At 51.2% G+C, this 70,962-nt stretch overlaps 1 protein-coding gene across 5 annotated transcripts; it reads right to left on the bottom strand.

Moving 5' to 3' along the window:
- Nucleotides 1-13,247: 13,247 nt before the first annotated feature.
- SYT6 (synaptotagmin 6) lies at nucleotides 13,248-65,159 on the bottom strand (the record flags this gene model as incomplete). Of its 5 annotated transcripts, none has more annotated exons than XR_013991809.1 (8): nucleotides 13,248-14,798; nucleotides 16,427-16,495; nucleotides 19,948-20,098; nucleotides 21,294-21,465; nucleotides 25,843-25,963; nucleotides 52,746-53,304; nucleotides 54,738-55,086; nucleotides 64,997-65,159. XR_013991809.1 is itself a non-coding variant. In XM_081026868.1 (7 exons), the coding sequence occupies 7 exons, from the start codon at nucleotides 65,157-65,159 to the stop codon at nucleotides 14,727-14,729; spliced, it is 1,587 nt and encodes a 528-aa protein (XP_080882994.1). In that variant the 3' UTR covers nucleotides 14,456-14,726. The 5 variants fall into 5 exon arrangements, 3 of the variants coding, with proteins under 3 accessions (XP_080882994.1, XP_080882993.1, XP_080882995.1); XR_013991810.1 differs by having other exon boundaries at nucleotides 14,691-14,798; nucleotides 16,416-16,495; XM_081026868.1 differs by lacking the exon at nucleotides 16,427-16,495 and having other exon boundaries at nucleotides 14,456-14,798.
- Between the last annotated feature and the right edge of the window lie 5,803 nt (nucleotides 65,160-70,962).

Genomic DNA, 70,962 nt, shown 5'->3' with positions numbered 1-70,962 from the left:
CGAGGGGCATGTTATGGGAAGAATTTCCCAAACTCACTTGACCACAGAACAACTTCCAAATGTGGTTGGGTTTAAAGCAGAAATAGGGAAGGGGAGAAAGATACTGTGGAGGTGGGTGGCCGGAGGCTTACAGGAATATCTCAAATGCACCCCAAGTGTTAGCGACTGGCCTTGACTGGAAATCCTGACGTGTGTTTGTGTGTGTGTGTGTGTGTGTGTGTGTGTGTCCATGCACCCACATACATAGGCATAATTCCTGGCTATCAGCTCAAAGGCAAGGACCGCATTGAGTTTCATCACTTAGCTTTTTTTTAACTTGGCAAATCATTTCTTTCTTTTTTTTTTTTTTTTTTGTTGGGGAAGGGGAACAAGACTTTATTGGGGAACAGTGGATACTTCCAGGACTTTTTTCCAAGTCAAATTGTTGTCCTTTCAGTTGTGGAGGGTGCCATTCAGCTTCAAGTTGTTGTCCTTTCAGTCTTAGTTGTGGAGAGCGCAGCTCAGTTCCAGGTCCAATTGCCGTTGCTAGTTGCAGGGGGCGCAGCCCACCATCTCTTGTGGGACTCGAGGAATTGAACTGGCAACCTTGTGGTTGAGAGCCCTCGCTCCAACCAACTGAGCTATTCAGGAGGCAGCTCAGCTCAAGGTGCCCTGTTCAATCTTAGTTGCAGGGGGCGTTGCCCACCATCCCTCGTGGGACTCGAGGAGTTGAACCGGCAGCCTTGTGGTTGAGAGCCCACTGGCCCATGTGGGAATCAAACCGGCAGCCTTCGGAGTTAGGAGCATGGAGCTCTAACCTCTAAGCCACCAGGCTGGCCCCTCATTACATACCTTTTAAGGCTTCTTATCCCCTAATGTTTGTTCAGGTCTCTGTGGGGACTCCCCGTTAAATAAGGCATATCCTGCCTCCTACAGGCTCTGGATGGTTGAGGAGGGCTAGAGCGGGGTGGGGGACTTTTCCTTATCATTCTGGAAAGTCTAGGAAGGAGAAAAAGCCGGTTAAGAGGACACTTGTACCCTTGAGGCAGGACCTGAGCCCTGGAGGGCACTCTCTCTGGTCCTCACCTCCTGAGGACATGTTGTAGGAGCCTTTGCAGGGAACTTTTCTCCAATTGACACCCTCTGTTTATTTTTGCACCCCTAATTACCCTTTCAACTGCCATGGTTTATTTTTAGAGGTTTCCCATCCACCTCATTAACAGCTCGTAAAAGCTCCTGTCTCATATTTTTACCATTTATACCCTTAATTAAACACAGTGGCCTTTGTTATCTCTGATACAGGGCCTTGTTAGAATCTAAATGGAGTGACACACAGTTACTGCCTAACTGCTTTTTAAGCATTCCTTCCCCTCCCTCCAGCCCTTTGGTACCACAGGGCTGCCTAGAGCCCTGTCTCTCCAGGACTCTCGCTGTTCCCTTTTGGTTACTGTATTCTTTTCATAATCGAGGGATGAGTGTATGGAAGAAGAAAGCTGGCTGCTCTGTGTTGTGGTTTGATTTTGTTTTGTTCATTTCTTTTTTGGGGGGGGCACCCTTTGCCTCCCTCTACCTTCACCCCGAGTTATGAGGGAAGAGGTTGGTTGGGATTTATGTCAAGCTTTGCCATTCAATGTGTAAACACAACGGCGATACTTAATTAAATGCACACTGGAACTCAGGTCTCTGATCCTAAACCTGCTGATCTGCCCACCTCAGCAGGGGAATTCGGCCTAAATACCTTGTCCTGCTGGCCCAGTGTATTTTCAAACCTTCTGAGTGGGACTGGCCAAATCCTGAAAGCATCCATCATGGGGGGCACCAATCCCAGGTACCACCTGGCAGAGGGAGGAAGGCTGGCATGGGGCAGAAGCGGCTCTTGCAGTCTGGTGACAGTGGCATGGGCCCAGGTTTCCAGGGCATCAAGGGATATGTTTCCTGGGCAGTGTTTGGAGGGCTATGGAGGAACCTGCACCTGGGGCCTGGAGGGCAGTGGTTTGTCCTCCGTGGCTTGGGCCAGTTGGCTTTGGGGAGCCAAGGAGTGAGGTAAGGCATCCTGGAGCTTCAGAGGGGAGGAGGGCAATTCCCAGGATAAGAAGAGCAGATGTTCAGTAATTAGATGTTGCCCGGCTCTACAGCTAGGTCATAAAAGGTTATCTCTGGTAATAACTCTTATTATGGGCAAGGCCCCCAATTTAGATTTTTCTAGGGGGAGATGCGAGTTTCTCTTAAGCCTTCAGGGTTTCAATTGCCTTCAGCTCAAAATAGTCCACATCCCCAAGTAGCCCGTCTTGGGGACGCCTATTCCGAAACTCTTTACAGACACGATCAACCTGTCTGCCTCTGCGTTTGCTCTGTGGTGACAGAAACAAGGGTGTCGGCAAGGGAAGCAGATGGCTCACCCTGCTGTATTAGGGACTGAGCTGCAATATCCTTGGTGGAGGGTGACGTGCAGGGCACTAGGCAGAGCTTCCAGAGTAGGTGCCTTTGCGGCTAACACCCCCTCCCTGTTCAGGTGAACAATGTGCTGTCCAGGGGGTGGTCAGACAGATAGCCAGGGGACAGTAACCCCACCCCAAGACTGTTCATGAGCTCAGCCCCTGGGACCACCTCTCTGTGGAATTCAGGACACAAGCACCCCATGAGCGGGCTCTGGGTCAGGGTCTTCTTGGTCAGGAAGAGCTGGCCCACTCCACGTAAAGACATCTCTAATTCAAGGACCAAATGCTCCTCAATGCGTGGGCCTGGACTTGACTGGCATCAGAATCATCTGCCAGCTTGTTGACATATAGATTCCTAGATTCCAACCCAGGTCTAGGCCATCCGAATCTCAGAGGGAGCAACTTACATTTTTAACAAGGTTTTCAGGCGGTGAAAATGCCTAGTAAAGTTTGAGAGCCACTGCCGGAGACCGTCCTCAGTGACCACTACGCTTGGTTTTCTAGGCCCTGTTTTCTGAGCTTGACGTTTGGTATTCTGCATGTGGGTACTTGACTCTGGTCTTGGCTTGTGTGTCCTCCCCCTTCTGGCAGTAGGTGCTTCCTCTCTGGCAGGCTTGCCATGATGGCACCTGGATACGCAGGGCAGCAGAAGAGAGCCAGACCAGACAAGAAAAAGGCTCTGATCCTGGTCACTTGTGGAGAACAGGAGCATGTGCATGAAAAGAAATAACGAGACAAGACAACACACAATGGCATCTCATGAGGGAATCTACACCAGCAACTGCTTCCCGGGTATGGGAGGGAGGATGGCTCTCCCCTGCAGGGGTCTGGGAAGGCTTTTCTAGATGGAGAGACTTGAGTTAGGTCTTAAAGAATGACTGGCAAGAATGACTGGAATGGAAGTTTCCCAGGGGAGAGGAGGGCATCCTGCCAATGGAGAATCCGCATAAGTAAAGGGGTTGTGTTTGGCTGTGGGAAAGGTGCTGGAGACCCAGGAAGGGTCTTGAATGCCAATTAATCCATTGCCAGTTTCATGTCAGGCAAAGTCCTTGGTAATTTTTAAAACTTTATGCAAACATTAACCATTCCTTTCCACCTCTGGGCAAAGTCAGTGAAGATTTTTGAGTACAATCATGTAGAATACATGCTAAAGTTCTCAGTCCAGCAGGGAAGTGGAGACTGGCTTTTTAGGGTTTGAGAAGTAGCTATCCAGGGGCCAAGCCTGACTAGTTTGCCTAGCAGGTTTAAAAAAAATTTTTTAAAAATTTTTTAATATGAATGTCTTTAGACAGAGCTTGTGTCCTCCGGTTCCCACAACCTGGCCCTCAGTCTTTATTTTACAGCCGCACACATTTATGTCACCCACTGGGCCCTGCATGTCTCAGAGTTTTCAATCCCTAGAGGGTAATCCAGGAGGGAAATAATGAGAATCTAGAGAAAGAGTGGGGCTGTGAGACAACACAGAAGAAGAATCGATAAAAACAACGTATTGGCTGATGGAGAGAGAGAAGGGAGTCCAGGATTCCACCAATGGGACAGGGCTTCTGAGGTTCCCAATGCCGAGGGAGCCGCTTGGAGAGAAGTTTGCTTTTGGAAAGGCTGGGTTTAGGCTGCAGCAGGACGTCCGACAGCCTGGCAGACGGCAGTTTCTCCTGGTGCTCGGAGAGTCCTGGCAGCACAAGCACAGAGGCGGTAGGGGGTGTTGAGGGGGTGGTGGGTGAAATTGTCCGGGGAGTGAGTAGAGAGTTGGGGGAGAGCCAAGCAGGGGGCCTTCTCACTTCTAGGGGTGTGTGGATGAGTCGGGGTGGCTGTGGAACTGCATCCCATGAAAGAGACCAGAGTCAGGCAAGGGGAGAACCTCAAGGCGGGACGCACTGTGGGAGCCATGAAGAGATGCACTGGGAATGTGTTAATTAGCCCCTGGCTTTGCCTGCTGGGGAGAAGGCAGTGGGGGCAAGTGTTCATGTGGTGTGGCTCTGCTCTAAATGAGGGTACTTAAGTGGTGGAGCATCGATGTATTTGGCTTCCCCTGAGGGGCTGGCATGGATCCCTGGACCACCGGGCTCTGAACTGGATGGTGGAAGGGTGGCCTCCCCTCTGACATGTCACTGTGCATGCCCTGCACAGCGGGCTTGGTCAAGGCGGAGCTGTTGCTACTTGTCCCACGCTGGCTCCCTCTGCCCCACTCCCCAGGCAGCCTAGACACATGGCCCTTCTCTGCTCCTCAGGCCAGAAGCTGCACTCGGCCGAAGGAGCTGGAGTGATTGGAACTTCTAAGTCTTTCTCGGCCCCTTCGGCTTCCAGGTTGGTTGAACACCAGCCAGTTTTCCATCCGGGTTTTAGTTGTTCTGCCTCCTCGCACCCTGTTGCCCGGTCAGATTGGAGAGACTGGCCACTCAGCGATGGCTGAAAGCGGGGAAACTCACTCTGGGGATAAAGATGGGCTTTGAAATGGAAACCCTTTAGTGCCACTTGGCCGCACATTTTCCCCCAAAGTGAAAAGCTGGCTTGCTCCCCGGTTCGTCTCTGAAGCAGTATCTGGTATTTATTGAGGACGGAACCAAGAGCTCCCAATGGAAATTCCTGAGCTTGGAGTTCTCTGGAGCAACTAGCTCTTGGCTTGCTCTCTCTCAGTTAGCTGGAGTTCAGCTAAGGTTTTTTCTCAAAAACTTTCAAGTTCTGAGAAGTTTGAAGAGGCACAAGTGGGGAAGCTACATGAAAACACACTGTCTTCCTCTTGGTGTGGACACCTTGTGTTTTTATAGTTGATAGGAAGAAGGTGGGTGAAGGGCAAGGAGAATGGATCTGGGGGGGGCGTCCCCCCAGGAGCAGCTGCAGCACCCCCTGACTCTCAGGGGTGATGGTCATTGTCTCCTGTTCCCGTAGCCTCTGGGACCTCCTGCTTCTGAAAGTATGTGCCCGTGCTAACCTAGTGGGCAGAGACCAGAATTGGTGGTTGTTAGCACAAACCTTCCAGCTGCGAGGAAAAGAAATCGTGAGATATTTGACATTTAAAAAGACAGCTGGAATGAGCGAGATATCGACTGACACATTCATTAAATGTCACCACTTTTGTTTCTCCTCCACGCTCAGTGCTTAAATTATTCTAAATTAATTACATAGCCATTTGATTTATGCTTTATAGCCCCGTCCCTGCTCTCTCCCACCCTCTCCAGGCTTAGGAGCCACACAGCAGCTTAGTCCCTTTGTTCTCAAGTTACCCAGTTGTGAAAGGTGAGCAGGCCTTCAAGGAAAGAGGACACCGCGCAGGCAGCAATGCTGTGACACGCTCTCAGGGAGCAGATCAGAAGCTCAGCGCGATCACTGCCACCAAAGCGACTACGCTCCTATTTTACACATGAGTCTAATGAGGCTCCGAGAGGTTATGAATTCAGCCCGGGGTACACTGGGGAAGATTGAAGAGCCAGGATGTAACCCAGAACCTCTGGCTCGAGGCTCTTGAGTTTGCCACATGTATTGGTGTGAAAGAGATGAATCCATCCTCACGTGGCAAATCTGGCAGGAAACAGCATGCCATGTCAGGGGATGTCATGACCCCTGGGATGAAGAGATTGGAGAATACACACACTTCATTTTAGAGAGAGGGTGAGCTGGGAGCATCAGGGCAGCCACAGGTTCAAGACCAGGAGGCAGAGGAAGAACTCTGCACAGAAAGGCACACATATTTGGACAATTTGGGAGAGAAAGTTACTGGTAGTTTAAGGAAGACAGTGTGTGAAGCTCGTCTGGCTCTTTGATTTCACAATCCATTTTAACCGCGGTGCGCCATTGTCAGTAATTTCTCCAGGGAGCCGAAAGACCGTGGTACAAAGGGCCATAGCCCTTTCCACTGTGATTAGCTACTTGTCTGTCATCTCAGGGACTCACATTTCCCCCCCGACACTTAGAATTTCTAGCGAAGACATTTTCATTCCTGATTGCCCCATCCCAAAGGGTCCCCACGAACCTGGCTCAGGCACAGGCTGCAAGGTGAACCGCAGAGAAAAGAAGAAATTAATGTCTCAGAATGCCGGAGGCACCTGCCCACGTCGGTGCTCTGTGTGTCTCTGGATAATCCCTAATGTGTCACCAAACGTTCCCAATCTGGGCAGAAGACAGAGGCACCTCAGGGAGAAGAGTCACATATCTCCTCACTCCAACTCCCAGTCCTAATTTACTGTGGGTTAGTTGTCATGAGCTGAGACCCCTGCAGGAGGGGAGAGTCACCACCCTGGTACTGAAAGGAAAGAGATGCAAGAAGGCAGGCTTGCTGAGCTAGCCGGGCTGCGTGAATTTGCAGGGTTCCTCTGAACCCTCTGAGCCCTCTGAAGTCTTCTATCTGCCCTCTCCATGGCAGCTTATCATCAGATTTCCCTTTTCATCAAGTCCAATGGCATAAGCTTTGTTCAGAGCTGCGTATCGTAGAGTGACGAGCCCTCCTGCCCTGACTAAACTCAACAGGGCTTTCCAACCAAGCTGCTACGTTACAGGCTGACTTCTCTCTTCCTTGCGTAGTCCAACAGAGAACACGTTTATGGGGCTACTGGCTGCAGTTCGGTGTGTTGGGCAGACTCCACAACTCTTTAGCTGTTCCTGGAGGAGCAACTGGTGTAGAGGATCAAATTAGTCTGCATGACCCGTGGTTCACAAAGAGGTCATTGCTGGGCTCTCTCCAGGAAGGGATGAGGCTGCAGTCTCGGAGGGTATATTTTGGGGTGTCTAACTTTAGGGGTATATGGATAGGTGGCTGGGTTAGGCAATTCTTCTTCAGGAGGCCTTAAATCTCTGGTATATATCTAGCACTGCCCTTGCCACAATATAGTTTTTAACTCATGTGTCTCTCTCCTCCTCTGAATTCTGAGCTCCTTGAAAAGCTGTGTTTTGATAGAAGGCAGCTTAGCCTCACACTTAAGCATGTGAGCTCTGTCATTTAATTATCTGGGTTCAGTTGTGTGACCTTGGACAGGTTTCTTGACCTTTAGAGGTAGAGGGAGAATTAAATAAGATAATAGATGTAAAGCACTTGGTACAGTGCCTGGCATATATGAAGTGCTGAGTGTATGTTAGTTATCCTCAGCCATACCATGTTTCGGATACACACTCGGTGCTTGACATGTTTGCTGAGTGAATACCTGTGTGCATGAAAAAAAAAAAAAAAGATGAGCCTGCATTCATGACAGTAAGTCCAGCTGAAGTTCTTGAGCGTTCTGGGGCTGAGTAGTGCAGGAGAGAGAAGTTGGGCTGTTGGGTTGAGTTTGGTCGGCAGGTTGGGAGTTGGCCCAGGACATTTGCAGTCGTGGGAGACGATGTCCACAGGAAATTGGCAAGAGTTGAGTTTAGTGTGAAAGGTCTGGTTAACTGGTCTGCCCTCCATGAAGTGCTTCATCCTGCACCAAGGATCACAACACATGCTTATTGGTAGGAACCCTGGAGATAAGGGTGGGTTTGCAGACAGAATGGCAGCAAATGGCATCTTGTGGATGGATTATAGAGTCCTCAATTGTTGGTCCCTATAAAACTACCCAAAGCAATCTACAAATTCAACGTAATCCCTATAAAAATCCCAATGACTTTTTTTTTTTTTTTTTTTTTTTGCAGAAATAGAGTCATCCTAAAAGTCATATAGAATCTCAAGGGACACTGAATAGCCAAACAATTTTGAAAAGGAACAAAGTTGGAGGATTCACATTTCCTGATTTCAAAACTTACTGCAAAGCTACAGTAATCAAAACAGTGAATTACTGGCATAAAGACAGACAGACAGACCAAGGGAACAGAATAGAGCCTAGAAATAAATCCTCACATGTATGTTCAAATGATTTTCAATAGGGTGCCAAGTTCCCTCAATGGGGAAAAGACAGTTTTTGCAACAAATTATATAGGAAAAACTGGATATCCACATGCAAAAAAATGAAACCGGACAGTTACCTTCTACTGTATAAAAAAATTGACTTAAAATGGATCAAAGACCTAAGTACAAGAGCTAAACTATAAAACATTTAGAAGAAAACATAGGGAGAAAGCATCATGGCATTAGATTTGGCAATGATTTCTTGGATATGACACCAAAAGCACAGGCAATGAAAAAATAGACAAATTGAACTTCATTAGCATTATTCACAGTAGCTAAATGTCTAACTCAAAAGTCCATTGATGGATGAATGGAAAATAAAATGTTGTATACACACATGGTGGAATATTACTAAGCCTTAAAAAAGAAGGAAATCCTGACACATATTATAACACAGATGAACCTTGAGGACATAATGCTAAGTGAAACAGTCTAGACACAAAAGGACAAATTTCATATGATTCCACTCATATGAGGTACCCAGAGTAACCAAATTCCAATTCATAGAGACAGAAAGCAGTGATGGTTGCCAGGGGCTAGGCGGGGGTGGGGGGAGGGAATGGAGAGCTGCTGTTTAATGGGTAGAGACTTTCACTTTTGTACGATGAGAAAGTTCTGGGGACGGGTAGTGGTGATGATGGCACAGGGTTGGAGCTCCATTCTCCTAACTCCGAAGGCTGCCGGTTCGATTCCCACATGGGCCAGTGGGCTCTCAACCACAAGGTTGCCGGTTCAACTCCTCGAGTCCCGCAAGGGATGGTGGGCTCCGCCCCCTGCAACTAAGATTGAACATGGCACCTTGAGCTGAGCTGCCTCCCGGATGGCTCAGTTGGAGCGCATCCTGTCAACCACAAGGTTGCCAGTTCGATTCCTTGACTCCCGCAAGGGATGCTGGGATGCGCCCCCTGCAACTAGCAGCGGCAACTGGACCTGGAGCTGAGCTGCGGCCTCCACAACTAAGACTGAAAGGACAACAACTTGACTTGGAAAAACGGCCTGGTAGTACACATTGTTCCCCAATACAGTCCTGTTCCCCTTCCCCAATAAAATCTTTAAAAATAAAAAATAAAAAATGAAAGGCAAGAACGTAGCTGAGGGAAAAGAAAAAGAGGCGGGCCCCTGCAAATGTGGATGAAAATAGACTTGGGAATCATTACGTTTCAGCACTTTGGATTCATTGGTTCTGAAGAATCATTGTACAATGCCCTTGATTGATCTGTTGTTGTTCACCAGCATTTCCATCCATCAGTTTTGCTCAGGCACCCCTCCGTTATTATTCACGTCACTTTCGCTTTCCTTGACCTCTACCCGGTGATGGTTCTCGAAGAACCTGTCTTTGAGACTCTCCTTGTTGCCTTGTACCCACGTGGCAGTGTCAGCCTCCTGTCTTCACAGCTCTCTTTGGTGTGTAGGTTTTCTATAAATGAACAGCTCATGTCTGACCTCTCTGCCAAGCTGCATCCTGAATTGTAGCTGTCTGCTTGACGTCCCTCCTGCATCTCAAACTCAGTTTGGCCCAAACTGGGCTCATCATTTTTTCCCTTGTTCTGCTGAGTTTCTGGTTTCTACGGAAGGTGCCGTCATTTTTCTCGTGTCTCAAGTGTAAAAATATCCACTTGAATCCCCGTTCCCTCTCCCTGTCTTCCAGATCGTTCAGCTGTCAGCCCTATTGCCTTTTCTGCCTGTGATCGCCACATCCTGTACAGATGTCCCTGTTTCCCGGGGCATTGCCCATGTCTAGCTCAGCCCTTCATCCCCTCTTGAGGCCCCTGTCTCTCCTTGTGGGCTTGCCGCAGCCGTGCTGGGAGTGCAGCTGTCAACCAGCCAGGGAATGGCCAGCCCGGCTCTCTGTCCTGGGGAGTCAGCCATCTGGATAGAGCTCACCTCAGAGGGGAGCAGGACACAGCATGAAATCCCCAGTGGCTTGTGGCTGAGCCGTAGCTCCAGAAGGTGAGGCTGGGTAAGTGGAGAGGCATGGCATTTAGACTGAGGCTTAGAGCCAAGCAGGTGCTTGTGTTTCCAGGAGATCAGCCCATTTGGGAGCAGAAGCCACGCCAGCAATGGAGGGAGGACAGGCAGCAGGTCCATTTCCCAGTGGAGGCAGCTGATAAGAAGTAGGCAGGGTCCAGGTCTGAGGTTCTGGGTAAGGGAAAGGAGGGTTCCTCGTGCAGAAACCCAGAGTTCTGCCTGGGCTGACCCGTGCAAGCAAGGTGGCCGGTGTGCTCGAGGGGTTCATTATTTCCCCTGGATTCAGGGTGCGTGGCGGCCCTGGGAATTCCTCAGCTCTGGGCTTTCACCTATGTGGACCTGACATCAGCCGGGTGTACGCCTCCTTCTCACAAAGATTTAGATCAGATACCGCTTCTTTCTCAAAGCTGTCACTCATTCTGCCCAGCTGTGATATTCTTTCTTGGACTCCTGGAGCCTTTTATTTCACTTCCCTTACTGCACTTACCACTTTCCATAGTGGGCTATAGTTACTTATGTTGCCAACTTACAAGACTAAAAGCATTTTATGGGCTAGAGTCAAGCCTGAGGCTCGCACAGTTGTGTGCCCCAGTGGGTAGTCCTTGATTTCACCCAACAATGAATACACTGCAGTTTCCCTTTATTAGTTTCTCTGAATTGGTCATTCAGTAGCTGTCAGCCTCCACGAGTCTGCTAAGCTCACTGTGGCCTTCCCAAATCCTGCTAACCAAATAGTTCCGGTTCTTCTTCCCCTAGGCGCCTGAACCCCTTATGCTTGGAGAGGCCACAGGAGTAGTTCTGCGCAGTGAACTGCGAAGGAAAGTGACACATGTTCCCTCGGCCCAGAGCACTGAGGCCAGCTCGAGACCCTTCCGAGTTCTCTTCCCTCGGGCTTGGCAGTTAGCAACGTTTGAGATGTTGGCCGCTGTGTCATCCTAAATCCTCTGAATAAATCCATGAGCAGAGACCCCTCGCTGACCTGTGATGGACTCCCAGCATGAATGACAAATAAGCCTTTGTTGTTTTTCAGCCACTGAAATCAGAAAGCCGTTATTGCTGCATGACCCAGCCCAGCTGAACACACACATTTATCCCAATGGTTGATCAGCTCTAGATACAATGAGCACATCACTGAATCCTGCTGGCTGATGGGTGACCGAAGGGGAAGGCGGAAGCAAAGGGAAGCCACCTCTTTAGGTGGCAGAGTGCTTCTGTCAGCAGTGCAGCCCCCTTGGTGGCATCTCGCTGTGGCGTGCCAGTAACAGACACAGACACGCAAGGACGGACGATACCCTCCACTCCCTTCTCTATGGGCTGCCTTCTAAATTAATTAAAAGCTGGGGATGAGCAGAGAGGCTATTCTATTAAGTTAGAATGTTCTTTTGAAAATTTCCAGTCTGCAATAGGATTTTCTTATCACTCAGCCAAGTCGTGTTTTATGAGAACTCGCAGGATACCTCTCCTGGTGGGCGGAAGCATCACACTTTCCAGGTATGAGTGGATGACCCATTTGCCTACAGAAGCTTTGGCATCTGGAGAGGCTGCTCGTTGAGCCGAACAGCTGAGGAAACAGCAGAACCCCGAGAGCCAAATGCTCTGCGAACCACCAGCCTGACAAAACACAGGTGGCTTCCAGCTCTATGGGGTATGCAGGGATTCCTTGGGCAGAATGAAAAACAGGTGGCACCTTCTACTGTACCCTCTGATTAAAGGGAAGTCGTTATCTATGTGAAACAAAGATTCAAGATAAAAGCATGGCGGCCTCCTGTGTGAGTGCTGTCTGATAAAACTCAGGAACATACAAGGACAAGAGGAATGGGTCAGGACAGAAATTTAATTGAATAAAAACTCCAGGCTGTGACAGGGGCGGGAAGATGCGAAGCAGTAATTAACAACATAATTTTTTAAATGATACAATGAATTAACATTCTGAGTATGGGGGGAGGGGTGGGGGTAGGCATCTTTCAGCCCAGAAACACTGCTAAATAAAGAAGGGAACTCAGCATTAAAAAAAACACAACAAAAATCTATGTGCAAAGGCACTGATTATTGTGACTTCAGCAAAGCTCTCAAGAGCTACCCAAGAGGTTTCTCATGGCAGAGGAAACTAACCAATGAATCAACCATGTGTTTCATTTTATTCAGAAACTTGTAATTCATTTTATTCTCAGCTATGGGGGAGAGATATTGGGCTTGATAATGAAGTTGGCACACATTCAAGTTTCATTCCCGTTTCAGGCTGAGGACCCAGAAAGCCTCCCTGAGGTGGGCTCCCAGCCCATGGAAATGTACCAACTGACGGCTATTGCTGGAGCCGGGGTGGGGGCGGTTGGGTAGGGTAGTGTGGGGGCTGACCATCATCTGCTCAGGAAATGAATTTCCGAAACCCCTGGGAGGCTCACTGGTGTGAGAGAAGGGCTTGGATAGAAGAGGAATGTCTGAGAACTGTAACTAGTCTGTGATTCACCAATCACACTCCCTTCTCCAAAAACTGAGAGTGGTCATGCTTGCCTGCCTAAGGGTTTGAAGATGACAGCTGCACACGAACGTTGAGCTCACTTCTGGAAGAACTTCTTCGCACTAATTTTGGGGCTCCTTATAACCCAGGAAACTCAATTGTCCCCTTCATGGATGCAGGACCCATAGCACCTGCTTGGTCATTGAGGTGGCCATCTTGGTGGGGTCAGTCGAGAAAAGTGAAGTTGATGTCCTGCTGTGAGTATTGCCATGACCTTGGATTTTTTTCTTGCTCTCGAGAGACTATCTAGCCTCCGGACTGCCTAAGAAGGCACAAGACATCTGGGGAGAAAACTTGTCTTTATGCCAACGGCACAACTGCCCCTAGGCTAAGGCTCAGTACAGAGTGAAGTTGGGGTTTATCTATATTTACTTTTCCAAGCCAGAAACTTCTTTTGCCACAACATCCTGTCACCTCATGCCCAACATGGTCATTTTTAGGACTGGAAGAAACTATCCAAAGTTATATCAGAAAAGAAACCTGATAACTTGGCTTAAAATGAAAGTTACTTTATTGAGTTGCATCTCCGAAAGCATGTGACATATATAAAGAGTAAGACACAGGGTGTGTGAATAGCTTTTACGTTCTTGACCTTCCATCGTTGAAAGAAGGGGTTCTTAGGCAGACTTGTCTCTCGCGAGTCACACACGCAGCTCTGGAAATTAGTATTGTCTGGTTACAAAGGGAAGTGGAAACCCACCTCCACACATTTACCAGGGCTATACAGACTGATGAGCAAATCAACCTAGTTAGAGTGGGTTAGTGGGAAGAGCAGTATTAACTCAATAGAAATGCACTATTACAATACAGAATAGTTTAAACGTTTTTTTTCCCCACTAAACTGTATTTGGCCTAAGGTAGAAATCTAAAGGAAAAAAACAAAAACGAAAAACCCTTCATTACCACTGAAACAAACACACACTGAAGTACTTAGTAATTTATAGAACTAAAGTGTAAGATGAATATTGTCCCAGCATCAAGGGAGGCTGCCACAGGCTTAAGCTGACTGCATTTCTATAAACATGGACTCTAATGATTACTTGGATTTGAAAACTCCCCACTCAGAAAAGAACATTTCATCTGGGTTTTTCTTTGATCCGTGCAGGCATTTGAAACAACTGCTTGATACTTTGTGGGGATTAGAAAGCCACGTATAATGCAGAAATCACTCTGGAATGGGTGTACCTCCTTTTCTTTGCCATGAAAGTTACTTTTGAGAACAAAGATCGTGTTTTCCCAACAAATACGGCCATGAATTGTGAGGCGCAAGAAAACAGACAGCATGTTTGGTTTCAGCAGAATCGTTCCTAAAGAAAGTGACAAGTTCTCCTGGGGAATCAAGACATTTTTAAATTATGAAGGAAGTCACTGCAGAAGGGGAGCGAGGAACCCTGCACGACCCGCTGATAAAAGTTCACAGACACCACAGGGCACTCGTGATTTCAACATGTGACCTGCTTAGTCACATCAGCGAAGAGCCTCAAAGAGTCACAACCAGCCTTGGAAAGGCTCTTGGACTGGTTTGCACCATTCCTGCAGGCCATGGAGAAAGCAGCCATAGCTCCAGCCTCCTTCCTTCTTCTCCAGGGTAGTAGAGCTCCGTGGAGACACAAAATTGCAAAATTTCAAGCCCCCTCCCCCTGAAAGACAACTATGTCCCATTGTATTTTGTTGAACCAGCTTCTGGGCTGTCTACGCTTTTGTTTCCCCCCCACCCCCATACTTTTTTTTTCTTCTTTTCTTGACGGCAGATCCATAAAAAGTTGAAAAACACAAAAAAACATCACCGTGGGAGACAGAAAAGACGAAGACAGATCTGACCACATGACAAGTGTCTCGGCTGTGACCTACACAGGAGCAGTTAAAACTGCAGTGAGCAACGTGCTGCCGGCCGCTGCACAACACTGTTTAGACGGTTGAACGAGTGCAAAAAGAACGGTGCTGAGCCCCGACTGTCGCTTGGCCGCGCTGCTCATGGTGTCAGAGGCGGCTTTGGAGAGGGACTTGAGCTCTCGCTGTCTAAGCTGGCAGCTCGGCCCTGCCACTGTGGGGAGGAGAAGAAGCCGGTTATCGATCGCCAGAGGAATTTATAGTTCAACTTCCAAACTTATCTGGCCCATGCACTGAATGTACCTTTCCCAGCTTCTCGTAAGCTTTCTTGAATTTTGCTGTCAGCCATGCAAAAACGTACATAAAACAGCTTTAGGTCTTCTAGTTGGCAATACCTGATTTTTAAAAAAGACATACTGTGGAGATAAACCTTTCTTCTGTGTGTGTGTGTGTGTGTGTGTGTGTGTGTGTGTGTGTGTGTGTGTGTATTGTAATGAGATATGGTGACTGGGCCATTTCTGAGTGCTTCCGACATTTTTCACACTGAAAACCGGATTATGTAAGCAGTGAAAGAAGCAGTGTGCAGAGTAGACAACCTTACTGCCAAGAGTCCACGATCATGAATTATTAGCTATTTGTCTGGGAGCTGTTAGTACAGCTCAAAATCTGATATTGCTTTAGCTCTGGGCTCTGGTCTTCAGTCCGAGTGCTTCCTAGGGGCGTTCATACTGCACCTGTGAAGAGGTAGGAGATGCCAGGTGAGGCAGCCCCTCCTCCTTTCAGGTGCCTCCACCTTTGTTCTCCTCAGCTCTCCTGCTGCCTGCTTTCAGCCTGGCCCTCATGCCACTGAAAGTGGGCACTGCAGTGAGGCATAACAGAGTGAAGGGCCGAGGATGGATGGACCCACGTTTGGACCGTTCAACCCTTCTTTGAACTGAAAAGCCAGTCAGTCACAGCTGGGGCAATGTTTTCTGGGCAAGGAGCTGACCCTGGGAGTGTTCTTGACCCATCTGGGGGCTCTAGGACTTCAGAGAGTCGTGTCCACTGCTCACGCCATCCTTTTTGTGAGCTAAGGAGACCCAGTACTCTCCTAGGTGCCCATGGGACAAGGCTCCAGAGAGAGAGAGAGAGAAAGAGAAAGAGAGAAAGATTAGGGGGTCAAGATGGCCTTTCTGAACGTGAAGTGCAGCCCCTCCTACTTCTTGTGAGCTTCAGGGGTCTCCACGGTGGAGTGGTGGGGCTGAGTGGAAGCTGCACCATGCATTTGTTCATGTGTGAGGGTGGGGTGGGAAGGGTTACCCCTCAACACAGCTATTTCTAGACAAAGCCGAGCCACCTAAGGAATAGACCGTTTGCTACCCCGCATCTCGGGTGGACGAGATGAGAAACTCACCATGCTGAGCTCACCATCCTGCTCTAGTTCTAAGGAAAGCCTCTGTTATCCTTCCCCAGGCTCAGTTCTTCTGGTCTCTTAGCACTCCCTGTTTAGGCCAACCTGCAGATCTTTACAACTAACCACAGGCCAGAAAACCAGGTATGGACGACTCCCATTATATGACTTAGACCTGGGCAATCTTAGCATGCCAGACCCGGAGGCAGGCCTGGGAGACGGTCCAGTCAAAAGCTCTTGTCCTTGCAGATAAGAAAACAAAGATACAGAGACATCAAGACACAGCTAGCAAGGGGCAGAGCCAGGATCCAAAACCAGGTCTCCTAACTCCCAACTCAGGGCTCTTTCCACGCCACCCTGCCGCCATCTTGGCATCTGGCCACACCAGGGAAAGAAGGAGACACGAAATGTAATAGACACCTAACCTCTTTGGGTCCATACCAGGTACTTACTCCTAACTCCAGGTGGCAGTCTCTCTGCTTGCAGAATCCACGAGAATGCAATCACAACCGAGGGTTTCCCTGGTGAGATAGTTTAGATAAATAAATGCCTCGCTGTGGAGCCCACTGTGACTTCTGACTCAAGGGTCTCTTAACCAGAAGGTGACATAGGACCATTACTAATGCTGTCACTTAACAGACCTTCGTTGTAGACGTTCTACTTTTTCTGTTACAACCTTTAATGTTGGTAAAAGGTACACTGTAATTACTGACTTCTCCCCTGGGTTAGCATGCCACTTACACAACCTGATTGATAGGTCTGTTCAGAGGAGAAAAAACAAAATGGCTATACAGAGTACCTGTTTTTCTTTATATAACAGCTCAAAGAGAAGGCATACGGAGCATAATTGTTTATCCAGGACAAATGAAGAAGGCCAACGGGCTCCCCTGCGAACCCCTAATGTTTTGTCTGACGATAAACACAGCGAGGAGATGGGGTTCGTGGACAGTGGGAAGGTGAGTGATTCCGGGGGATCTTATTACGGTGGCTGTGAAATAGCAGAGAACTGGTCCCTGGCACACAGGAAGATGGTTGTTCCAGGGTGGCTGTGTTCCAGTAAGATCTTTTACTGTTCTGAAATGGGTCACGTTCCAATAGAGATTTCAAATCTCTGGCAGATGATCTGAAGTTGGCTCTTCAGAATAAAACCCTTTGGAGAAGGTCGCTGACCAACGTGGGCTGTGTGTGTGGTGACAGAGATGACAAGTAACACGGGGCAGCAGTGCCAAGAGGTAAAGGGGCACAGCCGCTGCCACGGAAGGACACTCCCCATGGCTTAATCAATTTGTATTCATGGAAATATCCCAGCAGGGAAAAACATCTTTCAGTTAATTTGTTCTCCTCAACCTTATTTAAAAACCCCAAACACGCAGCCACGTATGGTGCCCTCTGTTCTCATTAACAAAAAAGAAATGATCACAGCACTTGAAACTCTTGTAAAAAAGGTGCAATATAAACACAGAGTGCTTTACAAATACGATGGCATTTATCTTCCCAGGAGCTGGAGAGTAAGATTCCTTCATGTATTATACAAATAGGGAAAACATGTTCCAGCAGCAAGACTCTTGCTCAAGGTCCAGAACAGGACGGAAAAGAAGGCAGGATGTGAGTTCTAAGGATAATTAAGATGACTGTTCATGTACAATGCATCCCATGAATACAAAGAACGTTTACTTAATATTAGCCTGGTGGGTTGATGCATTTTTATAAAGATACTTAAACTGTGGGTGCTAAAGGGGTAGATAATGAATTTTACCCACATTTGTACCGAGCAAATCCTAAATTGCCAACATGCATGTCATTTTCAGCTTTTTCAGACAGAGCTGATGAGCTGAGCAGAAAATGGTAGGATAGTGAGTGGGGGAGGGGGCAGTCTCGGAAGCCTGGGGTTCGAAGTCAGGAAAAAAGCAAAACCCAAAGGATATAAATCAATTTATTCTCCTTTCGTTTTCTATGTACTGTTACTTTCCTTTACTGTTTCATCAAATATTCATTTTCAAGGGCTTGATGCTACTTTATCTTTCTTTTGCAGTCTGGACGAGTGAGCCAGACTCACTAAAGAAACAGGATTTGGAATCAATTATTTGGCTTAATTAGGTTGTATTCATCACGAAGGAGAGTGTTCAGGGGTCGAGTCTTACCATCTCCCTGCTGTCGGCACCCACCTCCAACCCCAGCGACTGCTGGTCGGTTAATTCCAGTTTGTGTGGACAGTCCAGTAATGGGTTCTCGCAGATCCAAGATTAGAAAGGGGGTGCAAGGTGACGGCGCCCCAGCCCAGTCATCATTTAGGGTCACAGCTGTCTAGAATAGCAGACATGGGAGGTGCCCAACCCCTCATTTGACTGACTAGACAGCTGAAGACCAGAGTGGGACAGCGAGTTGTCTGAGGCCACACAGCCCATTCGAGGCCTCTCGGCTCCTATTCCATGCCCCTGCACCTAAACCATCCTGCACATGGTAGTATATTCTATTCTTAAATATCGCCAAAGGATATTAAAAAGGGAAAGGGGCATGGCACCAGTGAGGTACATTCAGCGAGGTGCCAGATATTGTCTCCAGGTAGTCTAGAGTTCTGCTCAGTAGCTGCTGCTTGTGTAGGTGGAGGCCAGTTGTGGTACCTCACCCACACTCTTGCAGAGAGAGCCTTCTGGAAAAGAGGGGGCAAAGACTCCCTGGGGGCTAGGAGCCAGACAACTAAGGGACTGGCCTCACTCATGAGAGCTCCGCAGCTGTGGTGAAACCAAATGGCCACCATAAGATGGAAATGGGAGGCCTCAGATGGACAGGAACTTAGCATCTGTGCCTCACTCTTCCTGGGGGCTCACAGGCCTCACCGCAGGAGCTGTGCAAAGCCACATGCCTACCTGGGGAGGTAAATCAATTAGCCTGGCTCCGGGGAGGCTTCTCTCCCCCAGGATTCCACGAGTCCAATCCCCTCGACTCTGTCTCTCTCGAGACACCTCACACTGCTAGAAACAGGTGGACACGGGCTTGTCCCCTCTGAGAAGAAGAGGAAGTTGGCAGGTCCTCTGGGTTTGCTGTCCACACCTTTCCACCTTTCCTGTGTGATGACTCTGCTTGAACGCTGAGGGGCCATGTGGTGGCTTTACGTTTTTATCAGTAGATTTTCCAGTTGTATATAGCTCTCTAGCTTACTGGGCTGGGAGCCTGTTAAGAGGAGTGAATGGTCACCCGGCTTTCTAGGAGAGGGACTGGAGCAGGAGATATTCAAAATGAGGGGGCCCATCAAGGTGATAAATCACACCGGTGGAGGTGTGAACAGACTATACATGTCACTGGAAGGGACATTTTCCTCTCCATTGAGAGAGAAATGACTGGCTCAAGGTTATAGAGCAAGTCAGGAGGAGCCAAGTCTGGAGCATGTGTCTCGGGACCCCCTCAGACAGTGTACTGTCCGTCACGTCTCTGTTAGAACCCGGCCAGAAAGTGCGACGCCTTGAAGCCCAGCTCTCTTCTCCAACAATGGTGAGAAGCAGCATGCAGGAAAGCAGGCTCTGCTCTCTGGTGAGCTCCCTCCACGCAGTGAAAACTGCCCTGACTGCCTGGCTGGAGCCACAGGGAACTCACTGCTCCAACAGGGGTAGAATTTCTTGCCAAGTTCTGATCTCATCCCCTTTGGGGCCTTCTCCCTAAGGACTGCCTTGGCCCAGGGGCTTGGTGAAAGCATTGCGGACCTGGCCTGGGGAGGGGAGGGGGGGCTGCTGGGAAGGCTTCCTCCAAGTTTCTATTTTCCGTTTAGAATTCAGTGTTGCTTTTGATATGCTCAACATCAGAGGAGTTTTGTCAGGTGGCTTCCCACCATCTTCCTCCTTTTTCCTCCCTGCCTGTTACACTGGGGGAGAAGCACTTGGCCCCCGCAACCCCCAGGGAAGGATCCACAAAGGCAAGGCCTTGCAGCAGCCGACGGCCATGCAGCAAACATGCCAAGGCCAAGTGCGACCTCACCCACCTCTTTGAAGGATTTCTTTACCTCCACCAAGGAGTGCCAGTGTGCGATGGGCTTCCGCGGGTAGGCCAGCATCTCGTTCCAGTGGTCTCTGCCCAGGCCCTCGGCACTGATCCCCACACTGCAGACGCCTATGATCTCATTGTGACCCACTCTGAGGGAGAGACCAAGGGCCGGCATTGGGGACCAGACATGCTCTCAGAAAGGGAATTCTCGGGGTCTGGGACTCTGCCCGGAGGGGCTAACTGAGAACACTGAGCTCTGAACACAAATGCTTGGCAGGACCACAGGATGCCAGCAGTGTGACGCCTTGTCCAGCCAGCCTCCTTGGGTAGACACAGGACACAGACAGATGAGCAAAAGGTTAGAAACTCGCTTGGAGTCTCGGGAAATGGTGGGCAGATGGCCTGCTTTGGGGAGTCGGAGAATTTAAGTCTCTTCCCTCACTTGACTTGGCTCGTACATCCCACCCACACTTGAGACATCAGCTTTTGGAAATAAATCAGCCTACTATGAGCACCATTTCTCCACACCCCCAGTGGCTGGGATGTGATTTACTCACTCAGCAAGAACATCAATCATCACTCAGATGTGTTCACCAAGCACCTACTATGCCCAAGAACTTGTCCTAAAAATGCTGGACTGAGACTTGGCTGCGTGGTTCCTTTCTCCTTCAGCTAAAGTGCCAAGTGGAGAGAGGAGTCACCGTGGTTGGAGCAGTCAGAAAACATTTTTGAGCCGGTCTTGATGGAACAGCAGGGTTTGGATGAGTGGGAGGGAAGAAATCTATCCAAAAAAGGAAAAATCAAGGATGGACCTGCTGGGTCCAGATTATGGAAGGCATGGAGAATTCAGGGGAAGAGCCTGGACCACAGGAGTCATTGATGGTTCTTGGGAAGGACTGGTCCAGGAAGAAACTGGACTTTTATTAGAAAGGCATGCCTTTTGCGGGTTGGCTGGATTGAGGCAGGGCATGACAGGGGCAGAGGTCATCGGGGGCTGCACCACCATCCCCGCCCAGGAGTGGTGGCAGCAGCAGAATGGAGAGGACAGAGAGGCATTTTAAAGGACAGATGACGAGACTTCATAGCACTTGGTGCCAGATGGAGGAATTGGAATAGTCGGGTAATTTCAGGGAAACTAGTGGGTGGAGCTGCCCTGGTGGAAATGGAGCAGCTGGGACGTGAAGCTTGAGCTTGTGCTTCAGGGAACTCATGCTCTTCCTCAAATTCCTGTACTCTTCTTGGGTGGAGTCAGATTTGAGGACCCCCCCCATGAACCACGAGGTCCAAGGTTAAGGAGCCCTGCACTGCATCAGAGAGGGCGGGGGAGGGGGAACCCATACCTACCGGTCATAATCCATCACTGAGATGAGCAGGCTGACTTGGTCCATGTTCTCCGGAGGAATGTCAAAGATAATGGCCTCATTGTAGATGGGATTGAGGGTGTTCTTCTTTATGGTGGTTTTCTTCTTCTTCAGTCTCCGCCCATCACAAAGCAGGGACACTTTGACATATGGATCTGTGCCGATGAGGGCCGTGGGAAGGGAAGGGAGTGTGTTAAACACATGTCCTCCAACATCCCTGGCAAGAGAGGGACAGAAGCCCCAGACCTGGCGCTCGTCAGATGGTATCCGCAGGTCGCGAGAATAAGTAAGCCACCTTGTATTTATGTAGCACACCTGTCTCTGAGGACGCTGTGCTTAATAAACAGAGTCTTTAACGACCTCAGGGTTCTTGGGAGAGCGCTTAATGGGCTTGCACTAATGGAGAAGCAGACCCGACACCTCCCCATAGGTGTGCCATTTCATGCCCTAAATCTCAGCTCCATGAGGGGCGCTGGCTTTAAAGGGTGGTGAAACTGAACAAATACCTTTCACTTACTTGGCGTCCTTCCCTCTGGGTACAAAGGACCCGGGGGACAAGGGGTTGTCAGCATTATTAATCAAAGGATAGGGAGTTCAAAATAGAATTCGATGACCCCCAAGGAAGAGCAATGCGTCAGAGTAAATGAACAGTGGCAATCAGTGCTGCTCGAGTCCTCCCCGCCTGACAAAAGGATGATGGGTCCCATTGTCCCCACAAGCTCATTTCCACCTGGCTCCAAGAAGGGGAGTAGCGGCCTTGCTCTCTGCTTCCCCGGGAGCCATTTCCTCCCCACAGTGGAGGAGGAAGCCTGACATTCCAGGCAACCGGTTGACATTTCATTTCTCAGTGGGATCTTGGATTCTCTCTATCCCACGAGAAGACATCTTTTTACTGAACATCCCCGGGCCTCCCATTTTGTTTCTTCTTTAGTTTTCTGAATGGGTATTTCCTGGTCATTTTTGTACCCTGAAATTTTCTACTCATCCAAGTGAAGTGATGCCTATTGTCTCGCACAGCACAGGTGTCTCGGTCACCATCATAATTGTTATTTACGCTGCACAGCTCAAGAAGTGGGAGCGTGATTCACAGGTAAGAACAGCTTCTGAGACTCCAATGTACTGAGACATCTTCTTGCCCAGAAGCCGGGGCTCCTGTGAATCTGTCAGGAGGTGGGGGCCGAGCAGCAGCTCCCCAGTTCCTCAATTCACAGGCGTATGGGTCAGTCTCCCAGGCACCCCAGCACCCAGCAGGCCCGCGTGCTCTCTGAGCATCGTTTGGGTGGCAGCTGCGGCACACAGCTATGGGGGAGCTAGCGAGAACCGTGACACCCAATCAGAAACTCCAAGCCTTAAAGGGATTACCATAGACACCCAAATGAGCCACTGACTAACCAATGTGACAGCAGCATCTGTGCCTTAACCATGGGGACTGGGTTTATGGAGAAATTGGGAGACCGTGAGGTGTTTAATCAGTCTGCCATCCCTGAGGACCCACTTGAAAGGGCCCTCTCTCGGGAGGATTTACAGTGAAAAGGAAAGGGGCATTCTGAGAACCACTTGGCAAAGCTTTTTGGTTCTGCAGGCTCCGTTCCCTATGGATATGCCTGGGAGAGAGTTCAGGTCTAAGCGGGAACAGGGAAGCTAGAGCCCAGACCTGTCATTAACATGGCAACTTCTAAACTCCTGAAGGGGTGTACTGCTTTGGAAAGTGCCTTCAGGCTGAGACTGCTCTTGTGCTGCCTCAACCCCTGTCACGCCTGTTAACATGCACTTCCACGGCAGACCAAATTCCCATGTCACTGGGCTTGGAAAAATATGGCAGAGCCACCTGTCCCATGGGCCACTAAACAAATGCCTTATTACCTGACTGAGAGATTCTCAGCTTCCTTCCCCAACCCTATTCACTGCTATGAGGCATATCCAGTTTATAGAATCCAGTGGGCATGCTTCCCTTTGCAGGAACCAATGATCTCACCATCCTCCAAGAGGCTATTCCCTAGGGTTCTCTGAGGCAAAACTTTGCGGCTTTTAGTAGAACGCTGGCTCCAGGTGACCTCTGAGATCCTTTCTTCTCTAACAGCCTGTGCTGTTTTATGCAGCTGAGGGTGGGGGCACGAAGACCAGCAGCGTATTTCAGTCACTTTGTCAGAGAGCCACCACAATTTGGTATTTAGTACGTGCGGGCTCTGTGCTAGGAGAGCTACATACAGCGTGTCATTTCAATTTCAATTTCATCCCTGTTTTCTAGATAGAGAAATTGAGGTTTAGAGAGATGAAGAAACCTGCCTAAGCGTTGCACCCTCGTCTAACTCCAAAGCTCACATTTTAACCACAAGACTCAGAGCAGTACAGACCTTGGGTGAGTCTACTCACTTACCATTTCTTCGTGGCACCCTGATTCTTATTATAATTTTGTATTATCTTTATTGTTATGTTCCCAGTACATAGGCTTAGAGAACTGATTCACAGCCAGTTTAGATGCAGGAGAGTAGGAAGATCCTTGGTTTTAGAGGTCAACACCACATAAATCAACACCACATAAATCAAGAACAATGAATAAGCCCCATTCACTCCCTAGTTTAGTCAAACCTCAAAGCTGTCTGGGCTGATGGGAACGTCAAACTCATCCTCAAAAACAGGAGATGTAGTTTGAGAAGCGCCTGGCATGTATGCTTCCAATGCATGACCCTCTGGCAAGGTTCCTTATGCTAGAAATTCATTCATTCATACATTCATTCATTCAATACACATTTGTTCAATGCTTAATGTGCTCTATGCACTGTTCCAGATACTTGATTATATCAGTGAACAAAACAGACAGAAATCCCTGACAAAAAGACGACCCCTGAATTTTCAGAATCAAGCTGAGATTTAACACCAGATTCCAAACCCAGGTAGAAAAGAGGGGCAATTGTGAGAGGAAGGTTAGAGCTTAGCACGAGAAAAATCTCTGGCCCCCAACCCTCTGATGAGACAGCCTTAATGATTACCTCAGTGGCTTCACCACGAGCTCTCTCTCCAGCACCTCAATTTAATTACACTGGAGAAGAGAGAGTGGGAACTTGGGCAGCAAAATCCTATTTCTCTCAGCAGCCTTGAGGGTCCTCAGTGAATTTCTGTCCCTGGCACGCACTTATTTTGATATTAAAATGAAATCTACATTGGCTGTATTTTTGAAGGGAGCTGACTTACTTCTGCCTAAGAGCTTTGCAAAGGTTCCTAAGCTCTTCCCCACATCCCAGTGTGTGGTGGTACCTTCAAAGGGAGGGGAGGCATTGGGCAGGTGCTTTCTGGGGCAGCTTTTGGCCTGGAGGCCAGAGCTTGCAGAAAGAGTAGGGACTAGGAGCAGAGGCTGAAGGGGTGCCAAGCTGCAACAAACACACAGTACGTCCGCATTTCCCTGAAACCTCATTTATCACCCTGAAACCTCATTTATCTAGGCCTTTACCTCCTGTCCTGTCAACTGCACCAGGTTGCGCCTGGGCCCAGAGGTTTTCAGCTGGACCAGCCCCTCTAGGGCAACTGTGATGACACTAAGAAGTTTTCTAGGAAGAAAAACAATTAATGGAAAAGAGGGAAAATCTTGCAGCTACTCCCATCCAAATTCAGAGGTACCCCGGGGTTCCTCTACATTGGTAATCTGAGTCATCAGAAGAGCCCCTGGGGTGGGGGTCCAGGGAGAACAGCCAAGCCTTTTCCTACGTGCCCTTCTCTGCTTGCGGCCCAGATCACTCCACTCCAAGTGCCAGCTCTGTGCCAGGCTCTGCCCCATTTCACTGCTCTGGATAATTTGAACCCACAGGGCATGGAGGGGCCTGGGACCCAAGGTACTCACTCCTCTGTGATACCAAACTCAGGTATCTTCTCGGGGAATGACCTGGAGCATCGTGGAAAAGGAGCAAAACTTCTGAGACCATGTCCAGCCTGTGGCCTCTATAGCTGCTCCCAAACCGGTATTTCCTCAGTGGCTAGAATAGGACTTATTTTTCCTGCGGTTCCCAGCAGCTCTTCTGAGGCTGGGAGTTCTGCAGGAAAAACTGAGATACAGACGCACTGTGCTTTTCAGCAACTTTCCTCCTTTGTCTCTGTAGGGGCTGCACTCTCAAACTCGGTATAACCCTTGGAAGTCCTGGGGCCTCGTATAAACGAGAAAGATTTTCCTTACTTTTTTCTTCCAATGCATTTACTCTACGTATTTACTTCTTATTCTTTCCCTCCTCTAAGAGAAAGAATGATGGTAATAGCTAGTATCTAGTGAGTGCTTATTATGTGTCTGACAAACTTCTAAGCATTCGTAGGGATTAACTTGTTTATGCTTAAAGCAACCTGTGTACATTATATTTTCAGATTAGAAAACCAAAGCATTACACTGCAAGGAAGTGGCAGAATGTAAATTCAGGTGGCTCGCTTCCAGAGCAGACGCTCCTATGCTAAGACCAATTCTTCTGACAATTCTTCCCTCTTCTCTTTCCAAATCCTAATGGCTGAGTGGCTGGGCAGCCGTGTGCAGGCCACTTGGGTAGGAGAGGTACCTGAGTAGCCTGTGATGTCCATTGCCTTGAGGTTCCGGCACTTGATCACCGTGAGGGTGAGCCTGCCCGCCGTGGGCAGGTAGCAAAGGGAGAACATGATCTCTCCCAAATCCACGCTTTCCTGCAAAGAAGCAGATAAGAAGGCAGATGAGGGGCACACAGCCCCCAGGCAGCTGCTGCGGGGCCGCTCGGGGCCCAGGGCAAAGCTGTGTGAGGCAGAGTGCCATGTCTTTAAGGCGTGAGGGTCTGGCCTCCATGCGGGGAGGAACTGGGTATGAAAGGCAATAATAACAGTATTTTCTCTTCAGTAGAATTTCTCCCCGTCAGTATCCCTCTCAGACTCTGGTCCTGGTCTTCGTCCTCCTGCGTTGGCCTGCCCTGCCCTAGGTGAGCTCCTGAGCTGCAGCCTCAGGACTACCAGCCCCCTTGTGGCCCAACCCTGCTCTCCTCCTGCTCACCCTTGTCAGTCACTGGTCCCCTTCACTGCACGCCCCACCCTCACCGCCTAGTCTAAGGTCATGACAGTGTCCTGCACAGGAAACAATCAGGCCATCACACGTGTCCTCTCCCAGCAGGTCCACTTCTGGCCCTCAGCTCAGGCCCTCTGGCTTGGCCACTTGCTTGCCTCTTCCCAAATAAACCTAGTGCTGTAAGTCCCAGGCCTCCGTGCGGAGGCACAAGGAATGGTGACCCTGCTCGGGATACGCTGTCCACCTAGGAGACGTACACACACCATTGTGCCAGGTCTTGGACCTACTTTGTCTTGTCCCATAAATGTGGTTATCCTTCAAAAACGTCACCAGCACAGAACACACCCTCTGCCCCCAGAGGCATTACAGCCAAGTGTCCCCAACCTAGGAAGCTTCTGAGCAAGAGGAAACAGGAAAACTTCAAGGATGGTGAGCATGTCCATTTGTTAAGTTAAAGAGCAGTTTGCCAGACTGTTTCGTCTTGCTGCCCCCCACGTGATGAAGGAGGGTGCTGTCACTGTGACACAGAGATGTTTCCTCTCTTAGGGCTCGGGGTGGAGGAGGAGGAGGTGGTCCGGGTTTGGGGTGGCTCTGATTTCAGATGGTGCCATCCTTCATTCATTCATTCAGTCAACAAACATGAATTGAGTACCCAGTATTCACTAGGTGTCACTCTGGGTGCTGAAGATACAGGAGAGCACAAGAGACAAAAATCCCTGCCCTCGTGGAGCTTACGTTTTACTAGGGCAAAGGACAAGAAAATGGGTAAATAAATTAGATAGTCAAAAGTATGAAAGAGAAAAAAGGCAAGCGAAGGAGATAGGAAATGTTCGTGGGGGAGGCCATAGTTGTTGAAATGTTAGACAGGGTGACTCCAGAGAGAGAGGAGTCAAGGGCGACACCAAGGTTTTTGTCTCCTCTCCTCACAAAGAACAGTCCTGGACTGGGGACCCTTAGAGACACCTGATACTTGGTCCCATCTGGAGAATAATCCAAGACGCCCCCACCCCTTCCAGAGCATGGGATCCCAGTGTGCTCCTCTAGGTGGCGCTCATACCCACCCTTTCTCTGGCCCAAGAGATTTGTCCTTTTTTTTTTTTTTACCCCACCCCCCAGTCAAACACCGGGTGTAGCAGGTGAATCTTCCAGCCCAGGGATGAGGGCAGAGCTGGCTCCGCTGTGGAGGCAGCCCCCCCACCCCTCAGCACACAGACCCAGCCAACTGAGACCAACCCCCGCGAGTTCCTGAACCTCTTCCTCCACCTGGGGCGGCTCACGGCCGCTCTGTGAAGCAGGGAATACTGTCATTGTTCCCTCCACTTCACAGACATATAACTCAGTGTCTAACCTCAGGTCTGAGCTCTGCCCAGGCTGATACAGCTCGGGGGAGACACAGCTGGACCCCACTCTTAGGACCGTGCTTCTTGTGCCCGGTCTCCGAGCACCTTCCAGCTCACCCAGGATGCACCTCAAGGTAACCCTGGCTCCTCTAGACCTTAGGCCACAGCTCCATCCATGTGTCCATTTGTCCGTCCGTTCAGATTTACCGAGAACCTGCTAGAGGCACCACGCTTTGTGGGGAACATACAATCCCCCTCAACACACACACATACAGTCTAGTGGGGTGTGACCAGTTACAGGAAGGCAACAGGATCCCCATTGCCCACAGGTGCGTCTCCTGTCACCGTCATCCCCTAGTCCAGGGAGGGAGACACAGGAAACGGCCCTGCGACATGGTGTTGTGGGAGCCTGAACGTTCCCTCCTGCGGCAGGAATCAGGTCAGCGGTACAGCTGGGTGAACGCTCCATCTCTGACTGAGGCACCGAGGTCCAAGGAGAGCCCAGGTCCAAGGAGGCCCCGAGCTCCCTTTCTTTCCCTTAGAATCCTCAAGGTTCCATCCTGCCCAGGTTAGAGAAACACTTCCAGACTCGTAACAGCAATAAGAACCAACACTACATATCGCATGCTGACCACATGCTACTTCTGCTGCCAAATCATCTCAGGGAGTTTTACTCCAGTCCTCCAAGGTAGGGGCTCTTAGTATCCCCATTGCAAACAGAAGAAACTGACTGTTCCGTGAGTGAAGTAACTTGCCCAAGGTGGCATGACTGTGAGGGCTCTGGTCTCATGCTTTCAGAGATCGATGCCACCTTTGGTCCGCTTCCAGAACCAAGGCCCATCTTCTTAGCTTGCATTCGGTATCCGTAACAGCTGGGTCCCGTCTTACCTCCTCACCTGGTTATTTCTCTCTATTCCTCCATGCCAACCCTCTGCTCCACGTGGCAGGTATATCTTTGATCCCGTTGGCCAAAATACCTCCTCCTTATCTTTGCCTGGACAACCCTTTGCACCTCATAGGGCCCAGGGCCATGTCCCCTGCAGGGGTCCTCGCCCAGGGTCCAGCCCACAGAGACATCTCTTCCCCGCATCCCTACAGAACTTTCTGCCTCGGAGCCGCTTACAGGCATGATGACCAAGCCCCCTTTTGCTGCACTTGTGCCCTCCCACCAGTGCCTACTGACTGCAAGCCCCTTTGGGGCGGGGGGCGTGGCGTCACACCTACTGGCCCCCCAGAGATGCCAAGAGGACCAGAGGAGCTACACAGATGCCCGCAGAAAGTGGATGGCTGCATTTTAGCGAAAAGAACCCTCGAAGGAGTGGTTCTCAGTATCAGTGTTATGATCAAGTTAAGGCCCTGGGAAGGAATCTGGAAGCTCCTCTGGCCCCTCTGAGGAGGAGTGGACTAAAGGCTGCTGTCACCGTTTTCCCACCAGGGCCCCCCTCCGGACACAGCGTGGAGCTTTCCCAGGCTGTCTTGTTGGAGGGGAGTCTGAGCTGATGTGTATGGACCTGGGGGGGGGCCTGCCTGGGGAGATGAGGGCTGCCTCTGTGTACACCTCTAGGAACTGCTCTCTAGGGACAGCGCCGACCCGACAGGGCCCCTCTTTTCTGCAGGGGTGTCCTTTCTCCACAGGACTGTGAAAGGTGGGGGCATGCAATGCTGAGCCTGCAGTGTGGGGAGAACCACCCCCCACCCCACTGAACAGTGGACTCCACCCTCTATTGCTGGGCCCAGACAGGGGGATGCAGTGGGCCAAGGTGTCACTGTGACCTGGAAGCAGAGGGGACTCAGAGGCTAGGGGTCCCAAGGCCAAGCCCCAGAACCTTCTGCTCTGGCTGCCTGGGCCAGATGGCGAGTTGGCTGCTCGTGCCTCAATGGATCCAGGGGGCTATGGTTCCCCTGCCCACACAGGCAGCAGAGGACAGGGTTATTTGATAAAGGAAAATAAATAGGTTGATTCTGAGTAAATAGAGGGATGGGGACCAAGGAAACAGAGAGTCGGCATCTCCTGGTAGCCAACTCCCTCTCTGGAAAGCCTGGCCCCAGCTCGCCCCCATGGCTTCCCTCGCCACGTCCTCTCTCTGCCCTGTCCCCATTTCTCAGGAGGTTACAGGCCCAGAGCTGTGTGCCTTCTTGGCCTTTTATCCTCATTAAGGATATTTGAGACTTTGGCTTCAATAAAACCAGGAGTGTGACCTGGGCTGCGGAATAGCTGGGCACTTATTGCTTTCATCTCTAGCTGCTGTCAGGGGAGGCCGCCTTAGGGCCCCCGACTGGTAATAAGCTTGGCAGTGCTGGAGAGGTCACTTCTGTCCAGAAAGCGGCAGAAACCCATGTGGCCCTCTGGACTCCTAACCCAGAGGTTGCTGGGGTGGATCCAAGCCCAGGAGCAGCTGGCTAAAGTCTTGGCTTGTGCTCGGAAGGGGTGGGCCTACTGCCAGGGGAAGGAGAGCCAGGACGGTGGCTCTTGGAGAAATCTGCGCTTAACATGCAACCTGTCTACCTGGCGTCACTGCCCATAATAGCAGCCGTCTCCCCCTGGAGGCAGTGTCTAGGCAGCTGGGCAGTCAGATTCTTAGAGCCCCATCCATAGCTCAGCATTGCTTTCGCTGGCCCCCCAGCTGCCCACCTGCAAAACTTATGAAAGCACTTCTCTCTCCCCGATGCACTCCACCCTGGGCATAGAAAATAAATCCCTGCTGCTGAGCTGCCCTGGAAAGAGCGGTGACCACAGAGTCTCTCATCCCTCTGCCACTAACTGGCTTCGAGACCTTGGGCACGTCATTTCACATCTCTGGGCTCCAGTCTACAAAATGAAGTTGTACTAGGTGTTCTATCGTTAAGGTCCTTGCCGAGCCATAAAACCAACGGTTCAAACCGGGGAATCTATCACCAGCTGAGATGGCACGAGGATGCCTGATTCGCGTCTGTTGCCCGCCTCAAGGAATCTAGCAACTTGGTTTTGAAATCCAAATGCTGTCTCATTCTTGCAGTCCCCACTGCCCTCCAGTGTTTTGTTCTTCTCCAGGGCCAGCTTTCTTCCTCCTAAACAGGCAAGAAATGGCATCACTGCCTCCACCTCTGTCTTGGGAATCCAGGCTGAGCGAAGCCAGAACAATGCTTCTCCGTCTCTTAGAGAATACTTCTAGTCTCTTAATCATTAAGTGGCTTGTCTGATTCTCTCATCATCAGCAGAGAAGCATGTGCTATACTTTCAGGGAAGCCACAGGAGACCTAACAGGATCTAGAAACCCCGGGCAGGAAGAGCTGTTAGTTACCCTGGGGCGGGGGGCCTGGAAGACAGACGGATGGAAGCCAATTTGGCTCCAATGGATAAAGAAACATTCAGTGAGCTGTGGTCTGTGTAAGACTGGGACTTGGAATTGGGGGTGGATGTGTGTCAGATGTGCAGGTGGGACACTGGGGCTGGGGCGACTCCCCTGACGTCCACCCACACAGCACCACGACCTCCTCTCCAAAGCCCAGGCCACAACCATAACTTTAACATTGATTATGGGGATTATATGATGAATACTGTGTTCTCACTAGATGATAGGCTCTTTGAAGGCAGGGATGGGGTCTGATTTCACTCATCATTATACTTCTCGTGTCCAGCCCAGGGCCTGAGGCATAGTACGTGCTCAGTAAATACCAGCCGACGAGTGAAAGGTTGAGAATATAGATTTGGGGTCAGGTGCTCTGGGTCAAGCTCTAGCTCTGATGTTTATGAGTGTGACTTACTTAACCTTTCATAGTCTTGGCTTCCTAATCTGTAAAATGGGGCTAATAACAGTATCTACCTCTTAGAGGTGTTGCAAAGATTAAATGAAGTAATTTGTGCAAAGCACTTAGCATAGTTCCTGGCACAGAGTAAGCGCTCGGTAAGGATTAGCTGCTATTATAATTATTACAACGATATTTAATACTATAATAAAGAGCTCATGGTCTTGGGGCACGGGCACGGGTAGGGGAGAGGGGGGCATGTAACTAAGTGATATTGTTTGGTTGGATCAGTGCTGTAAGAGAGGTGTAGACAAGCTATGAAGGAGCAGAGGAGGAAATAATAAATTCTGCCAGGGGTTTCAGGGAAGGCTTCCTGGAAGAGGTGATATTCGCTAGGATATGACAAGATGAGTAAACAGAGTTTGCTAGCAGAGAAAAATAAGCAAAGCCTCAGTGGGCGCATAAAGACACAGAAGGAGGGGATGGGAGAGGTTCCACAGGGCTGGAGGGTGAGATCCCCTCACCCCAGAGCATCCTAGATGAGGCTGGGAACAGGACAGAGCCCAGCCTCATCTGCCTCACGGCCCATTCTTAGAAGCATGCCATTCATTTGTTACCCACCTACCAAATGTTCACAAATGTGGGGAGATAGTAGTGATAGGACAGACGAAATCCCAGCCCTCCAGGAGCTTGTTTTCTAGGAGAGGGAGGCAAAAATAAATGAATCAAGAGTATCCGAAGGTGGCAAGTGAACCAGTGACTTGAGAGAGGAGCCCTGTGGGTGTGGCACACACCCAGGGAAGTGAGGGGTGACAGCAGTGCTGCAGTGCAGAGGGGAAGGGTGAGGGGAAAGGAGGGGGCATCACGGGAGGCAGTGTCAGGTCTCGAAGACTTCGATTTTACTCCCTGTAAAAAGCAGAGTGGTTTGGAGACCTCAGCAGGCTTGTAGAGAACGGAGGGCAGGGGCAAGAGTAGAAGCCAGAAGGCTCCTCGATTGTTCTCCCTCCTGTAGCTTCCACACCTAGTCAGTCACCCAGCCATGCTGTTCTGCCTTCTTAGTTTCTCCAAACGCTGAGGCTGTCTCTTTCCCGCCCCTCTACTCTACCTTAGCTCCAACCCACACCACCTCCCGCCTGGGCCTCGGAACTGTCTAACACCCCTCCTCCTCACCCCTCCAACCTAGCCTCCTTGCTGGAAGTAGGGGGTGTGCTCCGCTTGAAATCCTTCAGTGGTTCCCTCATTTTCACCTGTTCTGTAATTGGAAAACCTCTTCTTCAAATGAAATATTATCCAGAAACCAAATATATACACCCTGATGAAAAGTGGCTCAGAGACAGGGCCCCCAAAGCTCCTACCTTCCACCCCATCAGCCTACCTCCTTGGCGCTTCGAGGGGTCAGCTTGAAAATCATTTACCCCCAGAATCAAGTGGCAGTCAGGTGTCTCCAGGATTTGACCCTTCCCTTTCTTGCTGGCCATTTTATCCAGGTGCCCTATACTCCAGCCATCACCGTTAACATTTATGCGGTGTTTGCTACTTGCCACCCTGTCCTAAGTGCTTATACATATTAAGCCACATAAGCTTCACAAAACCTTTATGGGATGAGCATTATTGTTACCCCCATTTTCTACATGGAGACACTGAAGTACAGAGAGGTTATGCAACTGGCCCAAGGACACACAGCTACTAAATGGCAGAGCTGGGATGTGAACCCGTGCAGCCAGTCTGGAGGGTCCACAGTTGGAGCCACTATACCACCCTGCTTCTCCGTGAGTCTCCCCACCCCAAACCCTCCAGGTTCTTTTGTACCTCCATCCCACCCTGTTCTTCCACTGCCGGAAGTCACCTCTCCCTACCTCTGACTGTCCTGGATTGCACTGTTTCCTCCTGTTGGGTCACCTACCCTCACTCCCTTGGTCTGATTGGGGGGTGAGCTTCTGTTGTCCCCTGGATCTACAGGCCTAGGGACAAATGTTACAAGCACCCTGGAACAAAGGCAAGGCATATCTGGGACAAAAGCTGCAGGATCTGGTGACCTCCTGGATGAGGGGGCAGCCGTGGAGGAGAGGAGATTGACACTGCCCGCCCCGCACCCCCACGCTGGCTCAGTTCTCTGCTGAGAGAGGGGAGCCCAGGGTCATGGGCGCTCCTCCCTGGGGTGCTGAGAGCACCTAGCCTGGCTGACATGGGCTGGTTCCCTGCTTAGGCCAGACTTCCCAGGGCTGGGGATGGCTGAGGTGGAAGGGTGGGAAGTGTCTGTTGTGATGCCCCAGCTCCCTGCTGGGTTCTCTTTGTTCTGACTTCCCTGCCTGCTTTTCCTCTCAAGTGCTGTCTGCCCCAAGGGCTTTGCAACGTTATGAATAAATGATCGAGGAGAACTGAGGCATCTTCAACAAACTCTCTATACTCCAGCTGCAGCCTGAGGTGTGGGTACTGAGAGCTCGGGCACCCCATGGAGAAGAAGGACACCCTCCAGCTCGCTTGGAGCTGGGAGGTGTGGGAGGAAGTGGGTGAGATCCTTCTGTCTGGGTTTGGTCCCAGGGGACCGTAGAGAGACTAAAGCACGTCAGTGGGAGGCAAATGTCTCTTGTATTTGAGCATCTTCGGAGAAACAGATAGTTGTATTCAGGAAACTTTTTCTCAGTCTCTCATTTGTAAGCCTGCCCTTGAAAAAGGTTTAGTATCTCACATGCACCATTACTTTTGGGCAAATATCCATGAGTCAGAATCACACTGGGAGGTACAGATCTCTTCCTAATCACTTTTTAAAAGGTGGGTGGACAGGGAGAGGGGTTGGGGTGGGGGGTGAGGTGGAAGGAGCTTGAGAAGAGCGGAGTTGGGAGAAGTTCTGGAGGAGATGGAGGCAACGTCTGGTCAAGCTGGAAAGTCTGCACATGGACCTTCCACCCACTAGCATCTTGATTAATGACAGAGAGGAGTAAATGGCACATTAGTTACGTTAATGGTGAGAATCCGTCTTCATCTCTTGCCTCAAGTTGTCCTGCCATCCTGCCATGTGGCTGTCAGAGAGCTGTCAGTTTCCCTTGGGATAGCCGTGGGCATCTGATCTATGCCCCATGCAGGGCTGTGGCAGCAGTGGCTCTCAGCAGGGAAAGCTGAGGAATGTGTCTGCCCACAAGTGACCTAGGGAGTGACCTAGGGAGGCAGGCTAAAGAGGCAGGACTTTGGTTTCAGCCACGGGCACACACTTGAACAGCCAGTGACAGTGGCTTTAGGTTCATCGTTTCTTTGCTGCCCCGAAGATCTTCACCCACCTCTCGCTCCAGACACTCCAGAATCTCTTGGTGAAGCTGCTCTGTAAGAGCCTCTTTACAACCTTTCATGAGTTGACCACCTGCTCCTCAAACATCCACTTTCGTTCTCTTCCCACGTCTCCGGCTGCTCCTTCCTGGTCTTTGCTAGGTCCTCGTCCTGTCCCTGTCTCTACACAATGGAATTCATCAGGATTCAGATCCGGGCGCTTTTCTCTCTTCTCTCATCCATAACGTTAATACCCTGCTTCATGGTCACGACTCCAAATTTATGGCCCCTTCCCAGACCTGTCTCTGGACTCCAGACTCATATATCCAACACGTCTCACGGTGGACATCGTACAGAAATCTAACACTTCTCAGATGCTCAAAGGTGAACCTTGATCTTCCCTTTACCTTCTCCTCTTGTTTCTCCAACTCAGGAAATGGCCCCTCCGTCGACCTAGTTGCTCAAGTCAGAAACAAGACATCATGGCTGACGCCTGCTTTCCTCTCTCCTTCGCAGTTCGTTCATCACCAGGTCCTTTCAATGCTATAATATCTCCAAATTCCATCTCTCATCTGCCGACTTCTCTCCACCTTCATGGCCACCCACAGGGCCATCTCCTCTCTCACCTGCCCCCAGGCAACCACCCTGCACCGACCTCCCTGCTTTCCTTTGTTCTCCTGTCTCACCACACAGCAGCCAAAGCACTCTTTCAAAATTGTAAGACAGATCACACCACTCCTCTGTTGAACACTCTCCAATGGCTTCCCCTTGCACTAGGAATAAAAACCCAAACCCTTACCAAGACCTACAGGGCCCTACGTGGTTGGGGCCCAGCTCTTCACCCTCACCCCAGCCACAGCCCCCTTGCCACACTGCAGTCTCTTAGATTTCTTTTCAGCTCATTAAGTGTCCCAAAGCTGAGAAACTGTTTCTTTGGCCTTCTAAAGTTTCCAGGCATTAGGGCCTCATCTAGACCCACGATAGTCATCAATAAAGAACTTTCAGTTGAGAGTCTGCTGGGAAACTGGGGTTTTGGCTCTTTATCCAACCAATGGGGAGGGATCACAAGTCTGCTGCAAGGGAATAGTACAGACAGCCCCCATGGGGAATGCATGAGTTTGGGGGCAGAACCCGGGGTTCAAATCCTGCCCTACCGCGTTCCAGTGGCGTGATCGTGAAAGTCACTGAACTTCCCTGACCCTCTTTGACAAAGCATCAGGCGCCCTCAAGGTGGCCCCTATCAGGCAGCTGCTCTAAGCCCCTGATTTGCAGGCACATGACGAAAGCACGAGGAAGACTTTGCCAACTGCAAATCGGAAAACCAAGATGCACACAGAGAGAGCGTGTAACCTGTTTGTAAGCCTCCCCTCCTCCTGACGTCCTGGGGCCGGCGGTGTCCCTGAACCCACGGGGTGTGCTGTCCAAAGCCCACCAGGGCGTGACCCGTGGATGTCCAAGTCAGCAAGAAGATAAGGAGGAGCAGCTGCCGTGGGTGTGTCCCTGAGTGAGGACATCTTCCAGCCCAGGTTTCAGAGGCCACAACTCCTGGCTTTAGAGCCCATGGCAAGCTGAGCTGGTTTGTGGGTTACCTCTTTCTTCCCTGCAGCCCTGAGCCCCACCCATCAACACCTTTAGCGAATGGGGTTAGGGAAGGCATCTTGTGGGTCCACTCAGGCTCCAGGCTCCGGCTCCGGTGTTTGTAGCAACAGGATAAATGTAGGGCTAACGCTGAACTTAGAGCCAGGGGCCCTGGGTTCGAATCCCATCTCTGCTGCTAACGGTGGAATGAACGAGGGCATGTCGCCGTGCCTCCCTGGACCGTGGCTTCCTCAGCTGTGAAGTGACAGCAACTGCCAGATGACCTCATGCTCTCGTCAATAAAACAGGGCTAACCATGAGAACGAATGAACGTGTGCACTTAACCCCTTGCTTAATGTTTAGTACAGAGCACTCTTCAGACATTCCCTTAAACGCTGAGGTCCCTTCCTGCTTTGTCCTGTTTGTGGAGCTGTGTCTGGCGACTGACTGGGTTGGCTTCAGCCTTTGCCACACTGCATTGTGACAATGCACCACTGGAAGGAGAAGCAGGCGGTGAGAGGGGAGAATAAGGGGACAGGGAGCATGGCTCCACCTCACCTAGAGGTGGCCGGGGAAATATAGATCTCTGTGCGAGGAGGTTGTTTGGTACCAGGCTCCAGGCCTCCCTTCCCCCTCTGCTTACCCAGGAGCACAAAGATGAAACACCAAATTAGCTCCATTATTGTAACTCCTCCAAAAATTATAGGCCGCATGTTCTGCCAGAGGCAGCTAATGTCTCCCATTGGTGAGCAGATGACACTAATGGTTATTTCCTCTCTTCCAGGCACGGAGTGCAGAGTGGCAGAAACACGGAGACTCAGGCCAGGAGGCGGCCCTGGGGGTGGAGAGGGGAGGGACCCACGGAGCCACAGCTCCTGCCTGTCCCTGTCCCAGAGCCATGGCTCGGGCTGCTTGAGCTCCACAGCAGCAGTTCTGCCAGGTCCTGCCTACCCCATCTTAGGGGGACTGCCTCTTGGCACTGACTGAGCCTGGAGGAGCCCAGTCTGGCATCAAGGCAAGGCCATACCCCAGCCCCCGAGGCTCAGTGTCCCCAGGGTTCCTGCCACTGCTGATGTTGCTTTGCCAAGGGGCCTGCTGTCCCCTGGATCTCACACCTCTCAGGCTCCTTCACCAAGGCACTGCCGAGCTTTTGCTTCCCTCCCACACAGCAGCCAGGGGTTCCTCTCTCACCTCTTCCTTCCTCCCTCACCCCCATTTGCCTCTCCGGTAACACCAGACAGAACCATCGCCTGTCTGTGTCAGCTCAGGCCCACGTTCTTCAAGGGAGTAGGCCCCAGATAGGAGTGGAAACAGCCCGTTCCCAGACAGACCCAAGCCCCTTCCTGCTGGTCTGGGGCAGTGTGTGTGTGTGGGAAGTCGGACTCCAAGCCCTGGGGCAGCTGAGTAAACCCAGCTCAGTTTTTGGAAAGGTTGTCCAAGGGAATCATGTTCATGACACACACTACCCAACGTTTGGGTTTCCCCAAATGGTTCTGGAGCCCTGATTAAGTGGCACGGGACGGTGCTTTATGTATGTTATCTCAGTTACTCGTTTGTATACATCTTTTTAGAAGAATCTCATTTGTCACCACAAATTTATGGACTAGGTTTTATAATTACCCCCACTTTGCAGACGGAGAAACTGAGGCTTAGCGTTGTTAGAAGTCTTGACCTAATGCCTAAGGTCAGATGTGTGCCTCCTCTGGGCTGTGTCAGGACAGCAGGGCACACGTGTTGGGCCTCTCCTAACTGCATGTGACTTTCTCTCGTGCATCCTTTTGCCACATTTGCATGATGATTTAAACTTAGTTTTGACCGTGGTATAGGTCTTGCGTGCTAGCTACATGCTTTTGGGAGCAACACCAAGTGACAGACAAAAAGAAACGAACGTTTTGATTACTTGCTGTGCAACCTGCAGACAGTTCACTTACTCTCTCTTAGCCTAGTTGTCTCTCTCTGCAGAATTAGGATGATGCCCCTACAAAGACTTGCTGAGGGTAAACTGAGGCACTGTGCGCAAAAGGCTCTGTCCATTCAAAGCTGCATAAAGGCAGAGTGGACCTGGCAGTAATATGGTTATTACTAGGAAGACGGGTCGCTGCCCCTGGGACACCTGCACCATGACTGGTTGGATTCAGGGATTGGTGAGGAGGGCCTGGCAGGCTGGGACCCAGTCCTACGTATTAGGAAGACACCCAGGGCTGCTGATCGGTGTGTCAGAATGGCCCGGTTCAGCCCTGGTTGGGGAACAGAGCTCTGCCAGACCTCATGCTTCCCACACCTGAGGCACGGCCTTCCTTGAAGCTGCTCCTGCTGCACTCCCCACCAGGGAGCCAACTGGCGGAAGAAGGACAGGTGGTGACCCCAGGGCCACCCGGGGCCCCAGCAGAAGGTCAACAGTTCACTGTGAGGGCTCCCCAGAGAGTCTTCCAGCCTCCACCTCATCACCTGGCAGAAGAGACCAGCAGCGCCTCTCATTCCTCACGTCTCAGGGACCTCAGGGACTCAGTGATGACAGACCAGCGGTGGCCGTGGTCTTTGGGGATATGGCAGGCCCGGGGTCCACCAGATCCCTGAGCCTGCACGCCTAACAGTCACCTTCCTCCTGTTTCCCACATAGATCCTTCCCTTCTTTCCAGCATTCCTCCAGAATCACTTAATCCCAGAAACTCCCAGGCCAGGGCAACAATCCCCTCCCCATCTCCAGAGTGTTCCTGCCCCGTCACTGAATTCACGTGATTTTTCTAAGCAAGGGGCAAACTCTGGATTTCATCACAATGTGAATGGTGGTTATCTTGGGATAATTGGCTTACAGTAGATGGTATTTCTTTTTCTGTGTGGTTTTCTGCATTTTCCAAAATATCTAAAGCAAGAATGTAATACTTTGCCTTGAGGCAAGGAAGTGTAAACTATATTACAGACATATAGCTTTTAAAGAAAATCATCTCAGTTTTGGTTCTCCGTTCTATCGCCTTAAAACTGGGACTCTAGGGAATTTCCTCAGTTTGCCTTGCCTATAAAATTGAAAAACTAATTTCTTACTGTGTTGAGAGGGTTAAATTAGATACTGTACTTGGAAAGTGCTTTATAAACACGCTGGGTATTACTGTTGTTAGAATCAGGGGCAATAAACTGTGACAAGAACTTCTGAAGGCCCTTTCTCACTGCTATTTTATTATATCCTCTTCACAATCCTGTGAAATACAGGTTATTTCCCACATTGACTAATGAGGAAACAGAGAGGTGATGTGATTTGTCTGAGGCCACACAGCAGGGCCAGAATTCAAACCCCGCTCTCCTGACTCCAAGTTCTGCTTACTTGCAGGTTCTTGAGGGCTGGCACCCTGTCTGCCAAATGCCTTGCAGATAATGATTGACAGACTAGAGCCGACCTGTAGGCCTGAACAGCTCTATTCCCTTATCAGTGCCTCAGTTTCCCCATGAGTGAAACAAAGAGATAATCTTTCCCGTCCTTTCTCAACACGGGGGAGACGCAACCTGAAGTGGAAGCAGTTATGGGTTTAATTCTAACCACTCATACGGGTATCTACTAGGTTGCATAATCTTCAGGACACTAGGTCTTCTGGAAATTATTGTCCACATGCAGTTTCTTAGGGCAAAGAGTGTCCCGCACTGGGGGCTGGAGTCCTCTGGGAAAGGGGAAGTGACAAAAAGCCAATCAAATGAGCTTGTGTTGGCCCCATTGAGGGTGTGTGTGTGTATGTGAGTGTGTGAGCTAGGGCACAGGCTGACTCCAGCTGGCTAGACTCAGGTGGGTGGGAGCTCTGCTGAGATTCTCCCCTCCCGTCTCATGGAAGAGGAAACAATCGCTATCCAGCGTTTCTCCAGTAAAAAACATCACTCAAATAGAGTTGGGGAAAGTAATTTTCCTTAGGGATCACTCACTCCCTTTAGAGAGCTAGGTGTCTGCCCAGTCTTGCATAGGATTTACTAAGACTGGGAGGGGGGTGGAAAAAAGCCCTGAAAAAAGCCCTGTCAGCAGGAATTGGAATTACAGAGATGTTGGATGCTTGCCCTTTCCCTTGGCCTCTTTTGGCCACCTCTCCCCAGACCAACCAAAAAGGCCCAAAAGCAAGAAGAAGGTTTGGTCCCCATGTTTCCCCCTTAAAAGTCACCTCAGAGCTCTAACCCCCACCTTCCAAATGTCTATCCAGGGTCTGCCCTCCCAGGACACCTTGCCAGTTCCAGAATTCTCCCGAATTACACTCCACTTACCCCACGGCCCTCTAGGCACTCAAAACTTTGCTGTTCTGTGTCCCTGCCTTCCTTCACGTCTGGGCCAAGTCACAGTTAATCAGATGTATTGATTTTGAGGAGATGGTAAGGAGGGCTCCTTCAAGTGTCACTCTAGGAGGACCGTCGGGGAGTGACTCAGGTGGAGATTGGTTCTGACACTGGGGGAGGCATTTTCATGCAGGTGCCTCCAGTCACAAAGCCACCCTGTCCCCAATTTCTCAATCAAGGAAATGCTTATCATGGTGTCATGACACATCATGAGAGCTGTTTTTCTCCCTGGAAGTCGGACTGTTCCCAGTGCGTGGTCCAATGTGTCACTACAGAGATGTGAGTCAACCAAAGGCCCGTGGAGGAAGTGGACGCACTCAGGCCTCTAGGGAAGGAGCCCCACACCAGTGTGTCCTGAGGACAGCCTCTCCCCTCCCTTCCCCCACAAAGACCTGGCTCCCTTATTCAGAGTAGCTGCCTTTCTCAGGGCAGTAGAGAGGGGCTCTGGAGGGCATTTGCCAGGCGGGGAGGGGTCAGAAGCAGTAGCGCCTGAGTTTTCCCATCAGGTTCCTCCCCTGCACTCTTTGAAATCACCACAGACAGTGCAAAGGGCACGTAGCTAGAAGCCCCTGGGAGTCGCTAATCACTGGGCTCCAGGCAGGAGAGCCGGGGACTATTTCACAGGCCTCTCCTCTCCCTGGGGTTTTCCCTCGCAGCTCCCTGCCCATTTCTGGGGAGTGACATGCTCTCATTTCTCCATATCGTGGTTTCCTTAGGTCCTTCCTGGTTAAGACCCCATCCAATACTTCCACAGGTCTGGGGCCTCCCACTTCGGCCTCATTTTGGTGGGAAGGGCTGTTTTAGTCTCCGCCCACTGGCAGGACTGGAAGAGTAAAGATGGAAAGTGCCCCCCCATCAGATGGTAACTCCACCTGTCCCTCTCAGGCAGGGCTTCCTCCACATCTACAGGGATGGCCCTGCATGCCCCTCACCGAATGGACTCACCGAATGCCAGGGGCCTTGGAAGTTCTTAGGTAACAAGAGAAAACAAATACCATTTGCCACAATTAAAACCACAATTGTCTTCTCTGGAGGGTAAAGCCTAGCAAAGGCAATATGCCAACCTCAGGGTTCCACTTTTCCTGGAGACGATGGCCCTGTTACTCAAAGGAATACCTTGTTGGGTTCTGCACGTTCACAGATGGGGCTGGAGAGAACTAAACTGCCCGGGGCAATGTAAAGAGGGACACTGGTTGTTTGTCTGTGATTGAGACTTGGCATCTGGGGGGGCAGTGGAGAGGAGCCAAGAGGATGATGGGAGCTGGCACTCTATGGGAGGCGTGGTGGGGAGAAGCCCTGGGGCAGGCGGCCACGGGAGGCTCTTCACTGGGCAGTGGGAGGGTAAGTACCCAGTTCCTGTGACAACACACCTCCAACGAAGCCCTGAGCTTGTGTCAGGTGACTGGGTCAGTGAAAGAAGAGCCACCAGAGGCTGAGAAGAAAAGGTGGGAAAAGAGAGCCAGGGGCAGCAGGAAACCACCTGCTTTCCCCATCCCAGGAGAAGCAGGACCTTGGGCAGAGCCTTCTGGACCAGCTCCTGAGATGCAGCAAGGAGAAGAGTCCGGAGCATATGCAGTGGAACCCACTCAACTAGGTCTGACTCCGGGCTCTGCCTCTCCCGGCTTTGTGACCTTGAGCAGGTTGCCTGAGTTTCCTCCTCTGAAAACCGGGAATAATAATGGTAGCCACCCTCAGGTGGTGGTGAGCATTCAGCGTAAGCCACGGCATTTAGAGCCAGCACACAGGAGGCAGACACCCCACTCACATCTGCAAGCGGAACTCTGCACAAAGACGGTAACTGAGTCTCCTTCTCTCATCCATTCCCCATCTCACTTCCACTCCCTCCCACCCCACACGTACTCAGACATGTGATTTCTGATCACAATATAAAACAGCTCCCAGAGAAGCTAGTCTCATAGCCAAGGATGTTGATGGCCTCCCTGAATTCCAAGCTGTGCCAAGGCCAGCAGGGTAGAGCTCTACTGCGACAGACAGGGAGGGCTTCTGAAGCAATCACTAGTATTTCCCAGGCCATCAAGAGGGAGAACAATGCCAGCCTGCTCTAGCCAGAGAGGAATAAACATTTAAACATCTTGCCCAGCTCCTCCCATTCCAGGGGATGTCTCCCTTCTCTAATTGCCTTATCCCAAGACCAAGTGGAAAGCGGACTCCATGGAAAACCCTCCATCCCAAGTTTCACTGCAGCCCTAGGGAGACCCTCAAGGTCTCTTTTTGTCTAGAAAGGAAGGCATTAAATATTCATGGGGAATAAGTAGGCGTCAATTCAGACATAAGAGAAAAATGTGGCTACCGGGGATGACTGATAAGTATGGATGAGGGCCAGATGGGTACAGGGTTGGCGGGGGAGTGGGGTGGACAGAGGCTGACTGCTGGAGATGGCACATTTTTCTACATTGCTTCTGATACTAAAACATCACAAAAATATGCTAGCAACTGGACAGTGCTGACCTGACTCTACAGTTAGCCTTGTCTCCTTCCTCCTCCAAGGTACACATATTTAGGTGCAACGGGGAGGCTTTGAGGTCAGGGGTTAGTTGGCTTAGGGGCAGAGACACTTTGACAAATTCCTCTCGTTCCTCTTTGGCTTTCTGGCTGACGTTGCTTGCTGGTTTGCTTATCTCCAGTCTCCGTAGAGACAGGAAGTCTCTTGCATGGAAAGGACCGACAGAGAGAATGTCATCTTTGCTTTGTGCCTTTCGATACTTCATGCCTCGGACTCCAGGTCTTCCCTTGGCCCTCTTCCCTACAGGACAGAGAGGCTCACCGGCCCAGAGTGAAGGCAGTGAGTGGGCAGTGGCCTAGGAAAGGAAGTGGGAGGAGGAAGTAAAAAAAAAAAAAACAGGGCAAGAGAATTCCCTGTAAAAACCTAAAGACAAGGAAGGCAGTAGGCAGAGCATAGGACTGGGTCTCAGGAGATCTGGGTTTGGGGTCCAGGTTTCCATGGACTCACTGAGCCACCCCAGATAGGTGCAATTCTGGTCTTAGCTTGCTCATCTGTGGCAAGAGGACACTAAGCCAAATCACCTCCAAGTCCCTTTCCAGCTCTGACTTTCCCCAAATCCATGAGACCACGGAGTCACAACACTGTGGTCTGCAGGAGATTAGAAAACCTGCAGGGGCTGCCCTAGTTCTCCCGGGGCGGTTGCTTTCGGGTCATAGTTGCACCCTGTTACCCCAATCTCTGAACTGCTGCTGATCCAGGGGATCCATTGCAATCCCTTCCTCCTGAGTGAATCCTGGAGTTGGACCGTCCTTGACAGTGTCCAGAGGGGATGTTTGGCGGTTCCTTCCCTTGTGACCAAATATTCTCTCTCCAGGAGGAAATGTCACTGTGGGTTATCAGGTGATAGAAGCCATAAGACAAGTACATAAGCTCTGCACAGCAAGGTGGGGAAACACAGCCAGCGCACTAGTGTTAGAGGAATAGATTGGTTGATGCATGAGCTTGTTGACTAATGGTTTCCCGTTCATTCTCATGCGAGGGAAAGATTAGCTATTTATACAATTGAGGTGCATGTACCACAGGCTAATGAGGGCACATGGGGCCAGGCCAGGGCAGGCAGGGTCAGCTGGCCCAGCCAGTCTCAAGCTGCAGCAAGCTGTGAGCGGAGGAGGGAGGCAGAACAGGGCCTGAGGTCTGGTTGCACTGGGAGCTGGGTTCTGCAGGAAGCCGGCCAGAGTGGGCAGTGGGGCTGTCTGGATGCTAGGAATTTAGTAAAGGTGAGAAATGAACGGTCTCCACTGTTCTGAGCCTCCGGCAGAGTCTTTGGCCATTTCCTGTGAAGATGCAGGGAAGGACCAGTTGTGAAAGGCTGAGTTTAGAAATGACTTCAAGGAGAGCACCCGAGGCCAGTCTGCTTACAGCCAGGTCAGAGCCCTGTCTGGGCCAATTAGCTTTGTTTTCTAGCACCGCACCAGTGACCTTTAACCTCCTGTACTCAAGAATGGCCACTGGTCCTAATAGCCCAAGTGAGAGGGCGTGAAAGGGTCAGTGTCCACCTATCACCTCTGCTGCAGGGTGAGTGCATCTCACCTATGGTGCAGGGACCGTGTTGCCACTCTGGGAGTGGGCGCCCTGTCTCCTGAGCTGACGTGCTGCCTGTGGGACAGGGCTCAGACCCGACACCCCACATCTCCCCCTTCTGGGTTCTTAATGGATTTTCAGCCATCATTTTCTGAAGGAGCCTTGACACTTTGGGTAGCCCCGGAAAAGTTAAGTCCTATTGGCTTCAGAGCCTGAGGCCTGGCGGGGGGAGCCATATTCTCAGGACCTGAGCTTTGAGCATGGAGGGACCCCTTGGGGCACCCGCTCCGATTTCCTCCTAGTCATTGTAGGACATGCACTCTGAGGGCAGGGCTGCAGTTCTTACTCGGAAGCAGCAAAAGCAGCTCCTGGCTTCAATGTTCCCATCTGACCAAGACATCCTTCCAGAGAGGTGAACCAGGCACTTCGCCTCCTCCTCTCTTCAGGGAGGAGCGCAAAGGAAAGATCCCACCTAGTTCTCCCTCTGCCTGGGCAGCTGTGGAAGCAATAGACTGGTGGAGGTGAGAGGGGGTTGGACTGGACATTCCACTCACAGGCCTGAGGGTAGAAATGCAGGAGGAGTGCTCAGATTCCAGAGGCTCAGGATAACAAGTCCAGGCCCGAGGGAGTGTGGTAGTAAAGGAACTGTAGTAGAGACAAGCAGGCCAAAGGCAGCTCCCACTGAGCAGCGAGTAAATAGGGAGGCTTGTAGCGCTGTTTGGACCCAGGCGGTTTCTGACTCAAGTGGTAGGTCAGGCTGCCGGGCGGGCATGGCCAGAGCTCCCTTGGGCAGGTCGCTTAAGGCCAGGGCTTCATACATTATTCAGTGTAGCCCCTGCTGACAGGCTTGGGGAGCAGTCTTCATAGGTCTGGGCAGGCAGCCCAGGCCCAGCCTTGCTGCCTTCCCACCTCTTGGGGCTTCTGTGCGACCCTGATCTGCCCTGCAGACCTCTTCTGGAAAGCTCTCCCTGTCTGCTTCTACCCCAGCTGGGCTGTGCCTGCGGGAGTCCAGGCACTTGGGAATTTAAGGAAGGATTCTAGGGATACTGAGTCCCAGCTACAAATTCCAGATGGAACGTGTTGTCTTGGTCTGGGTTACTCTGAGTGGGCTGGGGCTCTCACCTACTCCCCCATCCCCTCCCCACCTTTTCCCCAAGGTATGGCCCATACCTGGACCCAGTCTGTGGCATGCTGCAAAACCAGCTTTCCTAGTCTTTTCATTCTCATTTCAAGGACTACCCACTTAAGAAAGTTTCCCTAAAATAATAAACCCGTGTCCCAATCTTCCACAAATGATCTTGCCCCAAGTTGGCCTCCATCTCCTTTGCTGATTTTTCCTCATGGTCCCCATGTCTAAAGAGCAGAGTATCCCAAAGCTCACTCTTGGGTCCTCTTTTCTCCTCGAAACTTGGGATTTCAACTAGTCGCACGGTTTTTAACACCATGTATGTGCTGACATCTCTTAAATTTATTTTTTTTTAGCCAAGGCCTCTCTCCTGGACTCTAGACTCTATATCCAAGTTCTTAGTCAACGTCTCCATGTTGATGTCCCAAAGGTGTCTCAAGCAGAACACGTCCAAATCCGAGCTCCTGATCTTCCTCCCCAAATGGGTTCTTGCTCCAGGGTTCCCAACTCCATGCACAGCGATTCTCTCCTGGGTTGTTCAGGCTGAAAACCTTGATTCTCGTCTTTCTATACACCCTAGACCCTCTACCCAATCTGGCAGAAATACTGTTCATGCTACTTTCAGAATAGATCCAGTATCAGCCACGTCTCACATAGCCACCACTACCCTTGCTCAAGCCACCGTCGTCTCGTTTTTATGGCAATAGCCTCCCACCTGATTTCCATGGCTTTGCCCTGGTTGTCGTCTGTTTCCAACCTGTCAGCTACAGAGATCCTTTAAACGTTTTGCTTGGGGAACCCCATTCACCTTTCCTGCCCCTTTACCTCTTCCACTTCGTCTTTTCCTCTCTTCTCTCCCCGCCCCACTTCTACTTCATCCACACTGGCTGTTCTGGAATAAGCCAGGCGCCCTGCCACCTCAAGGTCTTTGCATATGGCTTTCTCTCTGCCTGACCTCTCTTCTTCCAGATGACTGCATGGTTCTCGCCCTGTCATCTTTCGGGCCTCCTCTTAGGGATGTCCCCCCAGACCACCCACTTTTACCCTCCCATACTCCCCAACCCCACACTCCTCCCTCAGCACTTCCCAGCCTCATGTTTTCCATGCCACTTATCACTGTCAGACATACTGTTTATCTCACTTATCCATTTGTCTTCTCCCACGAGAGCATAAGCTCAACGAGAGCAGGGGCTTCATTCACAACTGCACCCCCAGACAAGCACTGAGCGGCACCTCACAGACGTGCAGTCCCCAAACCATCCCTCCTTTCACTTCCCCAGTTCGCTCCTCTTGGCTCATTCCTGTGTGGTACCCTTTGCTGTTCTCATCCTTCTTGACTGTGGGTGTTCCCCAAAGCCCAGTTTTTGTTCCCTAATTCTCCAGACATCTGCATCCCCCATCCCACTCACTGACTCTCCCAGCTTCAATAATCACCTTTATCTCCCCCTTTTTCCTTTTAACACAGTTCAATAACTGTGTTCTGTTGGTAACACTTTTACTTTCTCTGAAACTTCCATTCAACTGTAAGTTCCTTGAAAGCAAGGACTATGTTTGTCCCTTCAATATCCAGCTGTTCTAGGACCCAGATATGGTCTTTGAGGGATCACCGAAGACATGCTGAATGGATGAAGATTCATTATGCTTCCCTCTGGCTCCTGCCTGCCTCCCGGCCAAGATAGAACTGGCGGCTGAGATCCAGGGTGGGCATTCTGAAGGCACTGGTTCTCCATCATTTTCCTGGGTGACACTGGGTGAGTCACTTAATCTGGAAGCTTCTTTTTTTAATTTGCATATGGGGATGATGACAGGGATGTGGTGAGGATGAAATATGATAAAGTTTGTTATGCTCTTGGCTCCTGGTAGAAGCTCAAGTAATAACCCACACATCCCCAGTAGATGGTGGACCTGAAGAGAGACGGGGGAGGGAGCTGAGCCCTGGCTGTGCCTCATGGGAAAAGGAGGAAGCTTGTTGGTGGGGCCTTCCTTGTGGCAGGAACCTCCGAAAGGACATTTCCCAGAGGCTTGAAGGGAGGACTGATTCCTACTGACATTTAAGTGGGGAGAGGGGGTTTGTCTGGAAATTCTGCCCAGTGGCCTATGGCCCTGGGGGTTAGGCCTCTGCCAAGGAGACCTCACTCCAGGACTGCGCACCTCAGCTCTGCGAAAGTGACAGAGCCAGGCACTTCTCTATAGGAGAGGCTGAGAAGCTCAGAATCTCAGGACTCTGCAGCTGGTTTAATACTGAGGAACTGCAGCCCAGAGAGGAGAAGTCACTTTTCCAAGGTCACACAGAGAACACATGGCATAGTAGGAAAAGAAATAAAATAGGAATAATAATAACCATCGACCAGCCAGAACAGGTGGTCAGGACCAAAGCTGAGAGTCAGACAGGGAGTGGTACAAACCGTGACCCACAGGCTCAGCCAGAGGGAAAAGGGGCTCAGAGCGCTGCTTTGTGACAGTGCTGTCCTAGGCATCCTGTGTGTTTTACTGAATTTACTACATAGGAAACCACTAGGCGCTATAGACAATTATAACCATTCCCATTTTGCTGATGTGGAAACTGAGGCATGGTTTAGCTAATGTCCCCAAGGTCTCAAAGCTAGAAAGTGCAGAAGCTAGAATGCAGCACCAAACCCGGAGCTCTTTGTACACAGTTCTGCTCACTCCCAGCTGGAGACTCTCTGGGGAGACACTCAAGCAGTTAGCATTGTAAGGCCTCCCTTCCTCCCTGTGGACTCTGATCCAGGTTTCCTGGAAGTATCCGGAGAGCTCCACTACCCCCAAAACAGCACATACATGCACACTGACCTGGCAGGGACCTGGTAAGGCAGAAAGATGGCTACGTCCATTAACAGCACCAAGCACAACACATATTTATGGCTCCAATTATAGCATTCACCTCCCGCCACCACCAAGGAGCTGGAATAGCGACAGGAATAGTGTGTGCACTGGGGTCTGAGGCCCCTGTAGCAATAACTGTAAGATTACAGAGACGTTAGCAAACCCCGGTGACGGCAGCTCTATTATAATGATAAATCTACAGCTTTATGTAGAAATAATGAGACTGGGGGCAGAAGAGGGGGGAAGGGAAGAGCAGGGTGATTTCAGCCAATGGAAGTTCTGGGTGGAGAGAACCCGGCAAGCTGCTGGGAAAGCTCAGAAGACCACCAGGGAACCTTAGCCAAGCCAGGCAGGATGGGGAGTATCAGAGTATCCCTGTCCGGGATGGAGTGGAGGTAATGGACTCCCACGATTCCTTCCCAGGCCCGGGCATATTGACGGGGTGGAACAGCAGGGGCCTCCAGGGGCCCTGGCCTTCTGGTTTGCCTACTGCTCACCCTGGGGGATATAGTACCTTATTGCTGTGAGGCTTACCCAGACCTGGAGACCAGCGCCCAAGGAAGTTTCAGATTTGCAATTAGCGACGAGCTAGACTCCCCTTCACTAGTTCGGTGGTTGGGAGAAACGACACGGACGCTGCAGGCTTTGCTACTTCAAACCAACTGGGGCACTGAGGCAGCGACCGGAACATGGAACACGCCCAGTTCCACTTGCCCGGGCTGGATCTGATTCTTTGATACAAGCACGAGGAACCGCAAGGGGGCAGCATTCATGGACTCCAGTGACCTCAGAGCCACCCCCTGTCCCCCCTTTTCACAGTGCCTTCTGTCCAGCCTGTGGGTCACTGTAGTCCAGACTACCCGATCCGACTGGTTAATCTCTGCCACTAGAGACACAAACCATCTACGTGAACCATACCTCTGAAGGAACACACAGACTGGGTCTTTCCCCACCATGCCTGGCTCTACCCATGTTCAAAGTACTACCTGACCTTCTCCAGGAAGCCTTCCTGGGTCCACTGCACCCAACTCCATTGCTCCTTTAATAACCCTTTCCTTGTGCACCAATGCAGACGGTCCCTGACTTATGATGGTTTGATTGACGACTTTTCAACTTTATGATGGCATGTATCAAAGCTATACGCGTTCAGTAGTAACGGTACTTCGAATTTTGAACATTTACTGGGCTAGTGATACGCAGACCGTACGATACTCTTCCGTGAAGCAGGGCAGTGGTAGCGACCCACACTGCTTCTAGTCAGGCATGCAATCACAAAGGTACACAGCTGACACTTTACATTGTTAGATGATTTTGCCCAACTGTAGGCTCATAATGTAAGTTCTGAGCACATTTAAGTGGCCTAGGCTAAACAAGGATGCTTGGTAGGTTAGGTGTATTAAGTGTATTGTCAACTTAACGATATTTTCAACTTACAATGGGTTTTTCGGGACAAGACGCGTCTGTATATAGTTGTGATTCAATTAACTAAGCCATTGGTCATTCAACAAGAATGTGCTGAGTTCTTACATGGGCACAAAACGACATGCTCAGCCCTGAGGAAAAGAATACGAGAAAGCCAAATGTGGGACACAAGCCGTTCCTGAACCACTGAGAGTACTTTGAAAGACATAATATGACTCAGGATATGACCGAGGGGCACAGACAATAAATCCGGAGGAACGGTTGCTGTGAGAGCAGGACTTCAGGGAAGCTGTGAAAGGTGGATTGGTTTGGGCCAGGCAGTGAGGAAGGGAAAAGGCCTGACTGACACGGGAGACCTGCAAAGGCAAGAGGTGGGAATATCAGGCATGCTCGGGGACCAGCTTGCGGGGCAGAGCAGCTGCTGGAGTTCCAAATTCAGGGCCAAAATGCAGCTCTAGGAGGGGGATTGGCAGGCAGGAGAGATGGGAGCCCGCTGTGCTCATCTGTACCGACCTTCCCCCTGCCCCTGCACCACCATCACCACCATGCTGGCTGCAAGATTTCATATGCGTTGAGTGCTCAGCCCTTCCTGGTGACTGTGATTTGGGCCTCTCTGGCCCCCAAATAATTACAGTCTTAGAGTCAGCACCAAAAAGTAGGTAAAAGCACCAGCCTTCTTATGTGCCTTTTCCCTCCTTTGCCCGATTCCTTGCCTGCTGGAGAGGTGCCCAGGGGCCTCCAGGACATCCAACTTAGAAAGACTGCAAACAAGACAGGGAGTGTGAGGCTGGTCAGCCGATCCTCAGCTTTGGAAACTCCTGGGCCTGGGCTCACTCTGCTCCTGGCCAGACTGCTTCCCCTTCCTCTTTGTCTGTCAAGCTATGTAGACTAGACCCTCGCCACCTAGCTTAATGCCCCTCATCCCGGAAACCTTCTCTGCTGTCCTGACTCAGCTCGTGCAACCTCACACAGTGTATAGCATTTGCTACTTTGTATCGCTAGCTACTGCACGGACATTTCCGGTCTCTGTAACTAGATTATACATTTCTGTGGGGTGAAGAGGCTGGCTTCTATCCCAGCCCGCCTCACTCTCCAGTGCCTGGCAGTGTTCTGCTTAGAAGGAGGATAATAGGGATGGTGGCAGTCTGTCCAGTGCCTTCTGGGTGATCTGCTTTTTCTAAAGCCAGGCTGAGGAAGGGGGGGGGTGGGACGAGAGCAGGGACAGCCAAGGAGCTCTAGGATCCAGGGTCTTAGCATCCAGGTAAGGGGTGCACTTGGGGGGGACTGCCTACTCCAGGACTGGGGCTTCCAATCATGGCCGGAGCTAAAGTCCCAGGAAAGGGAACCCTCTGCTAAGAAGGGAGGCTCCTCAGATGTCTGAGGTGAGCTCTGCTTCCCCCAGCCCCTGGCCCTCACCTCTGCCTGTCTGAGTCCCTGGGTCTCAGCCTCAGTGTGGGGAGGACTGAGATGATTTCTCTACCTGTACAGTCACTCTAATCAAGCTGCTGCCTTATGAGATCACAAGGGAGGAGCTGTGTCAGATGTAAACTTCAGAGTGATTTATGGAGCAGAGCTGCTGTTGCAGCCCTCCCCGTCTGCCCACCCCATTTGCTAGCCCTGCTGTTGGGGCTGTTCTTGGGGATGACATTTCAGGAAAGTAAAGGTGGGGGAGGCACTGGCACATTGGACTGGACTGGTCAAAGTCAGTACCAGTTATGAGAATGGGGTGTCCCAGAGGTCCTCCCTGGGGCAAAAGCAGGGCCCACCAAGGTTTCTTTCTTTAAACAAATCAAGATTCTTGCCCTTTTCTCACCAGAGCAGGGCTGATTTTCCCAGCCTCTCTCCTTACAAATTCAACACAGAGATATTGTGTATTGACTGGGACGGTCTACAGTCTGAGCCAGGTCACCTCCACCCCAGAGAAATGGTCTCTGCCCCGGAGAAATATCTAGGGAGACCGTCAAGCAGTTAGCACTCCAGACCCCAGTGCAAGGTCATTGTTTCACTGTGGAAGGGCCCCTGCCTGGGAGGGCTATGAGAGAGGCACTCCATCTACACCTGTAGGACGCAATTACAGAGCTTTCTGAACACCTACCCAGTAGGCTGGAGTACTCCATCTAGACCAGACCCAAGAGCTATGGATATGGCCTTTCCCATTGTCTGTGCCTCCCTCCTCTTAAAAGCCAACCGAGCCTCAGCTCCTTGAAACTTTCTGGGTTAATTCCAGTTGAGTGTGAACAGCCCCTCCGCCCCCCATTCCCATGTGTGCGTTAACCAGGTCTCCCATCAGGCCATCTTTCCCCACCTCCCACACTGGCCTGGGCAGGCAGTGCCTAAGAGAAGGCTCTGCTGTGAGGTGGTCATTGAGTACTTCCAGTTCTCCTGGCACCAGGTAGGATTGCTTTGCCTTTCCCCGTTAATATTAGGAGCTGACATATGTCTTGCTTTGGCTAATGAAACGTGAGTGGAAGTGACATGTGTCACTTCTGCGTGGAAGCTTTAAGAAACAGTGCATGCTTTGCCACATCCCCTTCCTTCTCATGTGGTAACTGGGAGCCCACGTCGAGATGGAGCCTCTGTCAGCTGCATCCCTGGGTAACAAGGCAGAGCAGAGCCCAGCAAGGCTGCCTAGCACGTGTCACGTGAATGGTCAGTTTCCAAGTTTCCCCTTCCCGTCCTGAAGGGCAAAGGCCCATTTGTCCCTAGGGGTGCGGGAATGAGGACACGGCCCACTCTACCCAGAACCACTGCTCCCCGCGAAGCCCAGAGGGCAGCGCTGTACTCACACTCGTGGCGTACTGGATGTCCTTCCAGATGGAGGTTTCCCGGGACAGGTCGGAGGCCTCAAAGAGGTTGTCCAGGATGACCTCCCCGATCATGTCGTGGCGGGAGAAGCGGTCGAAGTCAAAGACGCTGAGGTGGAGCTTGCGGTCGGCCAGCTCCTCGTAGGGCACCGGGAAGTGGAAGTTCTCGTCGAAGGTGGGGTTCAGGGTCTTGCGGTGCACGCGGGTCTGCAGCTTGCATTTGCGGTCGGGCAGGAGGTAGATCTTGACGTAAGGGTCGGAGCTGCCGCAAAAGTCCTTGGCGGGGAGGTCGAAGGCCTTCAGGATGCGGACGATCAGGGTCTCGCTCTCGTAGTCGTAACGCAGGCTGAAGTTGATCTTCCCGCAGCTCCTGGCGGCCTCCGAGGTGGCGTCGTCCCCATCCACCGACTTCTGCTTGTAGAGCTCGGGCTTGATGCGGCCGATGCTGGTGGGCTGCTCGGCCTCCGGCGGCAGCTCGTTGCCGTAGTCCACGCTGGACACGTGCATCTGCCGGGGCAGGTGGCGCTTGAAGGACGTGTGCCTGGCGGAGGGCGGGAGGGGTGCCGTTAGGGGGAGCCGCAGCCCGAGGCAGGCGGACCCCCCGCAGGGCCGTGGCTCCGCCCACCCGCTGGGGGCGCCCTTGTCCGCCATTGGTGACCCGCTTCCCCCCTGCATACACTTGGTGCACCATCACATGTCTTACCATACGTAAAGTAGTTGGAATCGGGCCTGGTCTACAGTAAGCGCATAAATGGTCACCATGGCTGTCATCACCATTTCCCCTGCGTTTCTCCTATCTGCTTTCTAGGTTTCTTTCCGAGGAGACATGACTCTGGTTCCCCCATGAAACCCTGAGGTTCTGAAGGCGGAAGACCGTCCTTTCTGACCCTGGATGTGGCTCTCCGTTACCATCACCGCCCTCGCTGTAGGTGACAGTTACTGGGCTTTGTAGCCAGACTGCAGAGGTTAACGGTGGCTCTGCCATTGTCTAGTTACGTGAGCTGGGGCAAGTTATTTAACATCTCTGTGCTATCACATGAGAATAATACAAGTAGCAACTGCATGGCATTCTCGTGAGGATGAAATTAACACATGCGCATAAAATACTTAGACCAGGGTCAGGTGTGTAATAAGCCATCTATGGTTAGCTCTCATTATCACATGGGTCACTCAGCGCAACCTTGTGCATCATTAGCCCTATGTTACAGTTGGGAAAAGTGAGGCTTAGGAAATATGAGCAACTTGCCTGAGCTCAGGCAGTAAGCTCTGTCAATGTGACCCCAGGGTCTTCATTCCTGTCCTCCTTGCCTTTGATTGGTCCCCTGGGCGCCAGAGGAGATACTGCAGGGACCCAGGGATCCACAAGAGCCCTAGGTTTTGAATAAACACAATGCCTCACACCTGCATGCATTTTTTCTTTTAAACGTGTTTCTGAATTTAGAGTATGTTTTTGCCATTACGTGGTGGGTGTCGCTTTTGTTTGTTCAGACAAAAAAAAAAAAAAAGAATGCCGTGCATTTAATTGCTGTCACTCAGGGGACTGTGCCACTGGTTGTAAACAAAATCTTCATTGTCACAATGACAGGAGTCCTTGCCTTATCTCCCGTGCACTGCAGACTGTCTGTGAGGCTTTGTTGACATATCCCTAGACACCCCATGCACTTTTATGCCCCCGGGCCTTTGCATATTCACTTCCCTTCGCCTGAAGTCTTTCCCTCCCTCCAAACACCTAACACCTGCCACCCACACACATCCCAGCGCACAGCACCCCACCTCAAAGGCTCCCCTTTGCTAAAGTGTTTCCTGGTGCCCGCCCCCTAGTTGATCATGCACCATGGACCCCATCATGAGATATGGTCTCCAAAGTTCACTCGTTATTATTTCTGGTCTCTGGTCCTCACAGGCTGAAATCTTATGATTGAATAAGGGAACATGGAGGGGTAGGGTTAGGGAAGGGAGCGGTCCACCCCTTACCTGGTGGATGATGCTGGCTCTGTGGTCTGTCGCTGCAGCCGCGTGTGACGCATGAGGTGTTCTTTCACTGACATCTGCACCTCGGCCGGAATATCTGGGGACGTATGGCTGATCTTCACGGCTGCCTCCAGGAAGCCCAGGGTGTGGGGGTCCTTCAGCTTGTCCGCCATGTTGCCTCTGGAGCTGGGGCTCTGGAGGGCTTCCGGGAGGACGTTAGCAGAAGAGGGACTGGAGGCTTCCTTGTTCCTCCAGGGCGTCCAGCACAGCTTCCAAAAAAGAAAGAGAAAAACTGCCACCAGGGCCACGCCACACACAATAAATACCACTGCGAGGAGGCTGACAGAGGTGCCTGCCAGCAGGGAGGGACAGGGACAGACAGAGGCGGGAGAAGCCGGAAGGGTGTTGGAAGAGGGAACACACAGAAGGGACAAAGACGGGAGAAGAGAAAAGAATGGTTATGAGAAAGCCGCCCAGGGGGAGATGGTTTTAGGGTTGGTGCTCTGTAGTCCACTTTGTAAAACATCTGCAGGCTTGCCTTCACCTCGGTCTGATTTCTCTGGCTCTGTCCCGCCCATCCCCTGCCAGCTTGGGGAACACCTGGGCTCCCCTACTGCCTATTGGTATGTGCACAGGGAACAGAAAGTAATTTAAATAGCAGCCTAAGCAAATGTGCAAATTTGCCATGCATTCACATTTGAATTGCTATTAGAGCTGTTACTATGGTCAGACTTATAGCAGAGTCATTTTTGTGTACAGCTCTCTTCCTCAGCAGGCCCTGAGGCTTCGGGGACCAGAGGCTCGGCTAACTGATCCTCTTCCCTTAACCCATCCCCACTGAGCCCCAAGCAAAAGCTCAAGAGTTGAGTTGACTTGAAATGAATGAGATGGAGTGTCACTTCCTTGAGGGCCAAGATGAGGTGTAATGCTTCTTCCATACTCAGAACTCTGCACATAGTAGGCTCAATAAATACTTGAACTAAGTCGGAATATGATCCACACAGTTTATTTTGAAGCTAGATACAAATGATTCCCACAGTTGTCTTTTTCCCATTTCTGTGGCTATTTGAGAGCTTTGCTGTGAAACTGGTATGTTTGAATGTTGTGGTCAGTCAGTTCAGAAGTGGGCGGCTCATTGCCCTATCCCCAGTCCACCCCTGCTCCTGCCCCCCAGTAGGATGCCCACTATTCCAGGAGAGCTGTTAGGATGCCTCCCTTTGGGAGAAATGGTTAAGCCAACCTCCCACCCCACCTTTGAGCCCAAGGCATCTTCTTACTCTGAGTAGAGAGGTCAGAAGGCTCTGAACCAATGGTACACCTGCCAGGTGTACACAAAGACCACTTATGGACAAGCCAGCAGTGGCATCTTATATAGCTTGCATCATGATTGGAAAGTTAAGAAATCCTACCACCGTCATCATCACACCAGACTTTGGTTACTCTGGAAAAGGCCAGATGACTTGGTATCTGGACTTACGCATGGTGGGAACAGTGACTCCCTTTGGAGGAGTGTGTTCTCACCAGTTCTACTCCCTGTTACCAGCCTGGCCCCTGCAGGCCTGCGAGTTTGAATTCTCTGGATTATCCTGTTCTAATGCCTTACGAATGTTAGGATTTAAGGTGAGAAACGACCTTACAAGTACTGAGGCCAGGCTGTGCTTTTGCAAATGGGAGCAATGGTCCAAAGAACGGATCACAGCTCAGAGACAGAGCCTGGACCAGGGTTCAGATATCTACTGCCCAGCCTGGAGCTCTTTCCACTGTCCCAGCCTGTTTGTCCCTGATTAAACTGTGGCTACTATAGCCCTGTGTATTTATGCTTGTCTGACTGAGGGCCTAGCCCAGAAAGTGGCCCATGAGAATGAATGGGTGAATGGTACATAAAACAGCTATAATTATCTCCCAACCAACATTTACTGAGCATTTGCCAGGTGCCAGGTACTAAACTCTGCTTGGAGTGCAGAGATGCTAGGTCCTTCCTGGGGGCATCCAGAGTCCTCTCCCAGCACACGGGCCCCAAGGAAAGCTGTCTCCCGTCCAGAGGGATGTGAGAAGGAGGCGAGAACATCAGCCACTGACTGTCTCTGAGGCACGAGCACTGCCTCTGACTTCCTGGCTGAGGGTATCAAAATAACTATTGTTGTTCCGAGTCCATGACCTAAAGGGTTTGGAGGCTGTTTCTTTAGGCTCTTATGGCCCTGGGGTTCACGAGGAAAGCAACCACGGATAGACATACCCTTATTCTAAGTATCTGGCCATCTCTAGGCCCTTCACAGCTGCTCTCTGTTACAGCTGTTCTGGAAGCCTTCTCTGCAATGACTCACCTTAAAACAAAAGGTATTTCTAAGGCTTTGCTTTCTTTTAATCATACATCTTACTTGCTCTGGTAATAATTAGAATTTTAATGAGGAATGAGGAAGGGGGAGAAATGGGGGAATCCAGAGAGCATAGAGTGCATTTAAATGTTCAGCCTGACAAAAAAAAAAACACAATAAAATAAAATAAAATAACGAATTCATAAATGAAAAGAGAGGTGGGAGGAGGAGGTGGGCAGAGGGAATCTATTTATCCTCGGTGTAGTTGCTATTTTGAATGTTCTCCACATGACCCCGATTGTTGTTCCCTCGGGGCAGTGATTAGGGGAGACAAAGTTAGGATTATCAGGAGCCAGCACCCAGCACTCAATACTGGTTATGTAAGGACCAGGAGGCGCTTCCTCAGCCCGGAGAATCTTTTTCCAGGCACTTCACAGCGGGCCGTGCGAGGAGAATCTGGTCGCGATGTTGCGTGGGCTCATCCTCACAGGGGATACAGGCGGTGAGCAAGAAGGGTAAGAGCAGAATTAGGCCAGGGCCAGGGGTGATTTACAGGAATTAGCCCTTTCAGATCACCATGTGTGGCCTTGAACTGAGCCAGCCCGCAGAGCCTAGTTAAAGGTGCATAAGGATGGGAAGAGTGGGCTCCTGGATGGCCTGAGGACTGTGCAAAGGCCCAGAGCCCCTAAGATATGCGCCTTCCTACCCTGGGCATGCTGGGGACAACCCACCCACGAGAGGTGCCCCCTCTGGAAAAACACAGGTGCACAAGTGGCCTTCAGAGCCTTTTTACCCACTCATGTCTTGTTTGAACCTCAACCCTGGGAGGCAGATAGAATTTTGATGGTCAGCTCAGCCACTTTTGAGTCCTGATCCAGTGCTCTTCATATTCATACCGTGCATTAGCTTCATGACAAGAGAGAGAGAACCTTCCAGGAAGGGTGAAAGCCCTTATCGCGGCACTGGAAAAGAGAAAGTATTTGTATTCTTCCTCCCTCTCTTCTTCCTTCTTTATTTCCCATTCAGCCTTGAGAGAAAGATTCATGGCCCAGGAGTCAGACAGAGCTCCTTCAATGTCCATCCCCACTGGCTCTAAACTGCGTGACTTTGTCAAGCTACTTAATCTCAGCCTCAGTTTCTTCATCTGTAAAATGGGTACAATCATAGTATGTACATCATAGTGTCATTGTGAGGTTTCAATGAGATCAAATGTGCTAAGGACAGTGCCTGGAATGTAGTAAGCAATATAATAAATATCACCTATTTCTCTTAGAAGTACCTAGTTCTGACCAGTCTAGTTTTAAATATACCCTAGTTTTGAAATTTGTTTTAGTGGGTAGAATACATGCAAGCCATGAAACTAATAAATTGAGATTGTTTTAACTTTATCATTACACACCAGGAACAAACTGACTAGCAGAACTAATGTACTTCACATGTAGTTAGGTCTCTGTATATCTCAAGACATAATGTGTACTCTATTAAAAATCTCACATCTCTAAGTTTTTCTGTCGATACTCATTTGCTTGCTTCTTGTCCATTTTTCTTGTTGTTGTTAGCATCACCAGCCAGCTGGTGAACAGGATTGGGCTCCAAAGGACAATTGTGGAAGAGAAATCAACAAAGAAGAATGTGCTATGCTTTTGCAAAATCGTCGTGGGAATTGGAAAAAAGAAGTCCATGACTCAAGGTGAGATGTGAAACATCCTCACTCAGGTGTCAGAGAAGTCCAGTATTCCATGGGTACCTGGTTTGGAAAAGCATCTTGGCCAATTACCCAGCAACCTCAGGGGGAGCAAAGCAGGCTTTCGGAAACACACCCAGTGACCTGGCATTGTGCAGGGACACATGGCTTCCAGCCCTGGCTGGGGAAGTGGACTTCGCCAGGGCTCAGACACGGGGTGGACGTCTCAGGTGAACCCCAGCTCCAGAATGACCACGGAGCACATCCATCCACGTTGCTAATTGTGTGACCGAGAGCAAATTATTCAACTTCTCCGAACCTTGGTTTCTTCTTTGATTTTATGGGGATTCTAATTATCCGTACTTCACAAAATCACTGTGAGTATTAAATAAGACACAAGACAGTGCCTGGCCCGTGGTGAATGTTCCCAAATGGACTCTGGTATTCTTCTTCATGCTTTGCTTTTTTGGTGGGGATGATAGTTTACTGTGTACAGAATGGATCCAAAGTGGGGCCCTCTGAGGCAGGGAATGGGGACACCAGACCAGAGGCAAAGCATCTGAGAGACCTCAGGCCCTTCTTCTCTCCTGGGAAGTTAAGATCTCCCTAAACACCATCAGGGCAGGACCTGCTTGTCACCTTAAGTGAGACTGTCAACCAGGGGTGATGGCTCATTGCCTCCCTCTCTCCCTGGAAAATGCTAGGTTATTAATTAACAACCCAGGGCTTTTTTATCTCCCCAACTGACACTTCTTTCTCCAAAGACAGAGCCCTGGTGCTGCCTCCTCTCCTCTCCACCCATAGTGAGGATTCATCAGCAGTTCTTATCACTTGCTATTGTTCCTGTTTCTCTAATGGGCTTCCATGTCAGGAAAATCCATTTTGTAACAGTAACAGGCATTTTCAAAAACAGATTGTAATTGAAAAGATAAACTGAGGAGAGGAAGTGAAAAGAAAGGGCCATTTTCCCGGCTCCCCTCAAAGCTGGAGAAGCCTGGCTGCAGGGTCTGGGGTTGATGTTGGACCCCCAAAATGGGAAGTGCTGGGGGGCTGTACAGAGAAGGAGGTGCCTCGGTTTAGGGGTTCTCATTCAGACACTGATGGAGACATAGATGAGCAGAACCCAGAAACCAGGCAGCAAGAAAGGCAGAGGTCCAAGAACCTGGAAAGAACAGTGCCTGGTCTGGGAAGGGAAAGGACTCTGGGCATTATTATGGCAATATTAATACGAGTAACATTTGTTACTTATTTCTACGTGTTCAGCATTGCACCCCTTACATTATTTCATTTACTCTTTAAAGCCTTCCTAGGAAATGAGTATTCACCGCTCAAAGATAAATTAACTCAATGTAGAGATGTTAACGAAGTAACTTGTTCAGGGTACATTGCATTAAGTGGAAGAGCTGGGATTTGAACTTGGGACTTTCTGATGTCAAAGTCCATGCTCTTGAGCCAAGCCTCTGGGCGGCTTGGAGGCTGAACTGAACTGTGAAGTTGAAGGCTTGGGCAGAGAAGCTGGGGAGGCATTTCTTTGCCATAATCAGGAGAGGGGCGGCACCCCCTTTGGCCTGACCCCCGGAACCTGGGCAGAACCCTGGAGACTAGGATTATGACCAACCTCCTCATCCCCCATCCTTTCTTCTTCCCTGGAAAGTGCAGACACTGAAGCTTAGCCACCAGCCACGGGGCAAATAACCAGTGACCCCTGAAAAGACTCATGCAGAGATGTGCCTGACAAATACGTGTGTGTATGTGTGTCTCTCTCTGTCTCTCTGTGTGTGTGTGTGTGTGTGTGTGTGTGTGTGTTGGGGGGACAGGGGCTCTTCTGTTCTGAGGCTCACAGACATGGTCCATTAATAATGAGCTCTGCCGTGGCTTGTAAATTTATTAAGAAAACCTGGTGTAATTAAAATTCGGGTTAGCAGGAGGGGGAGCAGAGAGCCCTTGCTTCCTTTCCTTCTCTCAGAGATGCAGGCCAAACTACCGATGGGGATAATTAGCAGAGTCCAAACAGAGAAGGAATTAATGCTCCTGAAAAAGCAGTGATGGGGAGAGACAATGCTGGGCTAATTATGACCGCACCAAGCTTTATGACTGGGCACTGCTTCCACCTTCATTAAGGGATTCAGAGATAAATCGGAGACTGATGTGGCGTGTTATGGCTAACACAGCTCTGGCATTAATTTAGCAATTATTAGCATTATTGTTCTGGCAGATGGTGACTGGAACTTTCTGCCTGATTGGTCCGGCATGTGGTCCCTCTGAATGTGGTGGTCAAAGCGGTGGGGATGGGGTAGGGGCAGGTGGAGAGCCACAAACATTCTCTACCCTTTACCAGCTCTTCCTGCTTATACTTGCAACGAGTCAGAAGAAAAGTCTGTCTGGGTTCATTTGCAAGAAAAACATATCAGCAGTAGAGAGAAGGGAGGGAGGAGATAGTATCACATACCTGGAGCGGCCAGAGCTTTATGTCTAACCTGCTCACCTCTACTTTCAAAGGCCCCTCTGATTTCACTTCCTAAGGGTGGCTCAGTCCTTTGGTCCTGAGAGGCCTCATTTCCTAAAGCAGAACCAACAGGGGTGCCACCTGTTGTCCCCCATTCCAGACAGTCCAACACAGACCCTAAAGAAACCCGGTCTGATCCAGATGCCTCAATCTTACTCCTACTTATTTGCAGCCACAGGCTGTATTCCCACAGTGTGGACAGGAGGACAGAGTAACGTTAGAACAGCCAGAAGAGAACACATCTTTTGTACAGAGCTTGGAGGGATGGAGTATTCTGGATCTAAGATTCCCACACTTGAAGTTCCCACAGTCAGAGAGAGAAGAGAACTTCTAGAACTGTAAATCCAAGGGCTCTGCCACTCCTACATACTAGATCCTCATTCTAGAATCATGCAGCTCAAGACACACCAAGGACTCAGTGTATTGCCACCATAGGTTCTAACAGATCATGCAAGGATCCTTACAGGAAGGCAAAATCTGCACAATTCCTTCCTTCCAGCAAGGAGGGGGAGAGTGACTGATTATTCAGTCATAGAAAACAGGACTTTTGTATTTTGATGAAATGCGATGCATTTATTTAATATGCCATCACAAAGAGGAAAAATATTATCTGTGATGCAAAAGGCCAACTTCAAAGGCAGGTGGCTGAATTACAGAACATCTCCAGAGTTATTAGGGAAGTGAACAAACATCACATACATCTCATGGCCATATGTAAGTAGGAGAATAATTTTTCCTGGCTGCCAGCCTGGGAGGGGCAGGGCAGCTGGTTCTCGCATCAGCTTCCTGCATTTTCTGGAACACCTCGGAACCTCTGCTAGTTACTACCTCAAATCCAGAGCCCATGCAACTTGGCCTGTGGAAGAAGTTGAAAGAAAGAAAGGTGGAGAACTGCCTATCAGTGTCCCCTTGCAGGGTTGGGGGTGGAGGGAGTGTATTAAAGGGGATAGCTGACCCTTTGCCTTTAGAGTTTTTAAAGAAAAGGGGAACTTGTTTTTAGTTGGGACAGTTCGTGTAGAGGTGTTTCCAAGTTGGCGTCTGGTTGAGATTTCCTGTGCAATTCCTAGCACAGACCCTGGCATCGAGGAGGGTCCCAGTAAATGATAATAGAGTCTGAATCTCAATTGTTGAATCTCAGGCTGTTACTAGAAATCCCACGAGCAAGAGACTGAGAGCAGGAGGAAAGCAGGGGGAAACATACAATGGTAAAGGGAACTGGGCATGCTCTAGCCACTTAGGTTTTTCATGAAACTGCAAATGAAAAGACCCAACATTCTCTGACTGGAGAATCTGGGATACAGCGAGTAGGCTGGGATGTAGGCTACCTGGGGAACTGTCCTGAATGCCACAGCACCTCCCCAGACCCTGTACTCACCTAAACCCTGAGATGCCAAAGCCCCTCTCCGTCTCTGTCTTTCTTTTGCTATGATCAAGGGCCTGCTTCTGCCTCCCCCATCCCTTTCAGCCCCCAGGCTGGCCCCCCGGGCTTCCTGAGGCTTGTGACTCAGCAGCCGGAGTTACAGTCTCCCAGGGCTGACAACTCAAACTCACTTTCTGAAGCAGTCTGCAGGGAACACATACTGAATCATCTGGGCCCGCTGGCTCTTACTCCCCAGCCTTCTCTCAGCCTCAGCCTGGCGTCCCGGTACCTGTCATTCCAGACTATGGGGTGTACCTCTCCAGTCAGAACACCAGTGCCTCCAGGTATCAGGGATGCGCTGCCCACATACATCCCCCCCTCACCGCCAGCATTTCTGCTCAGGACAGACAGGAGGGGCAGCCTCCATCCCAGGTGGAACTCGACAGGTGTGTCCTCACCTTGAATTGTCCCCTTTAGGGTTTGAGGGGTCAGGATCAGCATTAAGGGGTCCCCATTGGTGATGGATCATTGGAGGAAGGGAGGAAGGGAGCTGGGGAGGCAGGCAGGAGACTTCCTGACTTGGGGACAATTGTGTGTCTGGTGGTTATGGGGAGCTCGGTGGTGTAGGAAGTGATGGTACCAGAGAACCAAAGTCTAATTATACTTGCTGTGCCTAATCTATTCTGAGATTCTTCAAGAGGGAGAATCAACCTCTCCATCACTGTACCACCTTCTAAAAGTTGTTCTTTATGTCTAACCTCAGCCCCTTCTGCTGTAGTAACCAACCCATTGATTAAGCATTGCCCAGGCGAGGTGGGGGCTGGGAACATCCCCCCTACAACCCCCACAGGGTTGAGGGGGGCTCCACTTCCCCCAAGGCTGGACACAACCCCCTCACACACACAAGCCACCGCTTGGCCCACTGCCCTCCGCTCTCGCCTCTCGCCCCTCCCCCAGCGGCCCTTACCCAGGACCTACCTAGATCGCTGATCTTTAACCTCAAGTGGAAACGGAGCCTTGGAACCTGCGGCCTCTGGGAGGCTTACACCACCTGCACCCGCCTCCGGAACCGCAGCTCCGCTCCAGTCCCCGGCTTTTGATCCCAGGAGAAGCGCGTGGAGGCGAAATTCCCGCCTCGTACAGCCCCTTCCTCCCTTTCCCACGGCGCCGATGTGGAGCCCCGGAGCAGCCCCTCCGGGCGTACCCCTAGGCCCAGAGCCCCCGGGGTCAGGGCAGGGGGACACGGAGGGGTAGAGGCTGCAGAGCCCAAGAACCCCGGCTCGCTGGTTCCCGCAGGATCTCGCCACCCCCGCTCTGCATCCCCTCGCGGCCTCGCACTGCCCCGCGTCGCTCCCGCGGGAGGGAACGCGACCCGGCGTTCCCTCCAGCTCAGGACCCTCCAGACCTCGGCATCGGGACAAAGAAGCCCGGCTGCCGCGGGCGAGCGCGTGGCCACCCGGCGCCGCGGTGGCAGGTAAATACTGGGGGCCCGCCGGCCACCACGCTGCCCATCCTCCCGCGGCTCCCGCCGCCAGGGCGCGACACGCCATTCCCGCGGTCGCGACTCCCGGGAGACGCCGCCGCCGCGCGCCGGGCCCGGGGCCCGCGGGGCGCAGGCTCCACACTCACCGTCTCCCGCGCGCTAGATTTGGGTCGGGCTCCCGCCAGGGCTCGGCGGCCGCGCGGGTCCCCGCTGGGCCAAGTCGGCGAGAGGTAGCGCTCGGGCGCGCACCGGCCCCGATCCCAGTGAGTCAGACGGAGACCGAGGGAGCGCGGTATAGGCGCGGGGGGCGGGGGAGCATGCCGCGACACCCGCCCCCACCCGCCCCCCGCGCCCGGGGGGAGACGCCGAGAGCCACTCGCGGTCCGAGAGGCACCCGGACCCCCAGACCTCGCGCCGGCCCGCCGCATACCCAAGTTTCTCTCCGAGAGACCCCGGGGGCGCGGGCTGCGCTCCTCGAGAGAACAAGCGGACGGACAGAGCGACAGCCTGGCCCTGGGACTTCGACGCCCCTGAAGAGACGAGTTATGTCCTCAGCCCAAGTGTCCCAGCTCCCCGCTCGCTCCACGGATCCCTCCCTTGGCGATCGCCCGCACGCAGGACGCGCGGAGAGAGGAGAGGGAAACTGAGGCCCCGAGGGGTGTCACATCCCGGGGTCCCCGCAGAGTCACAAGGGAGGGGGCAGAGGGATTCTCTCCTCCCGGGTCCCCTTCGCGTCCCTCCGCTTGCCCTACGGGCCGTGGGCCAGGGCGCTGGCCCAGGGTGGTTGCGAATGCAGAATCCGGAGCCGAAGTTGTCTCTCTAGGTTCCCAGGCTCCGGAGGCCAGAGCTTTTGGGGGGTGGGGGCGGCCAGGGCGAGAATCCAGGGAGGAAAGGGGCCTCGGCTTTCGCGTTACCTGCGTCGACCGCGCTCGGACTCCGCTCCGGGGTCTGTAGCTCGAAGCTCTGACAAGTCTCCGAGTCCAGCCCGAGAGGGGGCGGCCGGGCCCGGCACAGCGACGCCAGCACCGCGAGCGCCGCCTGGCACCGAGGCCCCTCGGTCCCCCACACCCCGCTCATGCCCCGGACACCCCGGCTCTCCCGGAGCAGCCGCCGGAACCGCGCCTTGGCCGGACTGGGGAGGGGCAAGGAGGCCCCAAGAAGACCCTCCCCGCAGCGGCCCCCTGCGGCTCCGCTGGGCTTTTCATCACTACCCCGCAGGGTCTCCGCCCCTCACGTGCCATCCCACAGCAGCTGGCGAGTCTGGCGCCTCACGGCCGCCCCCTCCACACTCAGGGACTGGTCTGAGTCCCGGTGGGTTCCAGGAGATGGGACCCAGTTGTCCCACACCCTGGAGGGTGCAAGGCCCGGGGGTCTGGCTCCGCGCTCACTGCCAGACCACTGTGTGACCTTGGGCCTCTGAGCCTCAATTTCCCTCTCTGTAAAAGGAGAATAATGATTGCGAGTGCTTCAGGGGCTGCCTGAGGATATAAAGATAGTGTTGGTGAAAATACTGGGTAAATCGCCACTTGCTACACAAGTGGCAACGAAATAGATAAACCCATTCCAGAGAGAAGGACGACCCAGCTGGGGGTGGGAGGACCTTGGCAAACGTTCCTGGTGGGAGAAGTTAGTTAGACTTGCCCCGAGTCGCAGTTTCGGAGGCAGAAGACCCTAAGACTGCGCGGCAATGCGAACTGCAAAAAGACTTCCCGAGCCCCGCAATCCTGCGGTCCGCGGTACCCGCACGTTACTATGGCGACGGGAGGCAGCGGCCGTCTCTCTCCATGGCAACGGGAGGGGAAAGTTTCTGGCGAATAGGAATCGGGGGCATTTCAAGAGGGCGCTCCGTTCCCGCCAGACCCACCTCCCCGCATCCGCGCTACAATCACAGAGATAATGTGTTTTGCAGTTAAGCATAACAAGGGCCAGAAAGGACAAAACTACACGGAGGATTGAAGCTAGACTTGAGGCAGAACTCCCCTCCAGGGACTGTGGCATGAGGTTCAGGAGCAGGTTGGCGGAGGGGCTCTGAGGCGCCTCACTCAGCCTTGGAGGTCTACGGGCCGCCACCAGGCGCGGCCCTGCCGGGACCCTGTCACAAAAGTCCCTCCCACATCCTCGGTTTGTCCGTGGGTGGGCCCCTTCCTGCGTGGGGCTCACCCGAAGCTCCAGGCTCGGGTCCCTCTGCCTTCCGGAGCTGGGAAGGATACTTTAGCTGGAGCCTCCGGAAGCCAACAGGGCTGGTATGAACCGTGGTGGTGGGCTGGGGCGGAGGGTCTTTCCTCCTAACTAACACGCTAATTGGAGGTGACTCACGTTCCAGGGGGAGGAGATTCGGAGCCCCAGCTCCTGGCGGTCTCCGCCATGCACCATCTGCGCCAGCCGCGCTAGCCCGCCCTTGGACTTGAGAGCCGCGGGCAGCCTGTACCCCCCAGGGACAAAGGGCCAAGGGAGGTCTGAGGGGCCCCTGGCCTAACCAGGCTGTTTTTCCTGTAGGGACGCGCTCCTTGGCTCTGTCCACGGTCCTGAAGACCCAGTTAGTGGAACCGTCGCGTGGGAACGGCGGTAGGGAAGAGGTGGGCTGAGCAATTGCAGCTTCCACCCTGGACCCATGGGGCCTGCAATGGGAGAGGGCTGGGACCGCAGGCGCGAGCGACTGAGCAGGTGTGACCCCAGCGACGTTATGCAATCCAGGCCGCCTGCCTGGGCTAGATGCTCAGTTGCTGTTCCAAGGACAGGTGAGGCTGTGGACACCCCATTCGCCTCCCAGTGCTTCTAGAACCCATCTGAGGAGCCCAGAGGTCCTACCACCTTCCCCTCCACCACCCATTGCAAAGCTCAGCACCGGTGAGAGACAGGAGCGTGGAGGCCCCTTATTACACGCTCACTGGCAGTTTCTGAGGAGCTAGGTTAGTGTTTATGTAAAATACAAACGGAGAAAAAACGCTCTCTGCCCATGTTTATGGCAACTCTGTCACTCCGCGGCGATTTCGCCCTCCCCCTCTCGAGTTCCTGGGGAAATTCGCAGAACAAAGCGCCTTGTTTTGCCTTTGCAGAGAATGAAAAAACACAGGACCTTTCCAAGGGCCCTGGCCCGTGATGCAGGGAAATCAATATTTTGCTCACAACGAGTGGGGGAATTTACATCTAAACGGAAGGCAAAGGAGCCTGTTCGGAGCAGAGCAGGTGGCAGGAACCGAGAATTAGCAGATAATTTCTCATTGTTCCTGGATTCAGCCTCCACACTCGGCAGGCGGTTCTGCAGCGTCTCTGACGCCCCGGCAGCAGCTCTGGACCTGGCATTTCTCAGCGGAGCAACGAGAAGGAAGTTCTGCTCTGACAGGACTGAGGGAAGGGTCTGGGGCTCCCGAGTCCGTCAATAACTATTGAATTTGGAGTGTCTGAGTGCGTGTGAGAGACACAGAGAAAGAAACAGACAGACACAGAGACAGGGAGACACAGAGACAGAGAGGCAGAGACACACACAGAGAACAGAGAAAGAGAGGCAGAAGGACAGACACACATATGAAGGAGCTTATAAGGGAACACTCACTGACTCACGGAGACACAGAGAAAAGAGAAACGTGGTTTTTTTTTCTTACATTAAGAAAAAGCTTCGCCCTAGTTGTTCTCTTTATTGTCACACCCCCCCCCCAATTGCTGATACCTGTAGTCACATATCTAGTCACAAAGCAGGGGGGAAAATCCTCATGTAAAGATGGGAACTTTTCTTCTCTAGAATCCCTTTCTCCCACAAACCTACTCTTTTGTTGTTGTTGTTAATATTTCCTGTCTACAAGCTTTTTTTTTTTTTTTTTTTGATTGGGGAATACTGGGGAACAATGTTTTTCCAGGACCCATCAGCTCCACGTCAAATCGCTGTTTTCACCATCCGTGTGGGGCGCAGCTCAGCTCCTGGTCAAGTTGTCGTTTTAAAGCTAGTGGTGGAGGGCGCCGCTCATTGGCCCACGTGGGAACCAAATCGGAGGCCTTGGTGTTATGAGAACTGTGCCCCAACCACTGGGCCAACTGGCCGCCCCAAACCCACTCTTAAAACACATCTATTTCTTCCTATATGAGGAGACCACATTCAGACTCCCAGGGTCCTTCCCAGACCCAGGAGAGGGGGTGGAGGGAAGGAGAGGACAGAAGTGGAATTGTTGCTCGACAACACTGTCTCTCAGACAAAGACCATTCTGAGGTTTGGTTTAGCGATGGGAGGAGAGGAGGGGCAGAGACAGCATGGCAAAGTGGCAAACAAGGGTACTGGAAAGAGCAGGCTGGGTTCCAGGGCTGGTGCACCACACAAGCTATGGGGCAGTCAGATCCTACACCAGGGCATTGATGTCCTTATTTGCAAGATGATGAGCTTGAATGAGGAGTTTTTTGAGGCTCCTTCCAGTAGCAACACTAGAATTTTACATGAGGGGAAGGGAGGAGCCTCAGGGGGGAAAGGAGGTAGACAACTGAAACACAGTTTTTCCTGATTCTGAAGAAGAGGGTGGTGTTACAGATGTCCTGGCTCATTTTGGGCTTCCCCTCCCCCTTTGCTTTCATCTCATCTGTGGCCATGGCTGAAGCATCTTGAGTCTGGGACCCCCCGCCAGTGCCCCAACCAGGCCTGACTGCTCAGAAGCAGAGAGGGGAATTGGAGGTGGGGTGTGAGACAGAATGAGAGGAGGTTGGAGGCAGAAACCAGCAGCCTCCTACTCCTTGCCCTCCTCTCCTCAGAAACAGTCCAAATGCACACCTTCTACCCTCCACCCCAGTTCTCTTAGGCAGACACCTGACTGCCCTTGGACAGGTTCCCCTCCTGCTCTGAGCAGCAACGTCTTGTTGAATTAGGCTACAAATAAAAATAAATGAAAACAAAATAATAATTTCTAAAAAAACCCCTGCAACCTCGGTAGGAAATTGCTAATGCTGTAGGCGGGAAGAATGAGCTCTTTTGACATGAGCTGATGTGTCATATTGTCTTTCTATCTCAACGCGGTTTCTAAATAAGGAGCCCTTTCCCCATTTCCTCCTCCCCTCCAAGCTCCCAGCAGAGATGTAAAGGGAGTAATCTGACATACATGACTGGATTATCTGACGTACAGGGAGAGACACCAAGAAATAGACACAAGCGGACACATAGCTTTGCCAAGAGGATTGGAGCCAAGAGGAATCTAAGTCAACTTTGCAGACCTCTGATCTTCCTTTCCCCACTGCCCCCATCTCCTGCTTACTGAGGCATGTGGCCATTTTCTGCAAGGTTTTGAATTTACTTTAAGAAAGCAGACATCAGTGAAACCTGTTCTACTGCTGGTGGAGAATTAAGTTGATGTCCTATATTGGGGAATGGAATAACTACACCATTATTTGGAACAAACTCTGCTATGGAATCTCTATGGGGTTTCCACCAGAACAGCTTCATCAGTATTTCCAGCAGATGTCACCCTGTGCCCCCCACCCCCACAGCAAATAGCAACTCTAGCCGAAGCTGGGTGACTAATGCAAACCATACCATTCCAAGCCATCATCAGAGTTTTCAGGAATTCTTCCTTGCCTGAAAAGATGCAGAAGACATTGCAGAGCCCTGAGTCAATGCCCAGTTGTTTTTGAGAGTTCAGTCTTATTTTTATTCTAGGAAAGATCCTTGGCAATTCAAACTCCCTGAGCTAGGGGTATATTTGCCTCTTTCTCATTTCTTCCCCATTTCAGAGGTCTCACCTCTGTTCTGCGCTCTGTGCTCAAGTATACTGGGTTCCTGATCAGACTTGGGAAGACAGGACAAGGTTTGCTGCTTCCGGGCATCTGGGGACTGGGGAAGCAGAGACAGGTTCAAGGTCAGAAGGCAACACCATCCCTGAAACAGTTTTAGAGCTGGAGCTGACCGTGGTGGGTCCAGGACTCTCTTTGCATTATTTACGAAGTGAGAATGATGGTCGGCCCAGTGGCGCAGGCAGTTGGAGCTCCGTGCTCCTAACACCGAAGGCTGCTGGTTCGATTCCCACTGGGCCAGTGCCAGATGGCTCAGTTGGTTGGAGTGAGGGCTCTCAACCACAGGGTTGCCAGTTCGACTCCCGCAAGGGATGGTGGGCTGAGACCCCTGCAACTAGCAACGGCAACTGGACCTGGAGCTGCGCTGCGCCCTCCACAACTAAGACTGAAAGGACAACAACTTGACTTGGAAAAGTCCTGGAAGTACACACTGTTCCCCAATAAAGTCCTGTTCCCCTTTCCGAAATATAAATAAATAAATAAGTAAATAAATAAATAATTTAAAAAAAAAGAAGTGAGAACGATATTGGAGGGGAAGGGCTAGAAAGAAAGCCAAGTGCACTTCTCTTCACACTGATCTTGTGTAGAAGAAAGAGTGCAAGTTTTGGAGTCAAATCTATATTCAAATCCTGCCTCTATCACTTACACACTTAAGTGTATATACACTTAGGCACTGTACTTTAGCTTTCTGAACCTCAACTTCCTCATCTGTAAAATGGGACACATAAAGCCTGCTTTACAGTGTGCATGGATTCTATGTTCCGTAATTGCAGTTTTTGCAATTATTTTTAACCATTTAAGCCGCAATTACTTTGGCATCAACCTAGTACTGTGACTTATTCATAGCAGGTGTTAAACGACAGCTCCTAGCCTCTTTCTTTCATCTCTCAGATCATAGAGAGACATCCAGCAGGCACACCGTCCAGAGATTAACCCTGACTCTTCCATTGGGCAAGCCCCTGAAGATTACCAAGAGGTAATGTTTCTCATTGAATCCTATAAAAAGCCCGAGACAGAACAGGTGACTATTACAGTCCGACAGACTAGGACGTGGCGGAGATTTGGAATTCAAGCCTTCTGATCCCTGGTTAGTGCCCTTTCCTTCTACTGGGGAGGA

Source organism: Rhinolophus hipposideros (genome assembly GCF_964194185.1).
Source record: "Rhinolophus hipposideros genome assembly, chromosome: 19".
NCBI lineage: Eukaryota > Metazoa > Chordata > Mammalia > Chiroptera > Rhinolophidae > Rhinolophus > Rhinolophus hipposideros.
This window is presented reverse-complemented; position numbering and strand designations above follow the sequence as displayed.